At 41.4% G+C, this 72,089-nt stretch overlaps 1 protein-coding gene across 1 annotated transcript; it reads left to right on the top strand.

Moving 5' to 3' along the window:
- Positions 1–28,782: 28,782 nt before the first annotated feature.
- LOC137380150 (dual specificity protein phosphatase 7-like) lies at positions 28,783–34,616 on the top strand. The gene is made up of 3 exons (XM_068051865.1): positions 28,783–29,565; positions 30,300–30,734; positions 32,695–34,616. Exons 1-3 carry the CDS (start codon positions 29,175–29,177, stop codon positions 33,000–33,002), a joined length of 1,134 nt encoding a protein of 377 aa, XP_067907966.1. The 5' UTR covers positions 28,783–29,174; the 3' UTR covers positions 33,003–34,616.
- Positions 34,617–72,089: the final 37,473 nt, after the last annotated feature.

Genomic DNA, 72,089 nt, shown 5'->3' with positions numbered 1-72,089 from the left:
AGCCTGAAACGTTAACTTTATTTCTCTCTCCGCAGATGCTGCCAAACCTGCTGAATATTTGCAGCATTTTCTGTTTTTATTTTATAACAGATTATGTTACTCGATATTAATTCTAGTACCTTTCCCTAATCTTGAGAGCTATTTACCTTTTAGCTAGTAAAATATTTCTGCTTTAGTTTAATTTATTCTTTGGACATGATCAGTTAGCTATGTTGGTTTTGCTTTACTATTCACCCTTCTCTTGACCCAAGAGGTGGTTGCTATCTATTTCTCATTGCTGCTGCAATTATTCTCTCCTAGTACAATCTCCCAGTCAACCTTTCTCAAATCACTTGCTGTCTTTGCTAATTTAACCGTCTTGTAATCTGGTATTGGCATTCAATTTTCAGCAGTATTAGATTAGCAGATCAAATAGGGTCTCATAATGTTGCCATAACATAACCTAACATGACACTCAACTTTATAGATGTATTTATGTTATTAAAAATATTCTAATCCCAAAGTACCAAGCTTTATGGAGATTATGCATCCTGCATTACAGTTTAAAAATGAATCAAAGCAAACCAGGATCTGAATTGTAATCTGCTACTTTGTATAGAGGAATTATAGTCACACCAAACTCACACAATTTCAGTTGGCTGACAGACTTGCACTATTGCAGCTTTTTCCTATTTCTCTAATTGTGTCCCGTTCCGGGCATTACACTCTAGGAAGGATGTAAAGGCATCAGAAAGGGTGCAGGAAAGATTCATGAGAATGGTTCCAGGGATGAGGAATTTCAGTTGTGTGGATAGGTTGGAGAAGCTGGGGCTGCTCTCCTTGGAAAAGAGTAAGAGGAGATTTGCTGGCATGGGTGGGTCTGGACAGAGTAGAGAGGGAGGAACTATTCCTATTGGCTGAAGGATCCAAAACCAGAGGACACCATTTTAAGGTAGTTAGCAAAAGAAGCAACAACAACATGAGGAAAAAGCTTTTTACACAGCGAGTGGTTAGGATCTGGAAAGCACCGCCTGAGAGTGTGGTGGAGGCAGATTCAACCGAGGCCTTGAAAAGAGAACTGGATAATTACCTGAATAGAAAACAATTGCAGGACTACGGGGAAAAGGTGGGGGAGTGGAATTAGGTGAGTTGCTTTTGCAGAGAGCCGGCACGGAAACGACGGGCCAAATGGCCTCCTTCTGTGCGGTCACCAGTTGTTGTTGATCTGTTATAACAGGGATGTGGAAAAAGCAATTCTGTGTGCCAAATATATTGATATTAATTTTTATAATGCCAGCAAAAGTTAGTGTTTCTGGTTGCGTTTTGTGACTATTTTGCAAGATATCAAAGTACCACATTGAGAAGCACTTCATGACACTGTAGTTAAACTACAAAATCAAAAACAAAAATTGCACCACAGCTGATCAGTGTTTAATGTACCATAACAAAAAATTGTTACAGATCAGCAGAATTGAGAATTTCATAAGTTTAAAAAATAAGGCGCGAAACACAAATGCAAACATTCTGCAGAATTGCTGTAACAGACAAGGCAGCAAGGACGCTAAATATTGGTATTTTAGGAAGTAAACTGCACAACAGAGCATTTTCTATTGTGTTAGTCCTCCACTGTCTGTGCTGGGGAAGGGAATCAAGAGAAAATGATTTCAATAAATGCTTGGTGAATCAAATTTAATGAAAGTAAAATTTGTATGCAAGTCTAACAAGCTGTGCCAATTATGATGTCTTTCCTCATCACCCTTCTTCATTTCCAGAATTCCAACAGATGATAGATTGATATTTTGGTTGCCGATATAGTATTTTGTTATGCAGTAAAAGTCACATACCTTACAATTTAACTCTTTATGGGTAAATTATGTGATAGCCCAGAAATTGGCACTTGAGAAAAAAAATGGCTTTGGCATATTGTCAAGCAAATGTGTACGACTACAAAGGAAAATGCAAATGGAATAGGGAATATCACTTTATTTAAGTGATGTAGTGTATTTTAATCATTTGAATCCTTAGGTCAGTCAGGCTCAGGGTTAAAATTCAATAAAATATAAATGTTTACCAAACTGAATAACCCTTCTGCTTTCTGATTCCACAGTCACACAAGCAAAGGTCTCAGTAAAACTTTCCCTTAATTGTTAATTTTTTTGGTCCTCTATTTGATGATTCAGATACAAGAGCTGTCAGTTTCAAGTAACTGGAAGTTAGCAGGGTATATAAAGCTGTAATTGTCCAGTGACACAAATGCTTTTATGCTCAAGAGCACAGCTGTGATGAAATCAGATGTTATTGTTCCCATATTCATATAACAGTTTCAGCTCCCACAATTAAAATCATCTTGCATAGCCCACCACACTATAACAAGTAACAAAAATGGTTACTGGAATAAGAATTTATACATTCCATTCCTGTATTAATATACTATGTGAAACAAATATAATCTGGGTGGTGTTCAGGAATTTGTGTGCCTCTTGAATCATAAAGTTGTATTAATAGATGGAAGGAATAGCATTTACTGTTGTTAGTGATCCAATGTGAGAAATACTACCACACTAACTCAAGCTTAAAAATCCAGCATTTTCATAGACTTTGCTCATGAAAGTCATTGTACTTTTATAAGTTACTCTTATAAAAATTCCAACATCTAGTCTTGGGAATTTCTTCAAGTAACAAATGACAGATATACACCTGAAATGACAGAGGTGATCTTATCGGTCCTTACATGGTTTGAAGCTGGGAAGACAATTAACTGTGGGACCTTTGTTGCAGAACTTTTTGCCTCTTTGTAGATAATCTTTTGTGGCTAATCTTAATAAAAATAGAAACTCTGACAGTAGTGACATATATATGGCCAAATGGGTTTCGCAAAACATTTTCTGTTCAAGTTGACCTGATAGTCTCTGGAAATGAACCTTATCCTGCCCGTAACAAGGTCCACATAAGCATACTTTCCAGTAGGGTCATTGCTTAGCGACTTAGGCTGAGAATTCTGGCTGATTTCACCATATCTCCTCTCCTTGCCCCATCCACACCCACCCCACTGCCACCCCAATTAATTGGATTGAAAGTTGATAAATCCCCTGGAGCAGATGAGCTACATCCCAGAATAATGAAGGAGGTGGCTACAGAGATAGTGGATGCATTGGTGGTTATCTTTCAAAATTCTATAGATTCTGGAAGGGTTCCTGCAAACTGGAGAGTAGGAAATGAAATCCCACTATTTAAGAAGGGAGCAAAATAGAAAATGGAGAACTACAGACCTGTTAATTCAGTAGCAGGGAAAATGTTAGAATCCATTATAAAGGATGAGATAACTGGACACTTGGAAAATAATATGACTGAGCAGAGTCAACATAGATTTGTGAAAGGGAAATCATGTTTGACAAACCTGTTGGAGTTTCTTGAGGATGTTACTTGTAGCATAGATAAAGGAGAACCAGTGAATGTGGTGTATTTGGATTTTCAGAAGGCTTTTGATAAGGTCCCACATAGGAGGTTAGTAAACAAAATTAGAGCACATGAGATTGGGGGTAATATACTGCTATGGATTGAGAATTGGTTAACAGACAAAGCAGAGAGTAGGAATAAACGGATCATTCTCAGGATAGCAGGCTGTTACTACTGGGGTACCACAAGGATCAGTGCTTGGGCCCCAGCTATTCACAATCTATATAAATGATTTGGATATGGGGACCAATTGTAATACTTCCAAATTTGCTGATGACACAAAACTAGGAGGGAATGTAAGTTGTGAAGAGGATGCAAGGAGGCATCAAGGGAATTTGGACAGGCTAAGTGAATGGGCAAGAACATGGCAGATGGAATATAATGTGAATAAATGTGAAATGATCCACTTTGGTAGAAAAAACAGAAAGGCAGAGTATTTCCGAAATGGTGAGAGGTTGGGAAGTGTTGATGTCCAAAGAGACCTGGATGCCCTTGTTCATAAGTCACTAAAAGCTAGTATGCAGGTGCAGCAAGCAATTAAGAAGGCAAATGGTATGTTGGCCTTCATTGCAAGGGGATTTGAGTACAGGAATAAAGATGTATTGCTTCAATTGTATAAAGCATTGGTGAGACCACACCTGGAATATTGTGTGCAGTTTTGGTCTCCTTATCTATGGAAGGATATACTTGCCATAGAGGGAGTGCAATGGAGGTTCACCAGACTAATCCCTGGGATGGCGGGATTGTCTTATGAGGAGAGATTGAGGAAACTGGGCCTGTATTCTCTAGAGGGTTGAAGATTGAGAGGTGATCTCATTGAAACTTACAAAATTCTTACTGGGTTTGACAGGGTAGATGTGGATAGGATGTTTCCTCTGGCTGGTGAGTCAAGAACCAGGGGACACAGGCTCAGAATAAGGGGTAGGCCATTTAAGACTGAGATGAGAAGGAATTTCTTTACTCAGAGGGTGGTGAATCTTTGGAATTCTCTATCCCAGAGGGCTGTGGAAGCTCAATCATTGAGCATGTTCAAGACAGAAATCGATAGATTTCTGGATACTCATGACGTCAAGGGATATGGAGATAGTGGGGAAAGTGGTGTAGAGGTAGATGATCAGCCATGATCTGTTTGGAGCAGGCTCAATGGGCCGAATGGTCTACTTCAGCTCCTATTTCCTATCATTCTATGATCCTATGATACCCCCACCACCCCACCAAGTTGCTTCTTTGTCACTAAAACTAATTATACCTGAATAACCAAAGAGGAAATGCATCCAGATAAGTCAGTATCTGAAAATTAAAGGCACTTTAACATTATGAACATGAATCTATTAAAATAGAGTAAAATGTTGGAAAAGGTTATAAGAGACAGGATTTATAATCATCTTGAAAAGAATAAGTTCATTAGCGATAGTCAGCACGGTTTTGTGAAGGGTAGGTCGTGTCTCACAAACCTTATTGAGTTTTTCGAGAAGGTGACCAAACAGGTGGATGAGGGTAAAGCAGTGGATGTGGTGTATCTGGATTTCAGTAAGGCGTTTGATAAGGTTCCCCACGGTAGACTATTGCAGAAAATACGGAAGTGTGGGGTTGAAGGTGATTTAGAGCTTTGGATCAGAAATTGGCTAGCTGAAAGAAGACAGAGGGTGGTGGTTGATGGCAAATGGAGTTTAGTTTCTAGTGATGTACCGCAAGGATCTGTTTTGGGGCCACTGCTGTTTGTCATTTTTATAAATGACCTGGAAGAGGGTGTAGAAGGGTGGGTTAGTAAATTTGCGGATGACACTAAGGTCGGTGGAGTTGTGGATAGTGCCGAAGGATGTTATAGGGTACAGAGGGACATAGATAGGCTGCAGAGCTGGGCTGAGAGATTGCAAATGGAGTTTAATGCGGAAAAGTGTGAGGTGATTCACTTTGGAAGGAGTAACAGGAATGCAGAGTACTGGGCTAATGGGAAGATTCTTGGTAGTGTAGATGAACAGAGAGATCTTGGTGTCCAGGTACATAAATCCCTGAAAGTTGCTACCCAGGTTAATAGGGCTGTTAAGAAGGCATATAGTGTGTTAGCTTTAATTAGTAGGGGGATCGAGTTTCGGAGCCACGAGGTCATGCTGCAGCTGTACAAAACTCTGGTGAGACCGCACCTGGAGTATTGCGTGCAGTTCTGGTCACCGCATTATAGGAAGGATGTGGAAGCTTTGGAAAGGGTGCAGAGGAGATTTACTAGGATGTTGCCTGGTATGGAGGGAAGGTCTTACGAGGAAAGGCTGAGGGACTTGAGGTTGTTTTCGTTGGAGAGAAGGAGGAGGAGAGGTGACTTAATAGAGACATATAAGATAATCAGTGGGTTAGATAGGGTGGATAGTGAGAGTCTTTTTCCTCGGATGATGATGGCAAACACGAGGGGACATAGCTTTAAGTTGAGGGGTGATAGCTATAGGACAGATGTTAGAGGTAGTTTCTTTACTCAGAAAGTAGTAGGGGCGTGGAACGCCCTGCCTGCAACAGTAGTAGACTCGCCAACTTTAAGGGCATTTAAGTGGTCATTGGATAGACATATGGATGAAAATGGAATAGTGTAGGTCAGATGGTTTCACAGGTCGGCGCAACATCGAGGGCCGAAGGGCCTGTACTGAGCTGTAATGTTCTAATTGAGTGACAACAGTTTAAACTAGCTGGCTTCCTTTTGAGCTTGCTGAGTGGTTTTAATAGGAATACTCCAGACACCTACAATAGATATTATTGATCTACAAACTCTTAAGATCAATTTCATATTTGATTATTCTTTTCAGATTAAACATTCATCCAAACAAAGCTGTATGGCATATAATTGTAATAGTAAGTTGGCTTCCACTTATCTTGCCTGACCTGGAAAAATCATATTTTTCTTCAGTGCAATCACTATCAGAAATGTGATGGGCAGAACTTCTGCCCTTTCAACTGCATCGATGCTAACCCTGCTGAGGGTTCTGGGGTCAGCCTAGTTTAAATATTCTGGGGGAGCTCCCAGAGTTTTGAACATCTCTGATTGGAATCTTGCCCATTAAGAAGTGGAAAATGGGGTTGTGTTCCAGAATTTAAATGCTTTTAGCAGCTTAAGGGCCTAATGGTCACCAAACATTTCTTTTAAGGTGGAAGTTTAATTAATAGGACAGAATCATACAGTTATGCTGCAGGGTACATAGATTTCAGAGGCAACACTAGAACTCTTTTGGCCCCAATAAAGTACAGGAGGGAGTCCTGTTTGGGACTGCATAGCAAAAGCCCTCAAAAGGATGTGTACTCATCCAGTGGAACAATGGAAGGAGATCGCCAGGTAAGTTGAGTGCTCGCTCCAATGCATGGAAATCCTTTACTGTAAGAAGTTCAATGATTTTACCAGGTCAGGCAAGATAAGTGGATCCAACAACACTTTACAAGAATGCACTGTGCGAAGCAAGTCTACAACTGGAAACCACCCCACTGTACTAAAGTGCTTCAATGGCTTACCATTAATGCTCAGAGATAGCACATAGATGCATTCAAGGGAAAACTACATAAGTACTTGAGGGAGAAAGGAGTAGAAGGATATGCTGATATGATGAGAGGAGGTAAGGTGGGAGGTGGCTTATGTGGCGCAGTGGTTAGCACCGCAGCCTCACAGCTCCAGTGACCCGGATTCAGTTCAGAGTACTGCCTGTGCGGAGTTTGCAAGTTCTCCCTGTGACCGCGTGGGTTTCCACCGGGTGCTCCGGTTTCCTCCCACAGCCAAAGACTTGCAGGTTAATAGGTAAATTGGCCATTGTAAATTGCCCCTAGTGTAGATAGATGGTAGGAGAATGGTGAGGATGTGGTAGGGAATATGGGATTAATGTAGGATTAGTATAAATGGGTAGTTGTTGGTCGGCACAGACTCAGTGGGCCGAAGGGCCTGTTTCAGTGCTGCATCTCTAAATAAATAAAAAATAAAATAAACATAAACACCAGCACAGACCAGTTGGGCCAGGTAGCCTGTTTCTGTTCTTGTAATTCTATGTAAAATTGCACATCTGGGATCCTATCCCATGAGTTTCTTTGGCTACCCTTCCCTTACCTTGCTGATTTCAGAATCCTTGTTTTTCCTCAAGTCCTTCCATAGCCTTGCCACTCACTACCTTTAAACCACCTATATTCCTGTGTCATTTTCTCCAACTCTGGTGGCTTTTGAATCTGTCATCGGGACTTCAACACCTCAGTCCCTCCACCTCTGTCCTCTCCTTCGAACCCTCCTTAGCCCAACTTCAGCCTGTTCCTTTGTTTATGGCCCTTCCTTTCACCACTGTTCAGTTTCTGATTAGTTTTGCCTCTGAAAATTGAAACAAGAGAAGGTCTTTCAGGCCTTCGAGTCTGTTCGGCCATTTAGATCATGGCTGATTTTTATCTTAACTCCGTCTACCCGCCTTGATTCTGTCACCTTTAATACCCCTGCCTCAACTCAGTTTTGATATTCACCAGTGATTCCCCCTGTAGGACTACATACCTGTTCTATTTTATTTTGTTTCTTGTTTTTTGAGCACTCAGTCTGCTTTTAATGTATCATATAATACTGGAATCATGTTGTGTGATTTGACTGAGTTCATGATTCACTATAAGAACTCTGGTACCATGCCTCACACTTCCAGCATGACTACAGCAAACAGTGGTTTACTTAAAATTCTTATCCCAATTCTAACTTTTGATCTCTACATTCCATGTTATACACTGTAATGTAGTGCTAGTACATTACAATACAATACATCAAAAGACAAGCTATGCAAACTTCAAATAACATGTAGCCAAAATGATACACTCATGTTCATTTCAGTTTCTCCCAGTGATTCAGTTACCATTGCATATATGTACCACTTAAGCCCTTCGATCACTTTATTAAAATAAACAGTGACCAAACCACCATGTCCCAGACCCTTAAGACGTGCATGAATGACCTTACTTCAACCATGCCTGTTTCACAATGCATCCCTGTTCAGAACTGAAAGCTATTTGAATTCATTGTGTGCTGATCCCACAAACAGCAAGGGACATGGGTAGTGTGGACCTAAATTTCCACACTCCCCCACCTCCCACCTCCCTTTCCACGAGGAGTCATCTGGGTAACATTTGTACAATCATTTTATCCCGCTCAACAGCGTTGTCCAGTTGTCATCCTTGTTGCGAACATGCAATTGGTAATAAATCCAAAGTTGCCAGCACCATCAGCTGAGACAGCACAGGCGTAAAAACTGGGCGTATTATCGTGTACCAGTAGCTGATGAAGTCCATCCGAATAATTACTCCCACCAGCTCACGTCCAGTCTGATCCAATGTTCCCCATTTCAATGTCCACAATAATGGCTTGATTCAAACAGTAAAGTTGTTGAAAGGATGTTCTCCATTTCTGCATCTCCTTCCTCTAAATAGCAACACGATTTGGATTAAAGTAAGGTTTCTGCAAACTCAGATTAGCAGGATGCCATTTCTTAAAGTATATTTGTCTGTGATCACTTTGTCAAAAGAATTGTAAACTACCACACTGAGTGCTGCTGGAGGGCACAGAGTGTGAAGAGGGAGTTTGGTAAGTGAGGGAGCTCAGTAAGGAGGGAAACTATATATTAATTTTAAAAATTAATTTAATTAATACAATAAAGATGACCGGACAGGTGATGTGTCATAGCTGCAGTATGTGGGAGCTCCTGGATGCCACAGCAATCCATGGCAGCCACATCTGTGGTAAGTGCCTACAGCTTGAGCTTCGGCTCAGAGTTATTGAGCTGGAGGCTAATCTGCAGACGCTGTGATGCATTAGGGAGAGAGAATGTTACCTGGATACATTGTTCCAGGAGGCCGTCACACCCCCTTAGGATAGGATCATCTGTTTTGGTCAGTGGCCAGGGACAGTAGGGTATGACTGCGAGTCAGGCAGGTCAGCGGATCGAGAAGGTGAGAGTGGAGAAGCCTGATCCCTTGCATTTGAGCAACAAGTTTAGGGTGGCGCAGTGGTTAGCACCGAAGCCTCACAGCTCCAGCGATCCGAGTTCAATTCTGGGTACTGCCTGTGTGGAGTTTGAAGGTTCTCCCTCTGACCGTGTGGGTTTCCGCCGGGTGCTCCAGTTTCCTCCCACAGCCAAAGACTTGCAGGTTGATAGGTAGATTGGCCATTATAAATTGCCCCTAGTATAGGTAGGTGGTAGGGGAAATTGATGGAAGGTGGGGATGTGGTAGGAGTATGGGATTAATGTAGGATTAGTATACATGGGTGGTTGATGGTCGGCACAGACTTGGTGGGCCAAAGGGCCTGTTTCAGTGCTGTATCTCTAAATAAAATAAATAGTGTGGGCCTTTTACTTCCCCAGCCTTCACCTGCAAGTGCTCCTTGACTCAAACCCTCAAATCGTATGTAATTGTTTGGTTCATGCATTTGTGAGCTCCTGTATTATGGTGTTCTTGCTGATACCTGGGTTTGACTTCATTTCATAATATTCAGAGGGATATTCTCACGTTTTTACATCCTTCATAAAGAAGACCACCCATTACACAACAAAGAGATTGGCCATAGATGGTAGACTCCACAACATCTTCCCTCATATTCCATACAAGAAGGAATCACTGGAGTTAATGGGGAAGCAGCCAATGAAGGAAGGAGAGCAGGTACCAACGGCAGATTTATTATGACTTTCTGTTTCTCCCTTCTCATGCTATTGTTCCCTGCATTATCTGTCAGCAAATTACGAAAAGCTAGGATTGTTTTCATTAGAGCAGTAAAGGGTAAGGCGAGATTATATAGAGGTGTTCAAAATGATGAGAGATTTTGATAAGAATAAGTAAGATGAACCTGTTTCCACTAGCAAGTGGATCGGTAACCAGAGGACACAGATATGATAATTACCAACTGAACCAGAGGGGACATTTCTTTACACAGTGAGTTATGATTTGGAATGCACTGTCTGAAAGATTGGTGGCATCAGATTCAATAGTAATTTTTAAAAGGGAATTGTATAAATAGTTTCAAAGGTTGCAGGACTATAGGGAAAGAGTTGGGGAATGGGACAAATTGAATAGCTCTTGCAAGGAGCCGGCACTGGCACAAAAGGTCAAATAGCCTCCTTTGTGCTTTAAGATTTTATGATTTTGGCCTAGTATTTGGGGCTGCAGTAGAGATAATAACTTGCATTTCATACAGCACTTACAATGGAGAAAATTGCCTCAAGGTGCCTGGGACATGTATTTCTCAGGGCTTCACTGATTTGATTGTTACCATTAAGCCTACCTTCCCAGAGATCAGTGTCCATAAAGAGTCAGTACACAGTACTAATGGCATGCAGAAGAGCATGTATACCCTCCTGCAAGTCACCTCAGGTGCCTATGCATTTTATTTTTTTATTCATTCATGGGATGTGGGCGTCGCTGGCCAGGCCAGCATTTATTGCCCATCCCTAATTGCCCTTGAGAAGGTGCTGGTGAGCTGCCTTCTTGAACTGCTGCAGTCCATGTGGGGTAGGTATGCCCACAGTGCTGTTAGGAAGGGAGTTCCAGGATTTTGACCCAGCGACAGTGAAGGAACGGCGATATAGTTCCAAGTCAGGATGGTGTGTGACTTGGATGGGAACTTGCAGGTGGTGGTGTTCCCATGTATGTGCTGCCCTTGTCCTTCTAGTTGGTAGAGGTCGCGGGTTTGGAAGGTGCTGGCTAAGGAGCTTTGGTGCATTGCTGCAGTGCATCTTGTAGATGGTACACACTGCTGCCACTGCGCGTCGGTGGTGGAGGGAGTGAATGTTTGTAGATAGGGTGCCAATCAAGCGGGCTGCTTTGTCCTGGATGGTGTCGAGCTTCTTGAGTGTTGTTGGAGCTGCACCCATACAGGCAAGTGGAGAGTATTCCATCACACTCCTGACTTGTGCCTTGTAGATGGTGGACAGGCTTTGGGGAGTCAGGAGGTGAGTTACTCGCCTCAGGATTCCTAGCCTCTGACCTGCTCTTGTAGCCACGGTATTTATATGGCTACTCCAGTTCAGTTTCTGGTCAATGGTAGCCCCTAGGATGTTGATAGTGGGGGATTCAGCGATGGTAATGCCGTTGAATGTCAAGGGGAGATGGTTAGATTCTCTCTTGTTGGAGATGGTCATTGCCTGGCACTTGTGTGGCGCGAATGTTACTTGCCACTTATCAGCCCAAGCCTGGATATTGTCCAGGTCTTGCTGCATTTCTACACAGACTGCTTCAGTATCTGAGGAGTCACGAATGGTGCTGAACATTGTGCAATCATCAGTGAACATTCCCACTTCTGACCTTATGATTGAAGGAAGGCCATTGATGAAGCAGCTGAAGATGGTTGGGCCCAGGACACTACCCTGAGGAACTCCTGCAGTGATGTCCTGGAGCTCAGATGATTGACCTCCAACAACCACAACCATCTTCCTTTGTGCTAGGTATGACTCCAGCCAGCGGAGGGTTTTCCCCCTGATTCCCATTGACCTCAGTTTTGCTAGGGCTCCTTGATGCCATACTCGGTCAAATGCTGCCTTGATGTCAAGGGCAGTCACTCTCACCTCACCTCTTGAGTCCAGCTCTTTTGTCCATGTTTGAAGCAAGGCTGTAATGAGGTCAGGAGCTGAGTGGCCCTGGCGGAACCCAAACTGAGTGTCACTGAGCAGGTTGTTGCTAAGCAAGTGCCGCTTGATGGCACTGTTGATGACACTTTCTATCACTTTACTGATGATTGAGAGTAGGCTAATGGGGCAGTAGTTGGCCGGGTTGGATTTGTCCTGCTTTTTATGTACAGGACATACCTGGGCAATTTTCCACATTGCAGGGTAGATGCCAGTGTTGTAGCTGTACTGGAACAGCTTGGCTAGGGGCGCAGCAAGTTCTGGAGCACAGGTCTTCAGTACAATTGCCGGAATATTGTCAGGGCCCATAGCTTTTGCAGTATCCAGTGCCTTCAGTCATTTCTTGATATCACATGGAGTGAATCGAATTGGCTGAAGTTTGGCATCTGTGATGCTGGGGACATCAGGAGGAGGCCGAGATGGATCATCAACTCAGCACTTCTGGCTGAAGGTTGTTGCAAATGCTTCAGCCTTATCTTTCGCACTGATGTGCTGGGCTCCCCCATCATTGAGGATGGGGATATTTGTGGAGCCACCTCCTCCAGTTAGTTGTTTAATTGTCCACCACCATTCATGGCTGGATGTGGCAGGACTGCAGAGCTTCGATCTGATCCGTTGGTTATGGGATCGCTTAGCTCTGTCTATCGCATGCTACTTACGCAGTTTGGCATGCAAGTAGTCCTGGGTTGTAGCTTCACCAGGTTGACACCTCATTTTGAGGTATGCCTGGTGCTGCTCCTGGCATGCCCTCCTGCACTCTTCATTGAACCAGGATTGGTCTCCTGGCTTGATGGTAATGGTAGAGTGGGGGATATGCCGGGCCATGAGGTTACAGATTGTGGTTGAGTACAATTCTGCTGCTGCTGATGGCCCACAGCGCCTCATGGATGCCCAGTTTTGCATTGCTAGATCTGTTCGAAATCTATCCCATTTAGCATTGTGATAGTGCCACACAACACGATGGACGGTATCCTCAATGTGAAGGCGCGACTTTGTCTCCACAAGTACTGTGCGGTGGTCACTCCTACCAATACTGTCATGGACAGATGCATCTGCGGCAGGCAGATTAGTGAGGACGAGGTCGACTATGTTCTTCCCTCGTGTTGGTTCCCCCACCACCTGCCGCAGACCAAGTCTAGCAGTCATGTCCTTTAGGACTCGGCCAGCTCGGTCAGTAGTGGTGCTACTGAGCCACTCTTGGTGATGGACATTGAAGTCCCCCACCCAGAGTACATTTTGAGCCCTTGCCACCCTCAGTACTTCCTCCAAGTGGTGTTCAACATGGAGGAGTACTGAGTCATCAGCTGAGGGAGGGCGGTAAGTGGTAATCAGTAGGTGACCTTGCCCATGTTTGGCCTGATGCCATGAGACTTCATGGGGTCCAGAGTCGATGTTGAGAACTCCCTCCCTACTGTATACCACTGTGCCACCACCTCTGCTGGGTCTGTCCTGCCGGTGGGACAGGACGTACCCAGGGATGGTGATGGCAGTGTCTGGGACATTGTCTGTAAGGTATGATTCCGTAAGTATGACTATGTCAGGCTGTTGCTTGACTAGTCTGTGGGACAGCTCTCCCAACTTTGGCACAAGCCCCCAGATGTTAGTAAGGAGGAATTTGGAGGGTCGACAGGGCTGGGTTTGCCGTTGTCATTTCCGGTGCCTAGGTCGATGCCAGGTGGTTCGTCCGGTTTCATTCCTTTTTATAGGCTTTGTAATGGTTAGGTACAACTGAGTGGCTTGCTAGACCATTTCAGAGGGCATGTAAGAGTTAACCACATTGCTGTGGGTCTGGAGTCTCATGTCGGCCAGACCAGGTAAGGACAGCAGATTTCCTTCCCTAAAGGACATTAGTGAACCAGATGGGTTTTTACAACAATCGACAATGGTTTCATGGCCATCATTAGACTAGTTTTAATTCCAGATTTATTAATTAAATTCAAATTCCAACTTCTGCTGTGGTGGGATTCGAACCCATGTCCCCAGAGGAATACCCTGGGTCTCTGGGTTACTAGTCCAGTGATAATACCACTACGCCACCACCTACTATGACATAAAGGAGACTGTGGGTGAAACTGCTCATAAAGCAGCACAAGATGTGTAGCCTGCGGAAAGTCCGGTAGTTAGTGGCCATGAGAAAAAGGTCACATCAATCACAATAAGTTAACATTAGAATGGAGCAGACAGCTATTGCATGCACTCCTGCTACTCAGATAGCACCGAGGAGAAGCACAAGACTAGGCTGAGTTCACTTTAACACATTTTCATGGAAGCACAGTGGAAGGAAACTTTAGGCACACATGAAGTATGGATTTTCATTAAATTTATGGCTGTGCAATAGTTAGTGTGCATGCAGACATTATTTTTGGCAAGGTTTGGAAGTATCTTTGGTAAGATGGCGTAAATGAGAACTTTGTGAGTTGATGCACACAGAAAAATGTCTGTGTGAAGACATTTTTGTGGTGGGAAGAGAGAAGATGTAGACAAGACTGTTAATGAGTGGTCAAATGTGGTAGTCAAGAGAAAGTTTACTGTATCAGATTGACATTGGCAACAGGTTGTCTTCCACAGCCATTTCAGGATGCTGTTACTCATCTGGCAGCCCCCACCCACTCCCCTGCTCCCCAGTGATACCAAATTGCAGGACAACACCATGGTCCCTGAGACTATATTGCAAAGCACTACTCCCGAAAAACTACATATTCCCCACCCGACCCACCACTACCTCCAGGCCAGTGCAGGCAAGTGAAGCAACATTCCAACTGTGCTCTAAAATGAGTTTGATGGAAAAATGGACCTTGATGGAGTGTTGTTGAGCTGGTGTTCAGCGACGCATCCATCATCAGCCATGCCTGCAGAGAGTAGCCTTGATCTCCCCGGAGTCACCCAAAGACTTCCTGGGGTCAAAGAATGCCTGTATGGTTGGCTTCCTTGTAATGGAGGTTTCCTGACAGCTGTGAAGAAAGCAAGCATTCACATGCACGATGTGGTACTGCTTGTCACAAATGAGCTACACATTGAGAGAGGGCAATAATTTCCTGTTGACATGCATAATAACATTGATTAATGGAACATGTGTGGTCACAAGTACAGTCCTTGCCACTCCATTGTACTGCCCGATTTTTGGATGCAATCATGGAGGAAAATATAGCTTATCATAGCTTGGTGCAAAGAAGCAAATTGTGTGGAGCCACAGAGACAAAACTTAATTGTATCTACATCAAATCAAAGTTTACGAAAGAAGACTGAACTATTACTGTGTTTACCATCAATTGAACTCAGTGTGGCCAAATATGGGACATTTGAGAAACATTTTGGTTGCAAGATCTTTATTTTCCAGATTTGTGTCCAAATAATGTCTTTCAGTTTTGCTTGGGAGACTAAGATGATTTTTTTAAAGGCTATTATATCAGATCTAACCTTCGTTCCATCTACAAAAGCAAAATTCTGCGGATGCTGGAAATCTGAAATGGAAACAGAAATTTCAGGAAATACTCAGCAGGTCTGGCAGCAGTTAGTGAGAGAGAAACAGTTAATTTTTCAGGTCGTTGACTTTTCTTTTCATCAGTACTCAAACATTTTCTATTTTTACATCATTCCATCCATTTCATTTTACCTCATTTTCACAGTGATGTTAAAGTGAATCTCAACTTTTTAGTATCATCCTATCATACTTTTAAATCCATGGTTTAGAGATATACAGGGTACTTGTTTCTGGGTAGATAAGTTGAAATCATGCTACCCTTTATGGATTCAGTTGTCGAAAGGAATTTACCATCAATTTTCATCTTGTCAGGCCATTACCTAGATGAGAATTGAACCCCAGATAATCTATTCATTACTTAAGAAAGGAATGTAATTTTCAATAATCAAAATATATTTGAGATCAACAAAATGTGTCTTATTCTTTTCATTTATGTATGAACCAACACTTACATAATTAAAATAAATGTAGCTAAAATTAGCATCAATATTCTGTAGCAGTAAGTGTCTACAGCGCAAGGAGATTTGGCTCCGAGTCAATGAGCTGGAGGACGAGTGACAGACACTACGATGTATCGGAGAGGGGGAAAGTTACCTGGACACTTTGTTCCAGAAGGCAGTCCCACCCCTTCGGCTAGGGTCTTCTGATTTGGTCAGTGGTCAGGGACAGGAGGGTGTGATTGCGAGGTAGAAGTGGAGGAGCCTCAGCCCTTGCAATTGTCCAAGAGGTTTGAGGTTCTTTCAGCTTGTATGGATGAGATTGGGGATTGTAGGATGAGATTGGGGATTGTAGGGTGGATGAGTGAACTGACCATGGCACTGTGGTACAGGAAGCCATTCAAGTGAGGTGAGTAAATAGGAATGTAGTGGTAGTAGGGGACAGTATAGTCAGAGGGATAAACACAGTTCTCTGTAGCTGAGAGCAAGAGTCCAGAAGGCTGTGTTGCCTGCCTGGTGCCAGGGAACGGGACATCTGCTCAGGGCTGGAGAGGAACTAGGTACCAACAACATAGATAGGACTAGGAAAGAGGTTCTGCATAGGGAGTATGAGCAGCTAGGGGCTAAATTAAAAAGCAGAACCACACAGGGTAATCTGGATTATTACCAGAGCCATGAGCAAATTGGCATAAGGTAAATAAGACTGGGACTTAAATGGGTAACTCAAAGATTGGTGTAGGAGAACTGGGTTTCGATTCCTGGGGTACTGGCAGCAGTGCTGAGAAGAGTGGCAGCTGTACCATTGGGATGGCCTTCACCATGCTGGGACCGGTGTTCTGATGAGTCATATAACTAGGGTGGTAGAGAGGGCTTTAAACCAAATAGCGGGGGTGAGGGATCACGTGAGGGAAGATGTGGTAAATTAAAGGGAAAAGACAAGGCAAAGTAGCAATAAGGATGATGATAATCAGAGCATGGCAGAAAGGGACAAAGCATACAAACTTAAGCCAGCAGATAAGGTCAGAGTTTGCAAAAATAGTAAAAAGATAGAACTAAAGGCTCTGTATCTGAATGCCTGCAGCATTTTTAACAAAATGGATGAATTGTTCGCTTAAATAGAAATAAATATGTATGACCTGAGAGCCATTGCAGAGACGTGGCTACAAGGTGATCAGGGATGGGACCTGAATATTCAGTGGTACTTGACATTTTGGAAGGACTGGAAGCTAGGAAAAGGTGGTGAGGTTGCTCTGTCAACTAAGGACAATAGTGAGAAATGAACTTAGTTCTAAAGATCAAGATGTAGAATCAGTTTGAGTAGAAATAAGAAATGGTAAAGGTAAGAGGTCACTTGTGGGAGTAGTTTATAGGCCCCCTAACAGTAACTACACTGTAGGATGGGGTATACAGCAAGAAATAATGGGGTCTCGTAAGAAAGGTACAGCAATAATCAAGGGTGATTTTAATCTAAGCATAGATTGGATGAATCAGATCGGCATTTGTAGCCTGGAAGATGAGTTTATGGAGTGTTTTTGGGACAGTTTCTTCGAGCAGCACGTTCTAGAGCCAACCAGAGTGCAGGCTATTCTAGACCTGGTAGTGTGCAATGACGCAGGGTTAATTAATGACCTCATAGTAAAGGACCCTCTAGGTAGCAGTGATTATAACATGATTGAATTTCGCATTCAGTTTGAGGGAGAGAAGAGTGGGTCTGAGACTAGAGTTTTAAATTAAATAAAGTCAATTACAAGGGTATGAAGACTGAGATGGCTAAAGTGAACTGAGAAATTAGGCTAAGGGATAGGTCAGTAGTGATGCAGTGGCAGACATTTAAGGAGATATTTCATAACATTCAACAAATATACATTCCAGTGAAAAAGACTCTAGGAGCAGGATGCACCATCCGTGGCTAAATAAGGAAGTTGAAGATAGAATCAAATTGAAAGAAAAAGCATCCAATTCTGTGAAGGTTAGTGGTAGGTCAGAATTTAAAAACCAGCAAAAAATGACTAAAAAAAAGAGGGAGAAATTAGAGTATGACAGAAATTTAGCTAGAAATATAAAAACAGATAGCAAGAGTTTCTACAAGAATTTTAAAAGGAAAAGAGTAACAAAAGTGAGCATGGGTCCTCTAGAGAGTGAGTTGGGGAATTAGTCATGGAAAATAAGGAAATGGCGGAAGCATTGAACAGATATTTTATGTCTGTCTTCACTGGATAAGACACAAATAACATCCCAGAAATATTTAGAAACCAAGAGATGAAAGGGAGGGAGGAACTTAAAACAATTACAATCACCAGGAAAAGGGTACTGAGAAAACTATTATAAATAAAGGCTGACCAATCCCCAGGACCTGATAGACTTCACCCTAGGGTCTTAAAAGAAGTGCATGCAGAGATAGCAGATGCATTGGTTGTAATTTTCCAAAATTCCCTAGATTCTGGAAATGTCCCATCAGATTGAAAAATAGTGAATGTAACTCCTCTATTCAAGAAAGGAGGGAGACAGAAAGCATGGGAAACTACAGGCCAGTTCGCCTAACTTCTGTCACAGGGCAAATGATAGAATCTATTATTAAGGAGGTTATAGCAGGACAGTTAGAAAATCAACATGGTTTTGTGAAAGGGAAATTATGTTTGACTAATTTATTAAAGTTCTTTGAAGAAGTGTTCTGAAAATGCTTCCATTTTAAAATATTTTTTGAGGACTTGTGTATTTTATTCTGGGATAAAGAGTAGAGTATATGATTGACCATATCGGTAACTGGATAAACATTTAAATATATGTTGTGACCTGTGAAGAGGTAGAACTAGAAAAGACAGTGCACTCCTGCCACCTCGGTCATAATGTATAAATGGGGGCTCTGCAGACTAACCCAAAGCCAACGACTTGCAATTGTAAGTGTGGTAATATTAATTAAAAAGAGGAAAAGGAAAAAACAGGTTTCTTGTGCATTAAAGTTTACATTACCGGAATGTCTTTGTCAGTTGCTATGACCTTTCTGGGGAAGGAGAATTTATCCCTAAGTGATTTAACAAACTTAACCAAGGCTAGGCTAAAGGAATTGGCAGAAATGTTGGCGTTAGAGTTAAAACCAGGGACTATGAAAACAGACATAATTGCGGTAATAGCACAGTTTTTGAAATTGGAAAAAGGAGACAGCAATCCAGATGGTAGTTCAGTTGATTCAGCTAAAATTCAGTTGCAAATGAAGCAGCTTGAACTGGAAGAGGAAAAGAAAGAGAAAGCATTTCAAAAGGAAAGAGAATTGGAAATGAAAAACCTGAACTACAATTTCAAAGGGAGCAAGCTGAGCGGCAGGAAAGAGAAAGAGAAGAAAGGGAATTCAATTTTAAAAATCTAGAACTTAAAAAAAATAAATAAAAAATGGTCTTGACTCCAGTGAAACTTCTGGTGAGGAAAGAACTGACTCCAGCCCAGGACCCAGTGGAGAGCTGTTTAAATTTGTGCAAGCGCTGCCGAAGTTTGAGGAAAGGGACATAGGGGCATTTTTCATTTCTTTTGAAAAGATAGCCAGACAGATGAAGTGGCCAAAGGAAAGCTGGACACTGCTTATGTAAAGCAGGTTGATGGGCCGAGCGCATGAAGTTTATGCCACGCTTTCTAAGGAGGTTTCTGAAGATTGAGATGACAAAAAAGGCTATTCTCGCTGCATATAAGTTAGTCCCTGAAGCTTGCCAGCAGAAATTGCGGAACCTCTGGAGACAGCCTGGGCAGACTTGTATAGAATTTGAGATGGTAAAGCAAATTAATTTTGAATGTTGGATGCAAGCACTAAAGGTAGAGGCCACATATGAGAACCTTAGGGAAATAATTCTCCTGGAAGAATTTAAAAATTCATTCCCTCCATTAGTAAGAACCCATGTACAGAACCAGAAGGTTTCAACGGTCAGACAGGCAGTTGAGATTGCTGATGATTACGAGCTTGTTTACAAGCCCAACCCCTTCCTCCATCACCCCCCACAAACCCAAGAAGAATAGAAGGTGGGAGGGTGAAAGGAAGGCAAGTAGCCAGGGACAAGAAGGAACAGCTGGGAACACCCCGGGATCTCCTTCTCAGGCCAGAAAAGAAGATACTGAGGGTGGGAGTGAGGTCCAAAAGCCTAAGTGTTTCCATTGCCACAAGGTGGGACACTTTCATGCAGAATGCTGGAAGTTGCAGGGTAAACCCATGGGATTTATTGGGGTACACAAGGCCAATGCAGAGAAAGGGGCCCTCACCGATAGTACGACAGAGCAAGCTGTAGCTCTGACTGCAGCTGTAAGACCAAATACAAAAACTGCTGTGAGTGCGGGGACATGAATAAGATACCTAAGAGTTGTAGGGAATTCTTGGCAAAAGGAAAAGTAACTCCTTATCCCACAAGTGAGGCAGGTAAGCCTATAGTTATACTTAGGGATACAGGAGCTACCCAAACTCTCTTGCTGGGGAAAGGCATAACTTTTCCACCAGAGAGCACACTGAATGCCAAGGTTTTAGTGAATGGTATCGGCGAGGAGTATATACCTGTATCTTTGTATTGGGTGCACCTGGATTGTGACCTAATGTCTGGAACGGTGACCTTAGGAGTTGTTCATGGTTTTCCTGTAGACAGAGTTGACCTACTCCTATGAATGATTTGGCCAGAGCAAAGTTAGTAATTTCTCCAGTAGTCACAGAAAGACCCAAGTGAAGTCAAAGAGACAGAACAGTTGCAGGAAAAGGTTCCAGGAATTTTTCCTTCATGCGTAGTGACCTGGGCAATGGCTAAACAAGTTCCATTGTTGGAGGTAAAATTGGCACCACAGACAGCCGAATATCTGAAACTTTCTTTGGGGATTTGGATAATCCAAAGGAAATGTTCAGTAAGTCTTCTCTGATCAGGGCCCAGCGAGCCGATACAGACTTAAATAAAATGGCACAATCGGTTTTAACGGAAGCTGAGGCAAAGGGAGTTCCGGAAGGCTACTATATTAAAAATGGGATTCCGATGAGGAAGTGGAGACATCCTCATTGACCTGTGGACGAAGAATGGACGATTGTTCACCAGATAGTGGTACCACCAAAGTATCACCGGGAAATATTAAGGATGAAATTCTATAGTGGCACATGTGGGGATCTGGAAGAACCAATCACGTATAGGTCGACATTTTTACTGGCCAGGTCTTTCCAAAAGATGGCCAGATTGTGGGAAAACCGTAACCTGACATAAAATCAGCACCTCTAATTCCCATACCAGTTTTGGGGGAACCATTTAGTAGGGTATTGGTAGACTGTGTAGGACCTTTACAAAAAAAGCGGGACACCAATATATACTCATGGATATGGCTATTCGGTTCCCAGAGGCCATTCCCTTGAGAACAATTTTTGCTAAGGTAGTGGTAGAGAAGTTAACCCAGTTCTTCACTAGATATGGATTACCGATTGCGATCCAGTCGGATCAAGGTTCCAATTTTATCTCTAAAACTTTTCAGGAAGTTATGGGCAATTTGGATACAACACAGTTAAAGTCTTCAGCATACCACCCACAGACACAAGGGGCTTTAGAATGGTAACATCAAACCCTCAAAATGATTATCAGGGCATACTGTCATGAATATCCCCATGATTGGGATAAAGGGATAGAATTTCTTTTGTTTACCACGAGGGATTCACATAATGAGTCTACTGGTTTTAGTCCTTTTGAATTAGTTTATGGACATGAGGTAAGAGGTCCTCTAAAACTAATCAAATAAAGGTTTTTAGAACAGAGGGACAAATCTCCTGTGTTAGATTATGTATCCATGTTCCAAGAGTGGCTCACGAGAGCCTGCACAGTGGCTCAAGAACATCTGAAAGCTTCCCAAACAACCATGAAGAAATGGGCAGACAAGCATGCCAAGACCCGAACATTTCAACCAGGGGATGAGGTGTTCGTATTACTGCCTTTACAGGGTGAACTGCTGAAAGCACGGTTCAGTGGTCCATATAAAGTGGTCAAAAGAATTGGTTAAGTATATTATTTGATTGACACCCCAGATCACTGGAAAAAAAATTGGCTGTGTCATATCAATATGTTGAAATACTATTAACACCGGGAGGACGATAAGCAAGCACAGGTATGCACAGTTAGTAAGGACAACGAAGGATGAAAGGGATAGTGAGAATGAGGCAGAAGGAGGCCAAGACAATTCTCAAATTGAACCTTTTACAATCCTGTTAGCCAATGCTGAATTGTTAGGGAGATTAGACATTATGCTTTCACATTTAGATGCAGAACAATGGGAAGACCTAACAAGGCTACTCACAGCATTTAAAGGGGTCTGTAGGGACAAACCAGATGTACAGCCTTAGCCATACATGATGTCGATGTGGGGGAATCCTTTCCTATAAAACAGCATCCTTTTCGCTGAAGTCCAGAGAAACAGGCCCAGATGAAAGCAGAAATCCAATACATGTTGGAAAACCACCTAATTGAACCCAGTCAAAGTAGCTGGAGTTCCCCAGTGGTGTTAATGCCCAAACCTGATACTTCAACTAGATTCTGCATAGACTACAGAAAGGTTAATGCAGTAACAAATGCAGACTCCTACCCAATTCCTCGCTTGGAAGACTGTATTGATAGAGTGAGCAGTGCCATGTTTCTTACAAAAATAGATTTATCCAGGGATACTGGCAGGTTCCTTTAACACCCCAAGCTAAAGAAATATCAGCTTTTGTCACACCCAACAGTCTTTTCCAATGCCGAGTGATGCCATTCGGGCCAAAAAATGCCCCAGCCACTTTTCAGAGACTAATGAACCATGTGGTAGCCAGTGTTCCTAATTGGGTGATGATGTGCTGGTATACAGTGATACTTTGAAGGACCACTTGGAACAACTAGAAGCTCTATTTAGAAAATTACAGTCAGCTGATTTAGTGATAAACCTTGCCAAAAGTGAATTTGCAAAAGTGTGGGTAACCTACCTTGGGCATGTAGTAGGGCAAGGACAGGTGTTGCCAAGAACAGCAAAGGTACAAGCATTGGTGGAGTTCCCTACTCCTAAAACTAAGCAAGAAATCATGAGGTTTTTGGGGATGTGTGGTTTCTACTGCAAGTTTGTACCAAATTTTAGTATTATAGCTACTCCACTGCTACAAAAAAAGAAAACCAAGGTAGTGTGGGCAGGGTAGTGCCAAGCCTCCTTTGAGAGGCTGAAAAACATTTTGATTAATGAACCAATGTTAGCTGCTCCAAATTTCACTAAGCCCTTCAAGGTAGCATTTCATGCAAGTGACCTGGGGATCAATGCAGTCATGTTACAAGATGATGAATCGGGCATAGAAAGGCCAGTGGGATACTTTTCCAAAAAGCTAAATCGACACCAAAAGAGATACTCAACAGTGGGAAATAAAACCCTGAGCTTAGGGCTTATTACTAGCTCTCGAGCATTTTGAAGTCAATGTCCGCCAAGACTACAGAGAGATTTATATAGCGAGGTATATACTGACCATAACCCCTAGCCTTTGTGGAAACATTCAAAAACCAAAATGCCAGACTATTCCGATGGAGTTTACTATTGCAACCTTACACTTAAAGATTATCCACATTGTGCAGAAAAACATTGTTGATGCTTTGTCTAGAAATTAACTTTGCTTTGAGTTATTTGAGTACAGAGATGGTACAAAGCAGAACTGTAATAGCTACAGGTACAGAGCAAATGAGAATGAGTGTAAATACATTTGAATATTTTTCATCTTATGTTTTTCCCCACACTTTGTCATGAAATGCATTTAAAAATGATGTTACATTCCTCCAAGGATGGAGGTGTTATGAAAGTGCTTCCATTTTTAAATTTTTTTTGAGGACTTGTGTTTAAAACTGAAAAGATTCCATGGATGTGTTTTTTTTTACAAGAGTCACTGAGAGGTCTTGTTTGAAAACAACCTTTACTGGAGGTCACATAGAAACATAGAAAATAGGAGCAGGAGTAGGCCATTCATCCCTTCGAGCCTGCTCCGCCATTCATTATGATCATGGCTGATCATCCAACTCAGTAACCTGTTCCTGCTTTCGCCCCATACCCTTTGATCCCATTAAACCCAAGAGCTATATCTAACTCCTTCTTGAAAACATACAATGTTTTGGCCTCAACTGCTTTATGTGGTAGTGAATTCCACAGGCTCACCACTCTCTGGGTGAAGTAATTTATCCTCATCTCAGTCCTGAAAGGTTTACCCTGTATCCTTAGACTATGACCCCTGGTTCTGGACTCCCCCACCATCGGGAACATCCTTCCTGCATCTACCCTGTCAAGCCCTGTTAGAATTTTATAGGTTTCTATGAGATCCCCCCTCACTCTTCTGAACTCCAGCGAATATAATCCTAACCAACTCAATCTCTCCTCATATGTCAGTCCCAACATCCCAGGAATCAGTCTGGAAAACCTTCAGCACTCCCTCTATAGCAAGAACATCCTTCCTCAGATAAGGAGACCAAAACTGCACACAATATTCCAGGTGTGGCCTCACCAAGGCCCTGTATAATTGCAGCAAGACATCCCTGCTCCAGTACTCGAATCCTCTCGCTATGAAGGGCAACATACCATTTGCCTTTTTCACCGCCTGTTGCACCTGCATGCTTACCTTCAGCGACTGGTGTACGTGAACACCCAGGTCTCGCTGCATATTCCCCTCTCTGTGTATAGCCATTCAGATAACAATCTGCCTTCCTGTTTTTGCTACCAAAGTGGATAACCTCACATTTATCCACATTATACTGCATCTGCCATGCATTAGCCCACTCACTCAACTTGTCCAAATCACCCTGAAGCCTCTCTGCATCCTCCTCACAACTCACCCTCCCACCCAGTTTTGTGTCGTCTGCAAATTTGGAGATATTACATTTAGTTCCCTCATCTAAATCATTAATGTATATTGTGAATAGCTGGGGTCCTGCGGCACCCCACATGCCTTAAGCTCAATAAACAACAGAAACCTTGGTGACTTGGGGAAGATGTTTACAAGAGAAGTGACATCAAGATTTATGGTGCTCAAGAGTGGGTTTCATTTTTGAATACTGTTTTGAGTTAGTTGAAGGTCAGCCTGCAAAGAGTGAAACACTCAGCTTATCGCTTTCTTCAGTTCTCTGAAAATCCCTGAGAGTTCACTGTGTGTGAGAGCTAAAACCCCTGATGCCTCATTTCTCCTGGGATGCTCCTGGAAGGCCTGCTAGATTAATTCTTGATGCCGCCTGAAAAGAACTGCTCCAGATAAGATCCCAGAGACCCATCTATGTGTTCTCGGATACCAGACAGTATGCCATTTTGGGACATAACGTATCTCAACCATTTTCTTCAAGAATTAACCAGTATTTGGCCAAAGTATTCTTTTTTGTCTTTTTTTTGTAAAAGACCTCTGCAGAGAGAATTTCTTTTTTTTGTCTTTAACCAGTATGTGTGAGTGTGTATGTGCCGGATATTTAAAAGGGAAACTTTCATATTTCAATCTGTGTGTTAGTGCTTTGCTTCTTTATAGGATAAGGCTTGTTTTATAATAAAATGATAATTTTGTTTACTAATGAAAGTTGGTTGGTGTATTTTACTCTGGGATAAAGAAGAATATAAGATTGACCATATCGGAAACTAGGTAAACATTTAAATATATGTTGTGACCTGTGGAGAAGTGGAACTAGAAAAGACAGTGCACTCCTCCCACCCTGGTCATAACAGAAGTAGCAAGCAACATGAATAAAGGGGAACCTGTAGATGTAGTGTACTTGGATTTCCAAAAGGCATTTTATCAAAAGTTACTACACAAAATAAGAACTCATGGTGCAGGGGGGTAACATATTGGCATGGATAGAGGATTGGTTAGCTAACAGGAAGCAGAGAGTAGGAATAAATGAGGCATTTTCCGGTTGGCAAGCTGTAATCAGTGGATTGCCAAAGGCCTCAACTATTTACAATCGCTATATATGGCTTGGATGAGCGGACCGAATGTTTAGTTGTTAAGTTTGCTGATGACACAAAGCTAGGTAGGAGAATATATTGTGAAGAGGATATAAGGAGTCTGAAAAGGGATTTAGATAGGTTAAGTAAGTGGGCAAAAATTTGGCAGAAGGAGTATAATGTCGGAAAATGTGAACTTGTCCACTTTGGTAGGAAGAATAGAAAAGCAGTATATTATTTAAGTGGACAGAGATTGCTGAACTCTGCCATATCGAGGGATCTGGGTGTCCTGGTACATGAATCACAAAATGTTAGCATGCAGGTACAACTAGTGATTGGGAAAGCAAATGGAATGTTGTCATTTATTGCAAGGGGAATGGAATATAAAAGTAAAGAAGTTTTACTACAGTTGTGAAGGGTGTTCGTGAGACCACATCTGGAGTACTGTGTACAGTTTTGGTCTCCTTATTTAAGAAAGGATATAATTGCATTGAAAGCAGTTCAGAGAAGGTTCACTCGACTGATTTCTGGGATGAAGGGGTTATCTTATGAGGAAAGGTTGGGCCTATATCCATTGGCGTTTAGAAGAATGAGAGGTGATCTTATTGAAACATATAAGATCTTGAGGGGACTTGACAGGGTGTATGGTGAGAGGATGGTTCCCCTCATGAGAGAGACTAGAACCAGAGGAAACAGTTTAAAAATAAGGGGTCTTCAATTTAAGATGGAGATGAGGAGACTTTTTTTTTCTCTCAGAGGGTCGTTAGGCTGTGGAATTCTCTTCTCCAGAGAGTAGTGGAGGCAGGGTCATTGGATATTTTTAAGGCTGAATTAGACTGACTAACAAGGGAGTCAAAGGGTATAGTGGTGGACAGCAAAGTAGAGTTGAGGCCACAATCAGATCAGCTATGATCTTATCAAATGTCGGAGAAGGTTTGAGGGCTGAATTGCCTACTCCTGCTCCTAATTCATATGTTCGTATTGCTTTGGTGCAGCATGGTAACTTAGTCAATACTGCATTCCTTTGCAAAATAAAAAAAAAAGGAAAACAAAAGACTCACATTTATATACATGATCACAGGACTTTCCAAAGCACTTGATAGCCAATGACGTACTTTTGAAGTGTATTCACTGTTGTAACGTAGAAAATGTCACAGTCAATTTGCACACAGCAAGTACCCACAAACAGCAATATGATAATAACCAGATAATTTGTTTATATGATGTTGATTGAGGGATAAATATTGGCCAGGACAGCAAGGAGAACTCCCCAGGTCTTCTAAATAGTGCCATGATATCTTTTACATCCATATGTCTCAACCAAAAGACGACACCTCTAACAGCGCAGCACTCTCTCAGTAGCACACTGGAGTGTCTTGATATTTATGCTCAAGTCCTGGAGGACTATACTAAGAGGATGATAGTAAGGTTTACTTGGGGATTTACTTTCAGTAATACTTTATTTGACTTTAAATTGTAATGCACCATGAATTTACATTTGCAATTCTGATATAAAAGCAAAATACTGCGGATGCTGGAAATCTGAAATAAAATCAGAAGGCGCTGGAAATACTCAGCAAGTCAGGCAACATCTGTGGAGAGAGAAGCAGAACTCCGCTGAAAGGGCATAGGCCTGAAATGTTAACTCTGTTTCTCTCTTCACAGATGCTGCCAGACATGCTGAGTATTTCCAGCACTTTCTGTTTTTATTTGCAGTTCTGATGTCTTGCTGCTGCAGTTGCTTGCTCAGAAACATCATAGTGTTTTAGAATGTTTTCAAAGACCCACAAGTGACATTTAATTTAAAATATTTTGACAGAAGCAATATTTCCCAATAGACTCTAGCTGTGGAGCACAATCGCACTACCAATCTAAAGTTTTGTGCATTGCAGCCAATGACCTGCAATGGATCAGTTGGTATTGCAGACTGTCAGAAATTTTCGTTTCACAAGGTCTGAGTTGCTAAGGTTTATGTTTTAATTACTTTAAAAAATTGGACATATTGCGGCGAAATCAAAATATTGGAAACCCCAACAAATCTGAAATTAAAGTATGAGAACCTTTAAACGACTTCCCGAGTTCAAGCAATGTGCTTTTTGTAACTTGGAGTGTTTTTCAGCAGCTGAGAGTATAAAGCAATTATAAATAGGTTACCCCGTTTAAAAGAATGAAACAAGAATGTTGCACTTCAGCAACCCGAGTAAACAGAGAAGTTGTTAATCCTGTTACGGATGCTGTTTCAGATTGTTTAACAGGAAATCGCATTATAACCATCCGTTCGCAGGAAATCGTTTTGAAACCTCCCTGGGGAGCGGCCAAAACAAGTTGTGTGGTGACACCAGTTCCTTGGGTAGGATCATATTTAGATACTGTATTAAATATATTTACTTTGCGCATCTGTCCTTTGGGCTGCAAACTTTTTTTTGTGTTCCTCTACCATTAAACTCCGCCTACTGATTCACTCTTTTACCCTTTTACTAAGATGAAATGTCACAGGAACCCTTGGGCACTTTATTTGAAAGTGACTGTGATGAGCAATAATTAATGATTTGTTATTAAGATTTGTTACTGCATATACACGGCCTGATTAATGTCCCCCTGTTGTACTTTCATTAATAAGATCGCACGGACGAGTTACTCATTGACTCGCACCAACCCCGCGCTTTCTCGACCCAAACAAGGCGATACAGCGGGCTGCTGCCATGGAAACGTGACGTCAGCGGCCTCTCATTGGTCCGCCGCTTTTGCTACATGCTTGTAAATCAATGTGACATTCAGGGGGCGGGGAGAGTAGCCCCCTGTCCGCCGCTGATTGGTTGGTCTCGCGAGTGAGGGCGCTGTCGATTGGTGGACGGGGCGACGTAGAACGTGGCATGGGTACTGGGCTGGAGGGGGGGAGGCCTGTCAATCACGGCGCGTCACCGGGACTGCGCTGCCTTAACTCGGTGAGCGGAGAGCCTGGGAGGAGAGAGTGAACACACTGGGGAATTGCTGCCACTGACCTCAGTCCTTTAGCATTAGTGCTAGCTGAACAGGAGATGGTAAATGAAGACCAGCGAGTTAGGACAAATAGTTTCAATTATAAGGACTGCTGCTTGATTATCTCCCTCCCCTTTTTCAGAGGCATTGGTTCTGAATATTCATTTCTTTGGAGCAATTTTTTTTAGCTCCTCTTTAAAAGGAACACACGATTGCATTGGACTTGTGCCTTTTCTTGGGAAGGGGGAGGGGGTGTGTGTGTGGGGGGGGGGCAACGTTACAGTTCAGAGGAAGATATTAGCCCGTCGGCGATTCCCTTTCAAGGTTTTCCTCATGAAAAATCAGCTTTTTTCTACTACCTCGGCCATGGCGATGAACAAGAGTGTCGACTGGCTCCAAGAGCAACTGGAATCCGGGGAGGCGAGTCTGCTGCTGCTTGACTGCCGCTCTCACGAGCTGTATGAGTCCTCGCACATTGAGTCGGCCATCAATGTGGTCATCCCGGGGCTGATGCTCAGGCGGCTGAAGAAGGGCAACCTGCCCATCAAGTCTCTCATCCCCAACAACGAGGACAAGGAGAAATTCGTCAAACGGTGCAAGACCGACACCGTCATTCTGTACGACGAGTGCACGATCGATTGGCACGAAAATGGAGCGAGTTCTGTCCTGGGCTTGTTGCTACAGAAATTAAGGGACGATGGCTGTAAGGCTTATTACCTGGAGGGTAAGACAAGAAAGTTCTCCTTTCAGATTTGTAACAAATAAAAATCTGCTTAAATGAAAGATGAACTTTTTGATTGGAGGATATTCTTTCCCTTGCCATTTCCCCCCTCCCCCTCCCCCAAAATATGATCAGATGCCTTTAAACCAACTTCTCCTCCGGCAGGCTGCCTTTTTATTCAAAGTTGTGCGGTATAATCCACCAAAATCACCCTGATCAACTTTACTCATGGACTGAGTAGAAAAATTCACTGATTCCATGCAGGCTTCTTCCCCTCCTTGGTTGTGTTTTGGATGCCGTGACATGTTGAGCAGTGAAACTTTTTTTTTTAAATCACTCACGTCAGTTTTTGTGGATCAGAAGTGCCTTCAAACTTTGGGAATAATTTTAAGAGTCCCTTTTTTAGTGTGTGTGTGTGTGTATAAAGTTCAGTGGTCCAATGCGAATACAAGGTCCGTGTAATATTTGGGGATGGGGAAGAGAGAAACAAAATCTTTCCACCAAAAATTCCAAAATGGTTCCGCCATGTTGTCTTGGTTGAGTAAAGTCTGTGTTTTCATGAATGAAGCATTATTTTTGTGTTTTTAAATCATTAGTGGGGGGTTGCCATCGAATGTCTAAATACAGGCTTGTATCAAAACCTTTTTCTGATTTAGGAATGTTCAGTATTTAAAAGGATGCTCTGACAGTCAGCAGTACAGTATTTACAACTACTTCTCTTGTTCTCTCACTCACAGGGGGCTTCAATAAGTTTCAGACTGAATACCTAGAGCACTGCGAGACCAACCTGGATTGCTCCTGTCCCAGCAGCTCGCCTCCCGTTTCCGTGCTGGGTCTGGGAGGACTTCGAATAAGTTCCGACTGCTCTGATGGAGAGTCCGACGCCGATCGGGAGCCCAACAGCGCGACCGAGTCTGAAGGGAGTCCCCTGCCAAATAATCAGCCAGCTTTCCCCGTCCAAATTCTGCCATACTTGTACCTCGGGTGTGCCAAAGATTCGACCAACTTGGATGTCCTTGGAAAGTATGGCATCAGATATATTCTGAATGTAACCCCTAACCTTCCCAACATGTTTGAAAATGATGGCCAGTTTAAGTATAAGCAGATTCCAATCTCAGACCATTGGAGCCAGAATCTTTCTCAGTTCTTCCCAGAAGCTATTTCTTTCATAGGTAAGTTTTTTTTTTAATATTTCCAAAATATACTTTATTTGTAAAAATTACATTGCCAAACTGTTTCAAACAGCACCAAAAAATACAAACATTGCAAGGGAGATCAGTTTCCTTCAATACAACCATGAGTTGCCTCACAACCCCTCCATTTCATTTGTCATGCCATTAACATTTTTACATTTTACAACAAATGAAAATTTTCCTGATACAGTTCGAGGGGTTTCCCATGGATCCAGCTCCTCAGTTCAGCTTGGTGGGGGGACCTTACACTGTGGTCTTTCCCCATTGAGCCTTCTTTTTAGGCTTCCCAGGCACTGTCAGCAACGTAGTTTTTGTGTTAAGTGGAGCTGATTTAATTTGTTCTTGAGCTCCTCCACCACACTTCAAAGTTGTGCTGGGAGCTTTGGCTTGTGTGTATTTATATACCTTATGCCTATATTATTATTGTCCTTCTTTACTTCTAAATTATATTTCTTAACAGAAATAATTTGGTGTGACATCCTGAGAATATCTGCATTTACTGATTGAATAATATAATTTTGGATTTAAAAAGTACTGGAGTTAATGAAGATGCCAGTTTCTGAACAAACCTCAGTATTAAATCAGTTGTGCAGTGTCTAACAATCTGCTAATTGCTTATATGTAATCAATATTATTTGACCTATTTCTTTTAACTATTCATTGTTCTTAATGTAAAATTAAACATAAAATGAGTTTGACAATCCGAAAGTAGCCATGTTATATTTTATGTTTGAACTTGTGACATGTGCTGACTCTGTTCATGCTTAATTATAATACGCAGCCTGGAATGTTACCATTTTAGTTTGTAGCACTTTTTACAGTTGTCTTAATGAGATGACAATTTATTTTAAGATATTAAACACAAGCCAAATCTGAGAAATTTATGTAAACTAGTAAGGAAGGGAAACTTCACATTTTGTTCAAGAATATCTGAGATTGTTACATTACTCTAGATGGCCATGTTGATGTCTTGTAAGATGATTTCCTTCTTGAACCTAACATACCCCAATTAAAATGAACTGGTATAGAATGTCGTTCATTGTCCTCGCCTTCACTCCCACCCCTTGGTTAAGCAGGCTACCTGTCTCAATTCTAGTGGCTTTAATTGCATAATCATATGCAAGTTTATTTGGTTCATTTGCAGTACCTGGGATATGACATCATTTAAAAATAATGCATCTTATGAATAAAAATGGTATTTTAACCATATTTAGATAATATTGTATTCCATCCACAGGGCTGAAAAGTCCGAGACTATTTTGCCACTTGACCCCAGGTGGCAACAATTTTTTTCCCCATTCCTCTCTTTCCTACCCCCTCTTTCACCTTGCTTGTTTGCATGGTTGTAGTCAAACCTTTTTGAATTATTTGGGGAAAAAAGAACATTTGTTGTAGTGCCTCTTTGTATATCTTAATTGAGACAACTATTTTACAGAATTCCATAACTACAAAGCTTTAAGCTGGAAACCTATGTTCAAATTTGAACACATCTACAACTTGCATGCTTGAGCTGCTCCCACTTATACAGTGGGAGCAGTAAACTGCTTTCTTTAGCCTTCATTGGGTCTAGTCCAGCAAATAGTTTTTAAGTTGTTGCTGGACTTGCCTAAATGTTGACCAACTGCTAGTTAGTGTTCAGTAGCAACATTAACATGCAGTGACTTTTTTTTAAATCACTGGAAGTAGCTAGAACATTTCTTGATCAAAATGTGTAACCAAGGTGTATAAATGTGGCACAAAAACAAGAAATGCTGGAATCACTCAGCAGGTCTGGCAGCATCTGTGGAAAGAGAAGCAGAGTTAACGTTTCGGGTCAGTGACCCTTCTTCGGAACTGTATAAATGTGGCAATGTTTTGTATATAGGATACATGATTTTTAGCTAGAATCAGTATTTTTGTAATTAATAGTGTTTTTTTTTCTCTATTTATTTTGGGACAGATGAAGCCAGATCCAAGAAGTGTGGCATCCTAGTTCACTGCTTAGCTGGGATTAGCAGGTCAGTCACTGTGACTGTTGCATATCTCATGCAGAAATTGAACCTATCTCTGAATGACGCTTATGATTTTGTAAAAAGAAAAAAGTCCAACATCTCTCCGAACTTCAACTTCATGGGGCAGCTTTTAGACTTTGAAAGGACTCTAGGACTTACCAGCCCTTGTGACAACAGGGCACCTAAAGAGCAGCTGTATTTCACCACTCCTACCAACCACAACGTTTTCCAGCTGGACTCTCTCGAGTCAACATGAAGAAAGGAACACATGCAAATCTTTATCCTAACCGTTTGAAAAGCTTGCTATCAGGCGATCTTGGGGGAAACTGGTCTGACCAGGTTGATGTATCTGATCACTGCTTGGAGAGCGTTCTTGCTATCTCATATCGCCCTGATAATAGTAATCAGGAAATAAACTGACGTTCACTGAAGAGTGGTTTTTCAGCCTCAAGGTATTAATGTTTTGGGGAAGAATCGTTTTCAGAGCCCAGTTATCTTCTGTGAAAGCTGATTTCGTTGAGCACAAAGACTGGCAATGAAACCCATTACAAGTCTGGTGGCTAAATGTGATGAAAAGACTTAGGCACTTGGACATCTCCAGGAAGGTGCCATCCCAGTACTCTTCTGATTTGCATTTTGAGGTAGTTTTACTCCTACAAAATGTAGGGTTTCTGTTTTTTCCTCTAATAACCAGACTGTTGTACAAACAGTTATTGTTCAATCACATTTTTATGATTGTTTTCTATGTTATTTGTTGACCTAATGCAGTTTGCACAATTGTGAAGCCTTCGAGTCATGGCACTTCACTGGTACTCCACAGAGAGAATGGACACTTCATTGTAGTAGGCATCTAGCAAATGTGAATGGAGCAGGCCTGGATGTTACTTTTGCCTGGATTGTGCTTTGAGAGTTTTGTAGGAGAGTTAGCACTGTAAGAAGATAGTTGTTTAATTTGTTTCCCTAAATACTTAAAGCTGAAGAAGAAAGACCTTTTGAAGTCCTAAGCCAATTTCTTTACAGCATGCTTGAGGTTGCCCTGGCTGTGTGTAGTCAACAGGTTATGATTAATGGCAAACAGCTGGGCTAAATTGGATCCAGGTCAGTCTGTCAGTGGGAAGTAATTGTAGATGCCAGCACTTATCTTGCATACTACATACTGAACTTTTTTTTTTACTGTTGCTGCTACTCTGAGATCCCAGACAAAGTTGAAATAGAAACCTTATTGAGCTGCAAATAACAGAAACCAAGGTTAATGTAGTATTACACTTGGGTGAAAAATTGTCTAAGGCTTCGGCTTTGGCTGACTTTGTAACCTATTTCAGCATTTTTTTTTTGTAGTATGTTCTCTTTTAATGTATTGAAAATCCACTGAGATGCTTGGTATTAAAAATGACTTTGACGTAATTTGTATTGACCGAAGCTTTTGGGTCCAAATTTCTGCAATATTTTGTGCATTCTGTTTCCTTTTTTTTAAAAAAGAAAAGTCCAGTTTTCTTAGCCTTTTTGTGGAGGAATGTTAATGTGACTGTGTAAGATACAAAGAAAAGGTTTAACAGTTAACAGAACACAGGCATTATTTGGGGGAGGGGGAGGGGGAGTCGGTTCATTACAAAATGGATCATTTTGCATCTTACCTCACTGAGGACTTTCAGGGATTATGAAAATGCATCAGTTATCGTGTTACAGCTGAGTGGATTTGTAAAGCTTTTGTGCTGTACATGGTTGAGATGCATACATGTTTCAATATGAGCTTGGTAGAGGGTAGTTTTTGCTTTCTGATTATGAAGGAAAAACTCTATATTGTATAGTATTCTGAACCAATACAACACATGTTTATACTGCAAATAAATATTGAATTATTTTTTCTTTAGACACTGTGTCACATTTCTGTGTCCACTTCATTTTTTAAAAAATTTGTTCTTGGGGATATGAGTGACATTGGTAAGACAATATTTATTGCCCCTCCTTTGTTGCCTTGAAGGTATGAAGAGTCAACCACATAGTATGGGAGTAGAACTACGTGTAGAGCAGTTTCTGAAGGAGATTAGTGAATCAGTTGTGTTTTTACATTCATTTACAGGAATTCAATTTCATAACCTATGGCCTCTGGATTGTTAACCCAGCACTATAACCACTAGGCTACTTTCCTTCCGTTTTAACCATTTTTTTTTCCCTGGCAGTTCCTGTTTTTGTCCTTTTCCTGCCTCTTCCTGTTCATTTAGCTTAATGTCTTCTACTAAAGTTTCTCATCAGGATTTCCTCTTTTTTTTTATCATCTCTGACTTATGCACTGTTTAACGGTATTTGGTGTTAGACAATTGAAAAGTAGTAACTATCTCTTTTTGGGAAGGAGTAGTTGAAATTAAATACTCTTGTCTGTGATAGTGTTGTACTGAGCTTGTTTTGACAATTGAACTCCACTACAGTTTGGATACGCCGATATACTTGTAGGCAACTAGCCATTAGATGAAGTACATTGTAGTTGTTATGCACCCATCTTTTTTGAAGGACCAAGTTGAAACCTTTCCTATTCTACCTGGGGTGCCTCTCTTTTTAGTTGACAAGGCTGTAATTTCTGTTATTGAGTTTAGTCTCAATGATGTCTCTTAATTTTCCTCCCTTCTTTAGCTGAGTGAGGAGAAAGGAAGATATAATTGCGAGTAAAGAATGAATGTCAAATATTTGGGTCACCTTTAAAGCTCATTAACCTATTATGAAATACGCAGTATATTTAACCTCTTTGTAAACCAGTTGCATTTTGTTTGTTGCATGTTAGCGTTTTGGATTGATGTGCACTAATGCTGTCACTCTTTGGAATTATATTTAAATGTGGGTTTAAATTTTGCATATGTACTGTGCGAGAACTGTTAATATGGCAACAAAGGTAGTGACAGAGGAGAAAACCCCTCAAACATCAAAATAAAATGGACAACATTTCTTAAGACTAATTCCTCAGCAACGTGAAATGTCAAGTTCTTTATACCTCCTAGTATGGGAGTTCTTGGGTTCCCAAATTTCCATTTAAGTGAATACTTATTACATTAAACACTTCAGTTTTTTTTTAAACAGGTTATGGCCTCAACAATCTGATTGCCAGAAGCTAAGTCCAGTTGTCCATGTCCTGTCTTATTTGGAAAACCGTCCAAAAGTCAAGTTTCTTTACCAAAGCACTTCAGTGGCTAAAGGCAAGACCTAGATTTAATATGATTTGCCGTTATCATGGGGATTTGGTTGTTTTGCTTTCTTATCCATATAATTTTCTTAAGCATGCAATATACAAACTCTACAAATAGTGCTAAGCCCTCCTGCCCTCTGAAAGATTGTGATTGGACTGAATTAGTTGTAGCGTTCAATTTGTTAAATTTTTCCCATCCATGACATAAGGGTTTTAAGCTCAATTTTAATATAATATTGTAAATGGGCTGAATAATCATTTTTGAGGACCACAATTAGGATATATTTTGACTCTAATATCTAGAGCAAGCAAGCTATGAATGGAGGCTCCAAGACATGGAGCAGCAATACTGGTGAAGTCCATAGGTGGAAGGAGATGGTCAGCATTATGACTATATTAGACTAAAGCAATAATATCACCCCACCAAAAAAGTATGTAACTATTTTTACTGTATTAAATGAGCTAGCCATTAAAGCTAAATCTACTATAACGAAAACACTAAAAGTTAAACACTTTCTTTAAATGTTAACTTTATAAGAAAAATAATAGTGGCAGTAACCAGAACTCCTGGAATGTTGAATGCTTTTGGTTCTGAAAAATGTGTTTTTTCTACAGTGAGACTGTCTGTCTGAAGGTCAGCTATGTTGCTATTTTGCTTCCTGTATCATTTGTGGTTTTCAAAGCACACTATCATGTGACTAACCTGCTTCCGATATTTCTCACCACTAAAGTTTCTCTTCCTTCCTCAGCCTCAAAATGTCAGTGAGTCACTGCCAGGACAGATAAGGGTTGTCCTATAAGGGTGTGTGTACATTTCAAGTTACTGCTGTTTCTGTTCATTGATGCATGTGTATGTATTTCCTGAGGTAGGGTTGTGAACTGTCGTAATATTTTTCATTCTCCTCTAATACCCAGAATAGCCTTCCTTGTGTGAACTTGAAGATTTACCTCAACTACATAGTGATTTTTATAAATTTCCAATCCCATTATTTTACCCAACCAACAATATTGAAGATTTTCTGCATGTTAGCATGATAAGTTTTACTTGATGAGAAACTATGTTTCAAGCACCAGAAAAAAAATGGAAATACGTTTTTGTTGCAATACTGTAGATAATTTAGAACTCTTAAGTGGGCAACGTAGTGGCTGTACTACAACATCCCTATCAATGGTAGCAGTAGAAACATGAGTCCACTGATATTATCTCTCTTCCTCCTTTCCTTCCCAATCCATATTAAGAGTAATTCAAAACAGCTGTGCTTTAAAATTTGCAAATTTCAGAAAATATTTGCAGATGGCTGCCATTTCTGCTCCTATTCTTGATCATCTTAACAGGCTATTCAGTCTCTTAAAACAGAATTTCTGGCTTGTGACCCAGAAACTCCAGACATTATTGCTTCCAAATAAAACAAGCTACAAATCCAATTTACTGTCAGCTGAATTAAAAAATATATTTCAGGTGTTGTGTGTGCTTCAAAACTCAAACTTGTGATGCAAAGGTTTTATTTCTTGAAGAGAGAGTTTTTAAGTTTTGAGAGTATATTTTAAGAATGAAGTCAAATGCCTGAAGGCATATTCAATATATTTTAAGTGGAAATTAGACTTCCAGGCTCTATTAAGCAATGGCTGTCCTGAGGACTGCATTGGAGCCAGTTTTATATAGATTTCTTGTAAATCAGGTCTGACATAAAGTTCAGAGAACTCTCTTGTGTTGGTATTTTCTTCCTGGAGGTTGGAACTGTAATTAAAAGTCTGCATTGGCTTGCCATTTAGAACTCCATTCTCCCCTGTATCAGAGGAATTGCCTTTTCAGGTCATCATAACATCTAATAGTTTTGGTGGTCTCTTTTCTGTTTGAGAGTTCCACTCAGTATGAAATTGATATTTTGCAGCAAACAAGAGAAAATGACTCCTTCCTGTTTGTGGATGCTCAAAATGATCCTTTTGATTTAAATAGGAGACTGTCGATAAGAAAATGGAGATTTATGGATAATGGCTAATATCTTGAATTTTATTTCTTCAAAATCAGCCAATAATCAAGTTTTGCGGGTTTTTAAAATACTTGTCGGAAAGTTTTGAGTTTCACGTTCACGTATGCTAGACCTTTTTTCAAATCATTTGCAGTTTTGACTCAACTTTTAAATGCAGTTTTGCACATGGGGGAGGGATGTGAAAGCGGGCAGCACAAAAATAAAATAATTAACATGCTAAATCTGTATAATTTTTAAAATGACTATCCTTGGGGCTTACAAAGAAGCAACTGTACAGACAGTTTTTGTGGAGTTATAAATAATTTGTCAAAACCCTGTGAGTGGCTTCTACACAACCTAACTTTTTAAGCCAACTATCATAGATTTCATAGTGGAAACCATTACTCTTAATTAGAATTTGTAATTAAGGAACAATATCCTTTTTTGTTTTTGGTCTTCCATTGTAATACAAATCAATCATGATGCTGTTTAATGTAGATAGTGGGAATGCTGCATTGATGTGCCAGCTAACATCAACTCCCTTAACCTGCTGGCAAAATCATAGATCCAGAAGTGCCTTGATTTGCAGAGTGTTGAGAAAAGATATTGTAACCAACCTTTTGTGTTAAATCAATGAATTTTTCCCCCACTTGTTAAAATCTACCCATAGTTGGGATTTGCAGGTCTGTTAACTTTTCATCAAAACTGCTTTCAGATGTTTGGAGTACAGTTAAGGATGCCATGTGTAGGAATAACAATGTGGTATTGTCACCAACAAGATTGTAGAGTGTAAAGTTCCTGGTAGGACTTGCCTGGCACTTCAGTTACTCTTTTTTTTTTTTTGAAAAGCCTAACTATGCCATCACTAGTGCAAGAACAGTCAGTACTAGCCAGCTCTTGATTAGTGAGGACTGTAAAATTAATTGCTGCAGTATCCATCTACTGTGTGTATATAATTGACAACTGTTAAAATATCTTTTTGGATAAGAACAAACTGCAGGAAATAAACACATCATCTATAAAGTGAAAAAAACGAGTTAATGCTTTGGCTATAGACTCATCACCAGAACTGAAAATTAGATGATAAATGAGCTTCCTCATGGGGCTAAACAAAAAAAAAGGGGGAGGTAGAAAAGAACAGTCAAAAAAGTCAACTCCGCTAAATCCTGTCACAAATGAGCTATTAATGGATTTAACACATTGCAGTTTAATGTTCTTTGTCAGTATCTATTGATATGGATACACCTTGATGAAATGTTTGGGGAAAATTGACCTATATTAAAATTGAACCTGGGGTCTGTAACAAAATTGATTTGTGTTCACTGCGTTGTGCTGGGTGAAGTGTATATGCCACATTGGTTCATATGTTTGTCTAGCCAAGCTGCCTCAACAGTCTAGGATATGATTCATTGCTTTATATAAGCTTCAGTGTGTTCTGCCTGGGATAGATGTGAAGATCTCATAACTAGGAATATTGGTAGTGTTATCAACATACTGTATTCAAAGTTTGCAACAATTCTTTAATCCAACTAAATTAATAGAATTCAGAAAAATGATATTCAGACAACCAAGTGCTAAAATGGTGAATCACTTGCTTTACTCCTGCGGTGCAGCTTTTTAGTTCATGTCAACAGTTTTTCACATGAAATTTCTGAATTCAACTGAACTATCCAGGGAGCTACCAAGCAGCAGTGAAGTGTTTCTCCACAGGAAGGGAGGAAGATCAGAGGAAAATCAATCCAAGATGTTTTCACACACTTCCTTGGAGCCGGCAGAGGACCAGGAGCAAGTCAAATATTGGTTTCTTGTGGAGTGGTGCCATGCAGGGTGGAGGAGGGGTGCAAGCTTAGAAGTTTGGAGGCGAGTTATGTAAAAAATTTCAAATTGGTAATTTATTTATAAGGAAAACAAATAGGATGGGTGAGTATTCTGTTTATCTTCTGTTGATGCACTGAATTTGGCATCAGCAGTGCTTGTCTAGTATAAGTAATACTTCCATACCTAAATTTATCTGAGCTTAGCAAAAGCACTGAATCACTCCGTGGGATTAGTATGCTTGATTTTTTCCATGTACCATATTGTGCTTATTTCTAGTTTAGCAATATAAAATTGTGTCCCAAAGAAAGTCTTCCATGCTTCAGCTCTTCTAAATCCCTTTATTGCATGTAGTATGGTAAATATATTAATGTGGCACTTTGGTTCAGAGCAGACCTCAGCCTACTCCTGAGCAGTATAGAGCAGCCAGATGGGCTACAGAAGGTAAGATTGCAAATTGGGCTTTGGAAATGGGTCTGGGTTGAGAACATGTAGCCAAGGATGTGTTTATCAGGACCTCTGAATTCCTGTTTGAACAAATGTAACTAAAATGATGAACGTTATTGTCTGGTATGTAATTTAACATAACTGATTTTTGTAATAGGCTGTGGTAAGATTACACACTTATTTGTAGTTTGTTGATTGTTTTATAACCCCTTTCCTTTAACAAGGATGATGTTTCTCACCAATCTCACTTTTGAATTCTCTCTTATTGCCACACTACTAAACAGTACCCAACTGAAAAGAAAGTGACCAGCCTACTACTTAGGATCTGCTGGCAGCTCTAATCAGCTACTGGGGCATAACTAAGAATGGGTGTAAGCATTTTTCACCTTTTTCGCCTCCTCTCTGAAAGGAGGCTGTACCTGACAAAAGTATGAATGGGTCGTCATACTCATCATTGGCCAGCTGTTTGGTACACAAGGCTGCACTGCTTGTAAATAATTGGTGCCGAATACTTTCACTGATGTGTATTCATCCAAATTAACTTTTTTCTGTTTGTGTACTTTTTACCATATATGTAAAGCTGTTCATTCCTTGGATTTTCTGCTGGGGTTCTCCTGTAGCTTCAGCAGATCAGAAACCCCATTGACATAACAGAAACTTCTCTGTTTCCACTGAGCTTTCACCAAAGTTACAACAGGAGATCGAGAGAACCTCCACAGCAATTTTATCATGATGTCTAGCTTTACAGAACATAGAACTCAAGGTGTATGCTCTATAGATCATTCTGACAAAAAATGAAAATGACAAATCTAATCTTGTATTATTTCGGGACATGGCGCAAGAATGATACTGTAACCTTCAAAGATTTTAAAGTGTAGCACTTGGGAATTGTTACAAAATGTTGACCTGCTTTTATTACGCTGCAATTTTAACATAGTATGCAGGTATGTAGGAGGCAAGAGTATTGGATAGCATTATCTAATTCTTCTCCTGACTCAAACAGATACAGTACTTGCATCTCAAATCCAAACTCTTCATGGTGGCATAGATAATTGTGTGTAGCGCTTTTGTATCACAATTATAACAAAGTATCACAAAGTATTTACAGCTCAGAAATAGGCCATTCACCCAAAAATTCTATGCTGACGTTTATGCTCCACATGAGCTGCCTCTCTCCCTACTTCAGCTAACTGTATCAGCATAACCTATTCTTTTCTCTGACATCTAGCTTCCCCTTAAGCGCATCGATGATATTTGCCTCAACTACTCCATCTGGTAACAAATTCCACATTCTAACCAATCTCTGGGTAAAGAAGTTTTTCTTGAATTTCTTATTTGAATTATTAGTGGCTATCTTTATATTTATGCCCCCTAATTCTGGTTTTACCTGCACATGGAAACATCATCTCTACATCTACCCTATAAAACTCTTCCATAATTTTAAAAACCTCTGTCAGGTCGCCCTTCAATTTTCTGTTTTCTAGAGTAAAGAGCCCCAACCTGAGGATATAACCTTTCAGTTCTGGTAAATCTTTTATTGCACGTCCTCCTTTGCCTCTATATCCATTGTATAATGTGGAGACCAGAACTGTTCACAGTACTGTAAATATGGTCTAAACGAGGTTCTATACAAATTTAACACAACTTTTCTGCTTTTCAATTCTAACCTTCTAGAAATGAACCCAGTGTCTCGTTTGCTTTTTACGGCCTTATTAATCTGTGTCACTATTTTTGGTGATTTGTGTATCTACTTCCAGACCCCTCTGATCTTCTACTCTACTTAGGCACTTAGTTTCCAAGGAGTATGTGCCCTCCTTATTCTTCCTTCCAAAATGCACTAGCTTACACTCACCTATATTGAAGATGTATTTGCCAATTACACACCATTCTGCAAGTTTATTAATGTTTTCCTGTATTTTGTCACAGTCCACTTCTGTATCAATTACATTGACCATGACCACAGCCCCCCCCCCCCCCATCCGCAATTTGGTGTTGTCCACAAATTGTGAAATTGTACTTGCAATTCCTGAGTCCAAATTGATTATGTAAATTGTGATCCCAATACTGATCCTTGTGGAACACCCCTTCCTCTCTTTCACCCATCTGAGTAACTACCTTTATCCCCTATCCTCTGTATTTTAAGTGGTTCTTGGAATGACATGCCAAGAAAATCAAATCTAATTCAGGAATAACCATCAGCTAACCTGAGGAACATTTAATATTGAATACAATTTGTTATAAATTATTCTGATTCCTAATGGCTCCATGGCTAAATGCATCATGTGGTCAGATGCTTAGATGTACAGACCAGAAAAGTCTGTGGTTCAATCCATGGCCTATGCTGAATTTACTAGTTGGAAAGAGTGAGTCATTACACTTTACTTCCCTGAGCTAGTCCAGGTTCCTGCTTCTGTTCGCTCTCAGTGCTCCCCACTAGAAAGTTTGTATATGTAGACAGTCTACTGCGCTTTCCACTTATGCACTCATCAAGCTGGTGATCTTCGGCCTACTAAAGTGAATGGGCAGAAAATCGCAGGTGGACAGTCACCAAAAGCAGAAACTCTAGCTCAAATATTTTGCCTCCACAAAAATAGAAGTCTGCAGACATTTGCTGTCTGGTGTCACGTGAAGAATAGATGGCTAGTTCACCAAGGTACCTGAGTAGTGACTGGTGGTGCTTGTGAAACGATATTCCAATGTTAGAGCAGAGGGTAAGGGAAATGTTGTTGCTCCCCACCTCCCATGATCTCTTTATTTAAAGTTACTCCATTGATGACATGACATTTCGCTCTCCCAGCTCATGAAAGAAAAATTCCAGCAATGGGAAGGGTCAACATCTTTTTCTGCTAAGAATCCAACCAAAATTTATCTTCATTCATTAAACCTTTTAGGTCAACTGAAGATGGTTAACTGGAAAATGTAACTATTCTATTGAAATTCATATATTTTGCTACTGTCATGCTTGCCTTTGAAAAGTTAATCACTGAATCATTAATACTTTCCTCTATTTCCCTATAGTTAAAACATGTAGCTGCAGTTAATTATGTGACTAATATCTCATAGTTGAGGTAATGAGTAAGCAAAGTTTCATACTCTCTACCAAACAGATTCTCTGAGCATTTTATAGTCCGACTTTATCATATTTGCAAAGTCTACGCTATAGTTGCAGTGTTTTAGTCAGTAGTTGAAGCTGCTTCTAACTCCAGAGAGTAATGGTATCAGGCTGTAGTAGTTTTGTACATCTTGGGTTTGACACCGAATGGACTAATTCTAATAGAGTATCAAAGTTTAAGTGCTCTGGGCATCTCTTGTAAATTTACCTGGAGTTCATTTAAATTAGAATTAGAATTAGAATATTACAGCGCAGTACAGGCCCTTCGGCCCTCGATGTTGCGCCGATCATCTGACCTACACTATTCCATTTACATCCATATGTCTATCCAATGACCACTTAAATGCCCTTAAAGTTGGCGAGTCTACTACTGTTGCAGGCAGGGCGTTCCACGCCCCTACTACTCTCTGCGTAAAGAAACTACCTCTGACATCTGTCCTATATCTTTCACAAATGTTTATAGAGAGTATACATTGCTCTTTGAATATTTGAGTTTTAATGGCTAAGGAAGAATTTAATCATGTGCATAGCCCTCTCTCTTGGTAAATAAGAATTTAAGTTTGTGTAAATGGGATACTTCAACACATCTTTTACTGAAATCCTTATTTTGTCACTTCTATAGACATTTCAATGTCTTCCTTCAACCCCAAACTTCAGCTTGTTCAAAACTTAGTTGCTGGTATCCTATCCTATGCTGTCATGCTTGCCATCTACGCTGGTTCCCTGGCCGGGATTTAACCTTGGGTGGATGGGAGGTGGCCACCAACTGAAAAGTCGGGGGTGAACCCGCTTCTGCCTCGTCTGGGGATCCAACCCGTATTTTGCGGGTCGTCGGGCTTCAATTGGTGTGAGGCGGAACTTCCACCCGCTGGAGGTAGGAAGTCCCGCCGAATAGAGCTGCTGGCCAATCAGTGGGCTGGCAGCTAACTGTCCCAGCAGCGCCACAGGGAGCAGTGGCAACTGCTGGGACTACAGCCCAGCTCGAAAAAAGATGTCGGGGAGCTGGAACAAAAGTAAGTTTCGGTTGCCTCACCGGGAGTAATTGGTCGGGCCCTGGTGAGGCAAGGGTGGTCGACTGGGGGGCATGTTGGGGGTAGTTGGGGCAACAGGGACAGCCTTCTATCGGGCACAGAGTGCCCGATCATGAGAGCCCTCCCCCCTCCCGGGCCGTCAGAGCCACCAGCTTTTGTCAGGCGGCTTCTCTCAGATCTAGGACACCTACTTGCCACGCATAAAATCCGTGTGGCGGCGGGCAAAAGCCCTTACGTGGTCGTTAACTAGCCACAAGGGCCTTGATTGGCCTGGGGTGGGCGGGCTGTTTCTCACCGCCGCCATCCTCGTAAAGTGGTGGCGGAGGAGAGAATGGGTCGGGAAGAGCCCCCGGAGCCTCCCGCTCCATTTTAAGCCACCCCACCAACCCTCCCCACCCGCCACCATCCTGCTGTTCAGGGGGGTGTAAAATTCAGCCCCCTGTCTTTCAGTGCATTAAGCTTAAATTTTCATTCTGACCTTCAAATACTATGACCTCATCCCATCCCACCTCTAATTTCCAATAATAAAAACAGAAAGTGCTGGAAATACTCAGCAGGTCTGGCAGCATCTGTGGAGAGAGAAACCGAGTTAACGTTTCAGGTCGATGACCTTTCTTCAGGGTTCTGATGAAAGGCCATCGACCTGAAACGTTAACTCGGTTTCTCAGTCCACAGATGCTGCCAGACCTGCTGAGTATTTCCAGCACTTTCTGTTTTTACTTCAGATTTCCAGAATCCACTATATTTGGTTCTACCTCTAATTTCCACCTGATTTCTACATACCTTTTGATCTTCTGATTTCTGGAATCTCCAACTCCTTTTGCATGACCGAGCCTTCAGTTGCCTTGGCATCTCCCTCATCACCTTTTGCACTTATCTCTCAATATCCTTTTTATGGAAAAAAAACCTACTCAAAACTTTGGACAAGCTTTTGGTCAACCTTCCTAATCTCTTTCCTGCTTTGGTGTCTGTTCTTTATCTATTTCCATTATGTAGTATTCTGGGATGTTTTTATATGTTAATAGTGTTGTACAAATACTTGTTTCTGCTATTCCTCCTCCTCCTCCTTGTCCTCCTATATTCCATATGCACATGTCATACTGGTAGCTGCAGTATAAATGCACTCAAAATAATTTTAAGTGCAGACGGAACCACACGGACATGTTTTTTTTAAAAAATGGTTTGCAAATAGAATTCCTTTATGGTGATGAGAAAGCTATAAAAACAACTGATGGCTGTAGTAATCTTAAGTATATTAGGTCTGTAATAAGATCCGTTCTTTGATCTGTGAAATCTATAAATGAATATTGGAGTCCTTTTTCAGCAATGATTTTAGGTGTTTTGTGATTTTTTTTTTTCACTGCAGAAGCAGTTCTGTAACGGAGGCAGCAAGACTCGCCCAAGGGAATTTCCATGACTATACTAGGAAATTAAGATATTTCATAATGTAAATATTATATTATTCAGAGGAAAGAAATCCATCACCCAAAGCTTCTCAATTCCAATTAGAATTAACAGGAAGAACAAGGAAGTTCAAACATAGGTTAAAAAGTTGCTTTTTGGAGTATATTTACAGTGTCACCTACAAGCCCCTCTACCTACTAATGTACATAATTTATGAGCCAGTACAAGTTTCATTGCCTCTGCAAACTGCACACAAACTTTAAACTATAAATGAAGTGGTTTGGATAAATACAGATTATGTTGAGCCGGTGATAAATGAGGCTAGTTAACATACTGGCTAAAAATCTATCTATCCTAATTTTTGTATTGTTGTACAGATCATTCTATCACATTAAATATTGCTCAAAATACAACTGGACAATTGTAGAACAAGAGAGGGTTACAAGGAGTAAATATTATTTCTGGCTTCAGATAACATTAATTGCAAAGGCATTACTCAACCTCAAAATGATATTACTGCTTTGAAACAAGTCATTGTTCTGTTTTTTTCCAACTGTACATTGAAGAGGGGGTAATTATTCCATTTTACATTCTATTTTTGTGTTGCATATTATTTAATTGTACTTGCATGGTGACCGTGTTGAAATAATGCTTTTGTATTGCAATTGGTGTTAGTTAGGAAAATGCACCAGTAACATCCTACAAACAGGTAAGGTGATGTAGAATTAGTTCATCAATATTTTGGTGGTACTGGTTGCAGGAGGAACATTGGTCAGGACACCAGGAGAACACCCAACTTTTTGAATAGTTCCATGGGTTCTTTTCGCATTTTCCTGAAACACTGAAGTCTCAGTTTAATGTCTCAACTAAAGTCGAAGCACCTCCTCACTACTGCCTAGACCATAACAAAGAATTTGTATTTATATGTGCCGGAATTTTACGCCCCCCAAAAGAGCGGGTTGGTGGGGGTGGGGCGTAAAATGGGGTGGGAGGCAGGGAGGGCTCTTGCCGACCTGTTACTGCCTCCACTGCAAATTTGTGGGGCAGCCCGCCTGCCCCAGGCCAATCAACTGGCACTTAAGGACCTCCTTCCAACACCACGGGTATTTTACCCTTGGCTGGCCTGCGGCTGAAGCCTTAAAGCCTGCCTGATGAAACTAGGTGGCCTTCTTATGGGCTGGGGGGGGGACCCTTCCTGATCGGGCACCCTGTGTCCCATGGAGGGCCGCCCCTGAAGCCCCATCTGCCCCTAGTGCACAACATGCCCCTTCTCATTGGCACCGCCCCCTGCCTTTTTTCTGGGGCCGTCCTTCATTTTCCTCCTGAAGCTGGGTGTAGTCCCAGCAATGGCCACCGCTCCTGGTGGCGCTGCTGGGACTAAGAACTGCCGGCCCGTTGACTGGCCGGCAGCTCCATTAGGCGCGACTTCCTACCTCAATGAGGTGGAAGTCCTGCCCTAGACCAATTAAGGGCCTGGGGAGCCTAAACTCCGGTCTGGATCTCCATGCCCAGCGGAGGTGCTTTTCGGCCGGTGGACGGGGCCCAATGAAAATTTCCGGCCATGATGTCTTTTGAACCTTCAGGATGTCCCAATGTGTTTCACAGCCAATTAATTATTCTGAAGTGTAGTTACTGTGCCGCCAGTTTGCACGTACCAGATGCCTCAAACATCAATGAGGTGTAAATTGGTCATGGATGTTTTAGATGGTGTTGATTTAAAGTTAAATATTGGCCAAATCATGAGGGGAAATACCCTGGTCTGACTAGTTCCAAAGGGCCTTGGTTTAAGTTTTCATCTAAAAGACAGCCATCTGCCCTGATGTTTCAGCCTAGAGTTTGTGCTCAAGTACCTGTAGTAGTGCATGAACCTATAATCTTCTGTTCTATGGGTCAAGAGTGCTACCAACTGAGTGATGCTGACATTGATTCTGACACTGCAGTTGGTAGGCCATTTCTGTGGTTCTATTGGGAAGTAATTTGTAATTGATTACTGACAAGTTTGATGAGTAGTATATGTCATATCATTTTACTGACGGTGGCCTTTGGATTTATAAAGTAGTTGACACATAATTGTGTTCAATGGGAACACAGTATCCTGCCCCAGTAACGTGTATGGTTGTGTTCTTATTATAAGGTTCCATTTTGCATTTGCAGTGTGACTGGTTTTTAATTTTGTTTGTAATAGCACGTGCATTATATTTTAAAAATCATGGGCTTAAGTCGAGTCATAGAGTCATCATCATTATAGCACAGGAGTAGGCCATTTGGCTCATTAGGTCCATGCCAGTTCTCTGTAGAGCAATCCAATCAGTTCCATTCCCCTGCTCTATCACTGAGGCCTTGTAAGCTTATTTCCTTCGATCCATCCCATTCCTTTGCAATCATTCATAGTCTCCAATTCTGCCCCCCTCATAGGCAGTGAGTGCCAAATTATTAAAATTTCTTCCTCACATCCCCTCCACAAGTCTTGCCCAAGACCTTAAATCTGTGTCCCCAGTCCTTGAACCATCAGTTAATGGGAACAACTTTTCTTTGTCTATCTTATCTGAACCTGTCTTAATTTTGAACACCTCTATCAAATCTCCCTTCAATCTCCTGTGCTCCAAGGAGAACAACCCTAGCTTTTCCAACCTAATCTTGTAGCTAAAATCCCTCATCCCTGGACCTAGTCTGAGCTCTATGTAATTCCAATATGCGATTAACTCTGAATTGGTCTGGAAGGTCATTCAGCTATAAATAGTCACAGCTGAACAAACTCATGGATGTCTGATAGTTATCTTCTTTCAGCAACTACCTAGGCACTTGAGCAGCATATTTCCCAACCAGTTAAACCCCACAAAGCTATGGACGATGAAGACAACACTTTGGTTCACAAGGACTGTGCCCTGGTGTCCGAGTTAGCACTTGCCTCTAGAATTTGAAAAAAAAAACAGTATTGCAGAACATTAGTACAGTGGAGACGACATTCTTTTGGAGCATCCTTTGGCTGGGAATATGTGGAGGCCACCTGAAGGAATATGAAGGAGATTTGATTTTGCTTTAAGATTTTTATTAAATGTGGGCAACAAATTGCCAGTATGAAATGTACTTCTCATTGGGCAACTCAACAAACTGGAGGTGGGAAATCAGGCAGGATTGCAGAATATGCAGCAGCACTTTAAAGAGGAAGGATTGACGCATTGAGATTGGACACAAAGCAGCACTTCAGAGCAGAAGGCTGTTCATAAAAATAATTATCTGTATATAAAATAACCACTACACCATTTTTATGGCATGCTAGCATTTCTTTTTATACAGAATAGCTTTGCATATGTTCTGCATTTCCTGCTTTTATTTCCAACTATTGATAATGTAAGAGCAACTGAACACTTTGTTTTGTACTTGCCAAATACTGCATTAATTTAGCAGTTCTTCATGTGACACCTACGGCAGCAAGAACGTTCAATTTGGAAACCTTCAGAGACTCAAAACCCACATGTGACTCCTCTAAAAATGTGTTCCAAATCTCCATCCAGTTTTCTCTGACTGCAGCTCTCTCTTTAAATTAAGCTGACAATATCCACCGTCCAACTTGTACCACCCACAGTTGGTGGGCAAGAGCAGGAAACGGCCAAGGCAATGTGGACAGAGGTGAAAATGGCATTGGGATGCCTGACATTTTTTTTATTATTTTTTCACAGGATGTAAGCAGTGTTGCCCATCCCTCGTTGTCGCGAGAAGGTGGAGGTGAGCCTGCCTTCTTGAACTGCTGCAGTCCATCTGGTGGAGACTATGCTTTCTGATCCCAATTAACATGTATGATTGGGGCCTCCTGCTATTTCAGCCAGGAGCAATGGCCACCAGGCTTCATCTGCCCAAAGATTGGGCTGGACAGGAACTCGAGGGTAGTTTATGCTTCCATTCCGTGTGCTATTTTGGTATTGCAAACAGGGTGTTGGGGATATGCGAATTGTCCCTATTGTGTCTTCATTCACCTAACTCTTTCTGCAGAAGTACTTAGTGTCAGAAACAAGTAAATTCTTTGAAATGCTGAGTAGAATTTATTATTCTGTATTAAACAGGAAATTTAGATAGGCTGTTGGAATTTTAATCTTTTCCTACTTATTACTATTCAAGAGAAAAATATATAGTTGCTTGGGGGATGCCCAAGGCTACTGTGGGTTGGACACATTGGGCTCTTGGACTGGAAGGTTAACTTTACATTTCTCTAAAACTGCATGCACTTGGCTTTATTGCACAATGTAATTATAACCCAGCAGAATTAGAACATCTCAAGTGTACCCTATAATTAGTGAGTATTCTACAGAACAAGAAGACCGTGACAAATAAATACATCAACATAGTAGAATAAATAGTTAGGCACTCTTTATCTACACAGGATGCAGATTTCTTTAAAATAAAGCATCTGCACAGCAGTATATTTCTACCTTTTTTAAAAAAAAGTTTTAAATATTAGTTATGCTGCCATGCCATGATGGTCAGTAATCCCCCTGTAATTCAGTTGGCATCAAAAATGTTAACCCTGAGTAGTCCCCACTAACTTGTGACAGATATCCTTAAACCCAGCTGGAGTCAGGGTCTGAAGGGAGGGAGAATCACGTACTCCCTTCAAGTCATCATAAAAACATGTTTTCAAGCCTTTTATGTCAGATTGAGGTGGTGTCACAAATACTGAGCATTTCATCTTTGCTTGTATCGTTCTGCCATGGTTGCCAATTGTTTTTAAGATGGCAATGGATCGTTAAAATATTAAGAGTTATTATGGATGTGCATCCACAGAAATGAGGCTGAATTTTTGTTTTGAGGGTGGGAAACAGGAGCCAGGTTAGTACTCGCCCTTGAATTCTACTCCTGGTTTTACCTACATGTAAATTTGGTTATTAAATCTTTGTTGTTGAAATACTTTGCGGTAAAGTGGTTTTTAAGAATTGCTAAACTTGCTTTAGGATTTTGAATTAAAATGATACCTATGGAAGATCTGCCATCATGATTTATCTAAATTATCAACTTGTTTTTACAAATCATGGGGGATTAACTGCTGTGCATTAAAAGGGGTCTGGCAATTAAAACTTGTTTTCTTCTTCCAACAAAATTCAATAATATTTTGTGTTCATTAAGGAGATGATTGCTGGTGAATGGAACCTGTTAATACTCAGCATCTGGTGTCCACATCAGATGTTCCCATGTTAGATAAGGCACAGACTCGATGCAGTGTACACCGTTATTCTTGCCTTGGAAACATGTTCTGCTTCATCAGTGTGATGTTTTACATTTACCATAATTGTTTTCCTTCTAACCCCTCAAACTTTTAAAGGGAGGGGGATGGAATTGGAGACTGAAACTACGAAGTTTGAGATGGGGATCAGAGGCGATGGTTTCAGTCTTCCCAACACATGGATGGACAAAATAGTAGCTAATGAATATCAGACAAGTAGTCTGACGATAAAGAGACAGTGGAAGGCTTGAATGAGGTGGTGGAGTGATAGAATTGGCTATCATCTGCGTACTTGGGTAAGCTAACACCATGGAGCCCTCTGAGGTCAGGAACAGAGGCAGACGATGTCTGAAAATACTGGCACGAGTTGGTGTGCCAGTTTCCTGACGCCATTCCTGGCGCTGGCCATTTTGGAGGAGGTGAGTTTGTGGCCTGGCAAGCCTGCCCACCCCCACAAGGCAGGCAAACAATTAGGCTCATAAAGAGCCTTGTTAACGCTAATTAAAATTTCCCAATGCGACGGGGGGCAGTTAAACTGCCTGGAGTCAGGCACCTAGTGGCAGGCTGGGTGTGAGCACTCCAGGCAGGTCTACACACCCTCCATGACTGCCTGTAGAGGTGCTCCCCAATCTTCCTTCCATACACACAGTGGTGGCCTAGCTGCTTTTTCTATTTTTAAAAAAAAGTTTTAAAAAAATAGTCAAAAGGGTGTTTCCATGTTGAAGCACCTCTGAGTTACTTACCCTTTACTGCAGCCAGCTGCACTTCTGAAGCTGAAAGGCCTCTGATTGTCCCTCCAGCTTCAAGACCCCTCTTGCCACCATTAATTGGACAGGGAATCTGTCTTCATGCAATTATGGGGGAATCCCGGTCAAAATTCCAATGAGTCGCTGTTTTTCCCAAAGGCAGGTTCAGGACCCGGAAAAGGCGCTGGCTCCTGTTACCCACCCCTAAAGCAAAAATTCAACCTCATGTCTGTGGATGATGGCCCCTTCACCATTTCCATGCTGCCCCCCGGAAACAAGGTTAGATCCTTGGGAGACTCCGGAGGTGGTAGAGGTGGGAAGAGAAGCCATTACTGGAGATGCTGTGCCTATGATTAGATAGAAACAAGTAGAAACAAATAAAGGTAATCCCACTAAGTTGGACAGCAATGAAAGAGGATGGTGTGGTTGACTGTGTCAAAGACATTGAGGAGGAATAATGTACCAGGGTTAACAGTCACAGAGGATGTCAAGGATTTTGAAGGTGACAGCAAGTTAAAGACCTTTGGAGAGGAAAGGAAGGTTACAGATGTGGTCGGTTGCCAGGACCGAGAAGGTCGGGTGTGGGTTTTTGCAGGTGGCTATTTTTGAAAAGGAGGGGATAAAATCTTAGGAGTGGAGCCATTTTTACAATATCAGCCAGCATGTGGGAGGTGGGTGCAGAAAGGGAAGTTGAGTGGTGAGTGATTTAATAGGAAAGCTGTCAAGAGAGCAAGAGGTCAGTCTTATAGACAAGATTAGTTTGGCGAGGGCATGTGCGAGTCACAGGAGATTAACTAAAAAGTAAATGAACATCTTCTGTTCAATTATTAGACAGAATTCTGGGTTTGCCAAACCTGTGTATAATTACAAATGTTTCACCTTCCCTAAGGTGTGGTTGGGTTCTGTGGGTTAGTAGAACCTGACAGTTAACATATCTGAAAGGCAACTGAGAAACTCCAGCATATACCAGGGCAGTAATTATGGGTTATATCTGAGCAGCCAACAAGCAAATTGCATCCCTAGAGGCATAGACCTTGCATACAAGGAAGTTCTGTAGTGGCAGCTAGTTAAGGCTGATGAGCTAGGTGGATTCAACAAGCAAGTATGCAGAACAGTCACCAGCGCAAGACATTGTTTGGCTGATTGTTTGGCAGGATATGCTGGATTCAGATAACAGATCATAATAAGATTTAACAAAACACTGCTGTGGTATTAACAGAATATTTCCCCTCTTGAATGACCTCTTGGAAATCCTCTCAAATTATCAAATGGAATAAGCTTCCATATGGGTTGAATTAGCATTTATTACTCTTTACTGTTTTGGAGGAGATTTGGATAAAAATCTAAAGGGAATTCAGGAGGGTATGTTGACTTTTGATTCCAGCTTTGGACCAGCCCTCAACTTAATATAAATTGAACAAAGGATGAAGACAGATTTTGGAAAATTTCTTTGTGTTTTTATTTAATTTATTAATATTTGACAAGGAAACCCTTTTCAAATGTTTTAATATTAGATATTTTTGTATTTTGGGTCTGAATCTCCTCAGTTGTTCCATCAGATTCTTGCAGGAATCCAACAAAACTGCTAATAAAAGGGCCTGAATAGAGATGGGCCAGGTTTTGACTTTAGTTCAGAATTTCCGCTCAACCTTGTAAGGGGCAGAGCCTCTCTCCGCTCCTTATACAGAGTAAGGGGGGGGGTGGTGGGGAGGGGGAGGAATGGGGTCTCCATAGGCTGGGAGCTCTCAATTCCCTTGTCCATAATAACCCAGCTTAACAATGGAATTTGGTATGCTCATTGAGATGACAAGCACTTAGCACAGAATGGTTATAGCACAGAAGGAGGCCATTCAGCCCATCATGTCTGCACCAGTTCTCCAAAAAAGCACTTTACCTAGTGCCACTCCCCGGCCTTCTCCCCATAGCCCTGCACATTCTTCATTTTCAGATAATAATCCAATTTCCTCTTGAATGTCTTGATTAAACATGCCTCCACCATACACTCAAGCAGTGCATTCCAGATCCTAACGACTTGCTGTGTAAAATGGTTTTTCCTCATGTCGCTATTGCTTCTTTTGCCAATTACCTTAAATCTGTGCCCTCTTGTTCTTGATCCTGCCACCAATGGGAACAGTTTTTCCCTATCTGCTCTGTCCAGACCCCTCATGATTTTGAATACCTCTATCAAATCTCCTCTCAACCTTCTCTTTTTCCAAAGAAAACAGTCCCATCTTCTCCAAACTATCTATGTAACTGAAGTTCCTCATCCCTGGAACCATTCTTGTAAACCTTTTCTACACTCTCTCCAAAGCCTTCACATCTTTCCTAAAGTGTGGCACCCAGAACTGGGCACAATACTCCAGTTGAGGCCAAACAGTGTTCTATACAAGTTTAACATAACATCCTTGCTTTTGTACTCTACGCCCCTATCAATGAAGCCTAGGATTTTGTGTACTCTGTTAACCACTCTCTCAACCTGTCCTGCCACATTTAATGATTTAAGCACATATATACCCAGATCTCTCTGCTCCTGCCACCCCCTTTAGAATGGCACCCTTTATTTATCCCTAAAGTAACAGAGAATGTTGATGAAGGGAATGTGGTGGATGTTGTTTATGTGGATTTTAAGAAAGCATTTGATAAAGTACCACATAAAAGGCCGGTTAACAAAATTGAACTCATGGAATAGGAGGGTCAGTGTCCAATTGGATTTTAAAAATTGGCTTATAGACAGAAAACAGTGAGTCACAGTAAGTGGTTGATTTTCAGACTGGAGGATGGTAGACAGTGGTGTTCCCCAAGGCTTTTTTGATATATATATATATATAATGACTTGGATCTTGGAATATGTAGTAGAATCTCAAAATTTGCTGATGACACCAAATTTGGAGGTGCAGCAAACGTTGAGGATGATATAGAGTCATAGAGTTATAAAGCACAGAAAGAGGCCCTTTGGCCCATCGTGTCTGTGCCGGCCATCAAACACCTAACTATTCTAGTCCCATTTTCCAGCACTTGGCCCGTAGCCTTGTATGCTATGTCGTTTCAATTGCTCATCTAAATACTTCTTAATTGTTGTGAGGGTTCCTGCCTCAGCCACCTTTTCAGATTCAAACCACCCTCTGTGTGAAAAACATTTTCCTCAAATCCCCTCTAAACCTCCTGCCCCTTACCTTAAATTTATGCCCCCTGATTATTGACCCCTCCACTAAGGGAAAAAGTTTCTTCCTATCTAACCTATCAATGCCCCTCACAATTATGTATACCTCAATCATATCTCCCCTTAGCCTTCTCTGCTCTCAGGAAAGGAACCCTAGCCTTTTCAGTCTCTCTTCATAGCTGAAAACTGCCTGCAACAGAATGTAGATAGGCTAGCAGAATGGGCAGACAAGTGACAGATGGAATTTAATACTGAGGTGATGCATTTTGGCAGAAGGAATGGGGTGAAGCAATATATACTTAATGGCACTGTTCTAAAGTGTGTGCAGGAACAGAGAGACATGGGGTGCATGTGCAGCGACCTTTGAAAAAGGCAGGACATATTGAGAGAGTGGTTAGTAAAGCATATGGGATCTTGAGATTCATAAATAGAGGCATTGAGTACAAAGTCAGGGAAGTTATGCTGAACATTTATAAAGCTCTGGTTAGGCCCCACTGGAGTATTGCGGCCAGTTCTGGTCACCACACTTCAGGAAGGATGTGAGGGTGCAGAGGAGAGTTATCAGAATGGTTCCAGGGATGGGGGATTTGAGTTACAAAGTTAGGTTGGAAAAGCTGGGTTTGTTCTCCTTAGAACAAAGAAGATTGAGGGGAGATTTAACAGAAGTGTACAAGATTATAACAGGCTTAGATAAATTCATCGAGGAAAAGCTGTTTCCATTAACAAATAGAACAAGGACTAGGAGACACAGATTGAAAGTTTGGGGCAAGAGGTACAGGGGGAATATGAGGAAGCACTTTTTTACACAGCGTTGGTAATGACCTCGAACTTGCTGCCCACAAGGTGGTGGAAGCGGAGACAATCACTGACTTCAAGAGGAATTTGGATGGCCACTGGAGAGAAATAGATTTGCAGGGCTACGGGTATCAAGCTGGGGAGTGGAACTAACCGCGTAGATCCGTGGAGATCTGGCTTGGACTCGATGGGCCAAATAGCCTCCTTCTGTGCCCTAAATGACTCTATTTTATATTGTCTCTCTGCGTTCTTCCTACCAAAATGGATCACTTCACATTTCTCTTCATTAAATTTCATCTGCCACTTGTCTGCCCATTTCACCAACCTGTTTATGTCCTTTTGCAGTTCTACACTATTCTCCTCGCAGTTTACAATGTTTCCATGTTTTGTATCATTCTCAAATTTTGAAATTGTGCCCTGTACATCTAGGTCATTAATATGTATCGGGAACAGCAAGGGTCCTAACACCGACCCTTGGGGACCTCCACTACAAACCTTCCTCCAGTCCGAAAAACATCCATTAACCACTACTCTCCGTTTCCTGTCACTCAAGCCAATTTTATATCCATGTTGCTACTGTCCCTTTTATTCCATGAGCTATAACTTTGCTCGCAAGTCACAAGTGTGGCACGTTATCAAATGCTTTTTGGAAGTCCATGTGCACCATATCAATGGCATTGTCCTGATCAACCTTCTTTGTTACCTGATCAAAAAGCTCGCGTAAGTTAGATTTGCTCTTCATAAATCCATGTTGGATTTCCCTAATTAACCTTCATTTGTCCAAGTGACTATTAATTTTGTCCCGAATTGTCGTTTCTAGAAGCTTCCCACCACCAAGGTTAAACTGACTGGCCTGTAGTTGCTGGGCTTAACTTTACGCACTTTTTTGAGCAAGGGTACAACATTTACAATTCTCCAGTCCTCTGGCAGCACCCCTGAATCTAAGGAAGACTGGAAAATTTCCACTCTCACTTCCCTCAGTATCCTTGGATGCATCTCATCCGTTCCTGGTGCCTTATTAACTTTAAGTACAGCTAGCCTCTCTGATACCTCTTCCTTATCAATTTTAAACACTTCAGTTGTCTGAATTACCTCCTCTTTTATCATCATAACCTGTGCAGCAACATCTTCTCTGGTAAAGACAGATGTAAAGTATTAATTTAATACCTCAGCCATGCCCCCTGTCTCCATGCATATGCCCCCTTTTTGGTCCCTAATCAGCCCCACTCCTCCTTTCACCACCCTTTTAGATGTCTATAGAAGACTTTTGGATTCCCTTTCCCACACTGAGGACAGGTTTACTGGTCCTGTATGATCCTGTTCTATGGAACACTGACAAGTTACTTTGTCCATTGATAGTCCTTCCTGTGTTGCCACTTTTATTGTAAATTAGAGATTATCCTGCTTGCAACTATGACTTTGATGTTAGTTGGCCAGAAACTGACTCAAGAGCATTGCTCTTTCTTTTTTTATTCATTCATAGGATGTTGGTGTCACTGGCAAGGCCAGCATTTATTGCCCTATCTGGAGCTTGCTAGGCCATTCCAGAAGGCAGTTAAGAGTCAACCACATTGCTGGGTCTGGAATCATTCAGAGGCCAGACCAGGTAAGGACACCAGATTTATTTCCCTAAAAGACATTAATGAAGCAGATAGGTTTTTACAACAATCCAGTAGTTTATGGTCACCATTACTGAGACCAACTTTTTATTCTATTAATTAATTGTATTGTAGATTCCAAATGCCATGTTGGGATTTGAACTCATATCTCTGAATTATTAGTCCATGCCTTTGATTGGCATCCTTCCATCTATGAAAGATGATGGACACACAGCAAACAATCCATTTAGTTGGGTGTCTTCTCTTGGTGCACCTTTGCTGATGGCTGTGAAGGCCAATCCTTGGATAGCAGGTTCTGTCACAAGTGCTGCATGTGAAGCTGCCAAGTGACGCTGTGAGTTGTTGTTTTTGACAGTGGTGCGTGTTGCCAAGCTGCTGTAGCAACTGGTCATTGTGGTAGTTCACACCGGTCCACAGGACGTGTCGCCATTTCCCTCTTTCACCAGCTAGTGACTCCCAGGTGCAATAGTCGACATTTAGGGCCTTCACGTCATGCTTGCAAGCTTTGGACACCCCACTGGTCGGCTGGCCCCGGCAACCTCACCATACAGAAGGTCCTTGGGCATGCGACCATCTTCCATCCTGCGGACGCATCCGATCCACCAAAGCCCCCTCTGTTTGATTAGTGCCAACAGACTTGGGAGCTCTGCCTTTGAGACGACTGCCACATTTGTGATTTTTGTCCTGCCAGGAAATACCCATAATGTGCTGCAGATAGCAAAGATAGAAATTATTGACCACCTTTTCCTGGTAGCTGTAAATCACCCATGTTTCACAGCCATACAGCAAGGTGCTGAGAACACAGGCCTTATAAACCATCAGTTTGGTCCAAAGGGTCACCTTGGCATTATCCCATGCGTGTTTTGCGAGTTGGCCAAAGGTGGTAGCTGCTTTCTCAATGCATGTATTGAGCTCTGCAGCAAGGGATGGATTGTCTCTCAGCGTGGACCTAAAGTAGCAGAATTTGCTAACCACTTCCAGTGGGGTGTTATATAGTGTGATCAGGGGTGGAGATGCAGCACTTTATCCCAAGACCATAGTTTTCTTGATGCTTATAGTCAAGGAGAACAAGTTATAGGCATGGGAATGACAGTCCATGACTCATTGTAGCTGAGTTTCCGTGTGAACGACTAGCGCAGCATCGTCAGTGTAGAGGAGTTCTCTGATCAGGGTGCCTTAGATTACGAGTCCAGTAACATAACCACAATGCTACCATACCCTTTCATGGGCGATAACTGAATATACGAATATTAAACACCCCATTACTCTTTAGACCACTTTACAGTGTAGAGTGCTGGTAGCAAGGTGGTGGGTACAAATCAGCTTATGCTTTAACAGACTATGTTTGAAAACCAAGTTGCTGAGGTCTGTATACTTAGGGATACTAAACATATTTGACCTCTGGCCAGTATCAGCTGGCTGCTCATCAATCCCCATGATCAGTAACCTTTCCTTGCCAGTACTCTTTGCTTTACCCTGTGCTTACTCCTTAGCATCTCTCTGACATTTTCCCATCAGTGTTTCAAGTGGAGTTGATGGTTCATGTTTAGGTGTGTAATGCTATTTAGGTGGACCTATGAATAGAGCAAATGGAGCCATTATGATTCCATAAGCACACTTGGGTACTTTGCTGTTACTATGTGTACTACTGTACTTTTGTGCATACTCTGTGTATATGGAAACAATAATGTAACATATTGTGCAAGTCATAGAATATTTCTATAACTTCTATATAACATATCAATGAATATCTATAATATTTAAAAAGCTTATGTCTGCACACATTTCCTGCCTATAACAAAGAACAAAGAACAGTACAGCACAGGAACAGGCCATTCGGCCCTCCTCATTTGATTACTAATGCTAGGGAAACAAGTTCTGAACAGTTTTCTAAAGTTGTCTGTCGGAATTCTTGCCCTATTCCTTTATTTAATTTTTATCTCATCCATCCCCCCACTCCTCCCACCACCTCACCTTCCCATTTCATGAAGAAGTTGAATCCTTGCTCTGAGTACAGTTTCAGTGGAGCCAGAGGACCTCAATTAGCCATGATTCATGTGTGAGCTTTGACAGTGAGTGTTGTTAGTTATTTGCCCATGTAATCTTTACAACTGAGCTGCTGCTAGTTCCATCCAACTTCAGCATATGTACCTCTGACAGGGTCACTCAATGGATGATCAAGAGCAGGAACTGTGATTTTCTATCGCGAAAATAGGGAGCCATTTCTTTGGCTCACCTGTTTCAATTATTCCCTTATTTCTGGGCAGAAACCACCAAATGTTGTGCCTATTCACAAGAAGGAATCAGTCAGACCCTGAAAGCTATAGGATTGTATCAATCACCAGTAGTAGTAAAGTTCATTTAAAAAGTCATGCGCCGATCTTGATGCCTGTCTAAACTAAAACCTTCTGCACTTCCGGGGACCATATCCCTCTATTCCCATCCTATTCATGTATTTATTAAGATGCCTCTTAAACGTCTCTATTGTACCTGCTTCCACCACCTCCCCCGGCAGCAAGTTCCAGGCACTCACCACCCTCTGTGTAAAAACTTGCCTCGCACATCCCCTCTAAACTTTGCCCCTCTCACCTTAAACCTATGTCCCCTAGTAACTGACTCTTCCACGCTGGGAAAAAGCTTCTGACTATCCACTCTGTCCATGCCGCTCATAACTTTGTAAACCTCTATCATGTCGCCCATCCACGTCCGTCGTTCCAGTATATAAAACCTTAGCTTTTCCTATTTTAAATTCTTACGTCCCCATTTGTAAATGAAGCTGCCTATGTAAACTTGTCACGCTGTATTTGTACCTTCCTGTCAGTGGTGGCATTGCAGTGCTTCAGTTTTGCACCTCCCAGTCCCTCAGCCTGTTCTGCAGAGAAACACTCATACTCCAACTTTACTTGGCTCCAGTCTTCCTAATGTTTAACTAGAGAAAATTGCAGTTTATCCAGGATGAGATGTTGAATAAGTAGGCTGACAGCACAGAGGCAGTCGAGGAACATGATGGAGAAGTAGATTAGATTAGATTAGAGATACAGCACTGAAACAGGCCCTTCGGCCCACCGAGTCTGTGCCGAACATCAACCACCCATTTATACTAATCCTACACTAATCCCATATTCCTACCAAACATCCCCACCTGTCCCTATATTTCCCTACCACCTACCTATACTAGTGACAATTTATAATGGCCAATTTACCTATCAACCTGCAAGTCTTTTGGCTTGTGGGAGGAAACCGGAGCACCCGGAGAAAACCCACGCAGACATAGGGAGAACTTGCAAACTCCACACAGGCAGTACCCGGAATCGAACCCGGGTCCCTGGAGCTGTGAGGCTGCGGTGCTAACCACTGCGCCACTGCTGGGTGTTGTCAGTATATGTGTGGAACCTGATGCTAGGTCTTTGGAGTACATCTCTGAGGGGAAGTATATAGATGAAGAATGGGATGGGGAGTTACTTTCAGATGAAATATTAAACTGAGACCCCATCTGCTTGCATGGGTGGATGTAAAAGATCCCATGGCACTATTCTGAAGAAGAGCAGGGGAGTTATCCCTAGTGTCCTGACCAATATTTATCCCTCAATCAACATAGCAAAGACAGATTATCTGGTCATTATCATATTGTTATTTGTGGGCGTTTGCTGTGCGCATACTGGGTGTTGCATTTCTTGCATTACAACAGTAGCTACACTTCAAAAAGTATTTAATTGGTTATAAAGTGCTTTGAGACATCCGGTCATGAAAGGTGCTATATAAATGCAAGTCTTTCTTTTCTTAAGAAACAAGGGAGATGTTCAAATGCTGGGACAGAATAGAGAAGAGCAACAAGGCTGATCTCTGGTGTCAAGAGTCTGAGTTATAAAGAGAGATTGGAAAAACTCAGGGTTTTCAAGCTGTAAAGCTGATATCTGATCTCATAAAAATGTACAGAATAGTATACAAGTAAATGGAAAAGGTAAATCTGGAACATAACTTTAAATTAAGTTCCAAGATTTGGACAAGGGGACAAGGCTCAAACTAGCAAATGGTAAATTAGTCCTGATATTAAAAGTGATCAACACATTGAATAGAATTTAAGAAACAATAGCGGTTACAAATTGTTTAAGGAACAATTGGATGCTGCAATGACGAGGACTTCAAAGTGCTTCGAGATGAATGAACTATGATGGGCTAAATAGCCTCCCTGTAGAATTATAGAATCATAGAATCTTGCAGCACAGAATGCAACCATTCGGCCAGTCATCCCTGTGCTAGCTCTTTAAAAGAGTTCTCCAATTTAGTTCCACATCCCAGTTTCTCCTCATAATCCTGCAAATTAATTCTCTTCCAGTCTAATTTGCCTTTTGAAATCTCATTTGGAATCTGCTTGCATCATCTTTTCACATAATGCATTCTAGATCGTAGCAACTCCATGTGTGAAAAGATTTCTCCTCATTTTCTCTGTAGTTGTTTTGCCAAGTATTTTAAATCTATGACCTTTGGCTACTGACCCACTTGTCAATGGAAACAATTTTTTTTCCTACTTGCTCTATCAAAATCCTTCATAATTTTGAATACGTCTATTAGGTTTCCCCTTAGCCTTCTTTGCTTGAAGGAGAAAAATTCTAGCTTCTCCAATCTCTCCATATAACTGTAGTCCCTCATCCCTGGTATCATCCTGGTAAAGCTTCTCTGTACCCTCTCCAAGGCCTTTGCAACCTTCCTAAAGAGAGTGGTGCTTAGAATTGTACACAATATTCCAGTTGTGGCCTCACCAGTGATTTGTAAAGGTTTAACATGACCTCTCTGTTTTTGTATTCAATGCCTCTATTTACAAAGCCAAGTATCTCTTATTCTTCCTTCACTGTGTTATCAACTTGACCTGCAACCTTCAAAGAATTCTGAATATGCACCCCAGATCCCTCTGTTCTTGCACTCCATTCAAAATGGTACCATTTAGATTATACTGCCTCTGCATGCTGTTCCTCCCAAAGTGCATCACTTCACAATTATCTGCATTAAATTGCATCTGCCATGTGCCTGCTCATTTTGCCAGTCTATGTCATTCTGAAGTTTGCAATTATCCTTCTCACTATTTACGATGTATCAGACATGTCCACAGAATGGAAGATGGTCGCGTACCCAAGGACCTTCTGTTGGTGAGGTAGCCGTTGTCAGACAACCAGTGAAGCACACAAAGCTCTGCTTCAAGGATGCTTGCAAGTATGACATGAAGGCCCTAAATGTTGACTATCACACCTGGGAGTCACTAGCTGGCAAAAGAGGGAAATGGCAACACATCCTGTGGACTGGTGTCTGATACTACTATGACGACCAGTTGCAGCAGCAGCTTGGCAACAGGCACCAACCTTAAAAACAACAACTCACAGCGTCATTTGGCAACTTCATGTGTAGCACTTGTGGCAGAATTTGCCTCTCAAGGATTGGCCTTCACAGCAAAGGTGCACCAAGAGAAGACACCCCACCTAAATGGATTGTTTGCTGTGTGTCCATCATCTTTCCTAGATGGAAAAATACCAACCATTTACTATGTTGCCAAGTTTTCTATCATCTGCAAACCTAAAAATTGTACTCCCTCTGCCCAAGTCCAGGCCATTATTAGATGACAAGAAAAGCGTTGGTTCTAATACTGATCCTTGGGGGACCCCACTGCATACTTTCCTGCAAGCAGAAAAATATCTGTTCATCACTACTCTCTGTCTTCTCTTCCCTAGCCAATTATCTAAGTTACCACAGTCCCTTTAATCCCATGTGTTCCTATTTTCCTAATAAGTCTGTTATGTGGTACTTTATCAGATGCCTTTTGAAAATCCATATTAACTATATCTACTGCACAAACTTCATTAACTCTCTCTGTTACTTCATCAAAGAATTCAATCAGGTTAATCGGGCATTATTTACCTTTAACAAATCAATGCTGGCTGTCCCTTATTAACTGCTTCTGCAAGCGGGAATTAATTTTGCCCTTGATAATAGTCTCTAGTAATATTGTCACCACAGACGTTAGACTGTTTGGCCTATAGTTACCAGATTTATATCTCTTTTTTTAAATGGCATGTACTTTTGCAATCCTCCATTTCTCCAACACCTAAAGAGGATTGAGAAATTCTGGTCAGAGCATCTGCTTTCTCTATCCTTGTTTCCCTCAGCAATATAGGATGCATCCCATATGGAATGGTTGAATTGTTAACTTTGAGTGATGCCAACCTGTTTAGCACCTCCTTCCTACTTTAATTTTATCCAATATCTCTACTCCCTCCTCCTCTACTCTGACATTAATTCCATCCTCTTGTGAAGACAAATGCTGAGTACTCATTCAGTACCTCAGTCAAGCCCTCTGCCTCCACATGATAATTTTATTTTTTGACCCTAATTGGCCCCACCATTCCTTTAACTACCCTTTTACTTTTTATATGTTTGTAAAAGATTTTTGGGTTCCCTTTTATACTACCTGATATTTGTTTTTCATATTCTCACTTTACCCTTTTTATAACCTTTTTCAATTTTACCCTGCACTCTCTGTATGCTACCCAGCTTTCTACTGTATTCTGTACCTGACATTTGTCATAAACCTCCTTTTTCTGTTTTATTTTAACCTCTATTTCCTTTGTCATCCAGCAGCTCCAGCTATGGATGCCCTATCTTTTCGCCTTATCGGAATATGCTTGGTTTGTACCTCAATTATCTCTACCTTGAAGGCCCGCCATTTACTGTTTTCTTGGCCAATCTTTGTTTCCATTTTATCTGTGCTATATCTCTTCTCAAATCAATGAGTGTCTCTCTTCCAGTTGGGTATTTACACTTTTGATTTTTCTTTTTCCCTTTGCGTAACTACTTTAAACCTAATGATATTACGATCACCATTACCTAGATGCTCTCACACTGAACCATACCCCACCTGCCCTATTTTATTCCCCAGACGTACATCCAGCACTGTTTCCTTCCTAAGAAAGCTCTCCGGCACACAATTTAGGAATTCTTCAGCCTCCTTGCCCTCTACGCTATATTGGGGTAATTGAAGTGTTATTATTGCTCTATTATTTTTACATTTCTCTGAAATTTTCCTTTCAATTTGCTCCTCCAACTCTTTCTCACTATTTGGAGGCCTGTAGTAAACACCCAGCAAAGTAACAGCTCCTTTCCTGTTCCTTAACGCGAACCAAATAGATTCAATCTTTGAACCCGCTAGTATATTGTTGCTCTGTAAAACTTCAATATTATCATCCTCCTCCTTTCTTCTTTCCTTCCCTATCCCTCCTAAATACATTGTAACCAGGAATGTTTAGTTACCATTTCTGCTCATGTTTCATCCAGGTCTCCCTTATAGCCACTATATCATAACCCCAAGTAGCAACATGTGTCCGAAGCTCATCAACTTTATTTGTTACACTCCACCCATTAACACACATGCATTTCATCACCATGCTAATCTGCTTTACTTTTTCCCTCCATCTAATTCCTAATCTTTCCGCAGTATTCTTTATTCTGATGGAATTTTCCCTTCTTAGTTTTCTATGCACCTTGTCTCTCCTCTCTGCTGCTACATCCTGGTTCCCTTCCCCCTGTCAAATTAGCTTCAACCATAGCACTAGTTCCCTCATAGCACTAGTTAACCTCCCCATGATGACATTGGTCCCAACCCTCTACAAATGGAACCCATCCAGCTTGTACAGGTCCATTTCTGCCCCAGAACTGGTCCCAAAACCCCAGGAAACTGAAACCTTCCCTCCTGGACCACTTCTCCAGCCATGAAATTATTTTGTGATCCGTGTCAACATTTTTCTTTAACTATCCTTTTTGCTCCTGTTCATAAATACCATGTATGGTACATATTTATCTTTAAGTCATGCAACCTTTTCCACTCTGGTCAGCTCATCCAAGTAGTTGACACTGTGCTCACTTTTTGAATGACATTGCTATGCTTGGTACCTCCTTAAGGTTGTCTCCCTTACCAACAATCTGCTCATGTTTCTCAGTAACATAAGTTACCCACATGTGCAGGGGATAGTTAGTAAATCTACTTTTTTTTTTTACTTGGTCTTCAACCAGTTTCCTAAAAGAAAAGCCCTCCATAGCTGGATGAACAAATGTTGGCAGTTTAACTGTTAATTAGCTTGTTAGTCTATTGAGGTTCATCATGCAGTTGCATCATAAAGAGTTGTTCACTTTTTTGTTTGTTTCTAAAATCATCTTTTTCAGACATTAGATATTTCAGAGCCATGCATTTCTGCAATAGCATTAGCAAGCTGTTTACACTCTAAATTGGGCATTATCACCATTTTCATTAAAAGAGGAAAAGCTAGGCCCCCTAATCTTGGATTCTGTTAAAATGAATTCTCTTATTTTCAAGTTGACCAGCTTTATCTTAGTTTTGGTGCTCTCTCGCTCGCTGTGCTGTGATGTGATTTCACTTCATGCTTACATAATTGCTTTAAGCAGAGTCCCTGCACAGCACTAATCCAACAGCATACTGCTGTGCTGGAGTTTACAGTTTTATTGTGCACACTTCCTTTAGTCAGATTGTCAACTTATAAATGCTGCTGTACACTAATAGAAACCATATGTGTTCGAGAGGAAGCACTTTGGATATCAGCAGCATTTTAAAATCAAAATGAAAAATATAAGGTTTGAACTTTGGAACTGATTCCAAAAATAATATAGATTCCAAGTAGATGTATGGATACATGTGCAAGAATACTGACTATACATTTTGTATTGAAGAACCATGTGTATTGTTGCAAAGTTGCTGGTTTGTCTCAGTAACATGTACTGTCCCATTTCAAACATTGGCCTTAGAAATGGCCCATATTGCCACTTGTGGTAATACTTTTCCTTCCAGAGCAGACGTTCCCAGGTTCAAGCTCTGCTCTGTGCTGTGTTTTTTTTTCGGTTGCGGTACCAGTTGGAGAATGCTACAACCCACCTCTGGGCCAATAAGGAGTAAAATTGAGGATCCCCCTTCCTGATAGCTATGTAGAGATCCATCCTGGATATGTATGGATTTTGGTTGAGGATAGGATCTCTCTCAGCTGTGATGCCCTCCACTGCTAGGCAGGCTCACATGTGAAGAATGGTCACTGAGATGAAGTTTCAGGACTTTCAGTACTTGTGGAAATATAACTGAATATGAGCAAGTGTTTTCTTTTTTTAAAAAAAAGGATCCATATGATGACGAAAATTTGGTGTCAGTTCGCTAGCTGTTTTTCCTTAAAGTTCTTTATTGCAATAAAAATTGAGCAGACAGAGGATCATAATATGCCTTAGCAATGTCACACCTACAACCAAGCCACCGTTTCAGCTTTGCAGAAGCATCCATAGCAAAGTTTTGCTTTTTATGTTCAGTGAGAAAATGTGTGTGGTTGCAGATGGCTGCTTGTGTGATGTATGTAACTTGTCACATAAATATAGTGTCACATTGACAGCCGTGGGCTCACCCCATGTTGCAATCTGCAAAGAAAGTTCAGTGCTCGCTGTGTTAAGTCTTAGTGATGCCATTCAGAGTAAGGGGAAGCACATGAGTTCTGTTGTGTAGGAGTGGCACATCTACTTTGTGGTCTGTTTACTAACTATATTGTTCCACATATGTTGTTTACATTGCAGGAAAATAATCTAAATGTACAAGTAGTTTAGGTGGTCTAGTGCATGATTTAACAAAAAACAGGACAATCTGGTGTAGCAAATTCTTCAAATTATTCAGCCATACACTTCTGTTCTACAAAGTACAAGGAAATGTCAGGAAATGCCCAGAGCATTCGTGACTAAGTGTCAACTTCCAACTCAAAGTCATAGGTTCAGATCCCAGTTTGTTCCTTGCTGGGTCTTATCGCCTGCATTTCACTTATTCTGTGGTCTTTGAATTACTTTTTTCTAATGCAGATAATTTAAAATATGTCATTCCTTAGTTTGCATAAGGATAGAAGTAATTCTTGACCATGTCTACTTTCATTAAAATTGAATGTATGCTGGAATGTTTTGAAAATTGCAACAAGGTGTTCCTGCAGTACTACAAGATTACATTTCTTGCTTTGCAAACCAGTTCTGCCATTCTTCAAAGCTGCTGCGTTCCTTTGACAGCTGTACCAGTAGGGTTTAGTTCACTTTATCTTGAATGACATTACTGATTATAGGAGCCCTTGCATTTGTGTACAGAATTGATAAGATTAATAATTGCTTTTGTAAATCCATTAACTTTGATAAATTGACATTTTAACATTCAGTAATATTTCTATACAATTCCCTAGTCAGGTCTGCATCACTGTACTAAACAAAATGTTAATGTAAACGGGGATATGATCTTTATTAATCTTCATTGAGATGACACTCAATGCCATTATGCCATATAAAGTTTACTCTATCCAGTACAAGTGTGTTTGTTGTATGATCTCAAGTAAGCTCATTGAAGCTGATTTTCTTTTTCATGAGATCATTGACTCCCTAATGAGGTACAGTCAACAGACACCGTGCCTTGCTGAAGTGGCCAATATTCATCTGTGAGCTGTGACAGTGAATGCTTTCCTAACATAAAGCTGTGCTACAGTGTTGTGACAAATTTTATAGCGCTGCCACTTTAATTAATATTTCATCACATTCTGGATGCTGAGCCAATGGGGAAAAAATGGGCCAGGATTTTACCAGCCCTCTGGAGATGAGGTGGGAGGCGGGAAGGCTGGTAAAATGGAGGTGGAAGGCATTGGGAGGGAAGTCCAATGTCTTCCTACCCACCACCATGGGATATTTTGAAAGGCGGGAACGACAGCGGCTCGGAAAAGCTCCTTCGCCAGGTGAGAAGATCACCAGCTATATCGAGGTGGTCTACCTTCCTGGGGGCTCCATGGCCACCCCTGTGGCTCCGACACTGCTGCTGGTGATTTCATCCCTCTGATCAGCAGGGTTTGCCTTCCTGGCCCCAGTACATTAAAAATAATTTTCTCCAGCTCTTCAACATGGCAGCACACTCTCCTTCTTGCAGCCTTAGTAGTGGCCACCTCCATTGGCGGCAATGTTGAGGCTGCTGAGCTGCCGGTGCTCTGATTGAGCTGGCAGCTTGGAGAGGCAGACCTGGGATGCTGGTCCTGGCGACGGCCTCTTAATTGGCCACTGCCGGTAAATCCTCTCTGTCTTCCCGATGTTCACTCACACAGTCTCAGGACCCGCATTTGGTGCCAGCAATGAGACCCACGCGGTGTGCGGGTAAAATTCCGACCATGCTATCAGGCAGCACCCTCTATAAGTACATGCTACAGCTTGCAAAAGTGTGGTTCTTTTACTTCTTATGATTATGTGTTAAGGCTTCAATGTCTTCCTAATTACTTCTCTTGGACCTGGTGTGATTTTGTTGGGTTGCCTGTTTAGTCTTTTCATTCAGTGTTCAAGGCAGTCGATAATGTCTCTAATTACGATATCCACACCAGGAAGTGGCTTTGTCTGGGGATTTTTTTTATTTAGTTGGAATTTTGGATTATGCTTAAACTTACATCATTCAAAATCGACGCAATGTTAAAGTTACAATTGAAAACTGGAAGACATTGAGATGAATTAAACGCAAATACAAATCCAGGTAGAGGCACCAGATGACTGGTGAACATGAGCAGGAGCATAATTGTGCTTCATCAGTTTGGTCCTGATCAATTTAGAACTATTTTAAATATTGTAAAAAGTCTACCCTGTGCTTATTTTGGAGGAGGGAAGCATATATTACACAGCAGCAATTATAATTATAAACTGATTATCTTCCCTATTTAATCAATTAGGCCTCAACAGGCAGGCTTCATGCTGGAGAAGGGAGAGAGCTGATTAAAGCATGATGTATTACACACAAACTGAAAGTGAGACACAGTTAATTGAAATTCAAGGCAATGCACATTGCCAGTATGATGGAATAAATGACAGAATTGGTTAAATCACAGGGTAAAAGTAAATGACCCAAAGATCTGGGTCATGTGATCTGCCAAGTGGGACTTCCAACTACCCAAAGCCCCTGACACAGACCCCACCCCACACCCGCCCCCAAGAAATCTCAGAGGCCAGATCGCTGGAACATTGCTGGGTCGCTTGAAGTGTAAGTTCAGCAATTGGTGAGATGTGCTTGGGAGGCTCGGAAAATACGTGTGAGGGCAGGCGGGAAAGGGAATGGAGGAAGTAATTCTGAATGCACAACTGAAACATTAAAACGGGACTGTTGGTAAAGCTGAATCAGCATACAAGAAAGTGAAGACAGGTTTCCAATAGGAACAATAAGAAGAAAGCAGCAAACTTCTCAACGAGTGATGTAAATATTCTTCTGATTGAAATTAGGCAAATGAGGGATGGAAGAGTGGGAGTGGGTGGCAGAGACCTCCCTGTGCAGCACCCAGGAGCCTACAGAAAGAGGTGGAGCAGGTAGTGAGTGACAACTCCCTTTCGCCAGTAAAGAAAGATGATCTGGTCATTGGTCATTGCTGCTTGTGGGACAATGTTGTGCTCAAGTTGGCTGCTTCTTACATTACAACAGCGACTACACTTCAGAAATACTTCACTGGCTTAAAGTGCCTTGGTACGTGCTGGGGTTGTGAAAGGCACCATAAAGATACGAACCTTTCTTAATGGCAAAGTTAGCAAAGGTAAGTCTGATGTCACTAAACTACTATTCATGTATATTTTAAACTTTACAGGCTACAAGCAGTATTAATAATAAAATTGCAATAATAAACTATGAAGTAAATGATGTCCACAGACTCCTTCATGGGAAATAACAACACTGGAATACCCTGCAATGCACACATATCCTTTGAAGAATCATTTTCACTCTAAGAACTCCATAAAAGAAGTGACATGAGATCTCCAATAGTTGATAAGTAAACTGGTCTGTGCCCAAAGGTAATTAACATTCTGTTCTCATGTAGAAAGCAAATTGTTCATTTGCAGGAAAAACAAGCTACAGAAGGAGGAACAGCAGACATTTATCCAGGAGCCTAGCAGGAGCAGGAGGCAATTAAGATGCAGAGATCTCACTCAACTAAGGTGCTAGGTGCAGGAGGCCTGGGAGGTCCAGCATCTATAGTTGGTATGAGTAGAAAATGTGCTGATGTTCAAAGGTCAAAAGAAGATTTTGGTTTACTGGCACTCATACTCTGTGGAAACCCTTACATCAACAGTACAATAAGAAAACAATGGATAGCAGGAATTTCATTGCTTTTCTCTGTCTTAACCTAACTACAAGACCTGGAAGAAAGGAAGAAGAAGTACAGAGAGCAGCTGTAAAACACCATTTCCACTTGGAACCAAAGATAAGGAGAGGTGTTTAACAGGTGGCCAAGTCATTAACTCATATTTAATACTATCTTACAAAGTTAAAATGATCCCCTTGGTCTTCACTCCCTGTGTGCAAGGTCACAAGGGATTGATACTGTTTATTTTATATGCATGTAATTTAATAAATTATCGATGCTCGCTGTCATAGATTCAGATTTCTACATTAAACGGGGTTATCTAACCAAACAACAGTTCATTATTCATTCCATCAAATCACATAGCTAGGCATTTTTATACATGACTGATTGCCATGTGTTTTTACTGGCTACACTTTGTGTTTTTTGTCCTCTCCCCATCCTGACCTCACCTGAACCTTTAACCATCCGTTTATTACCTTAAGATTTGATTTTTCGAATGCCCTCAGTCTCTCAAACTCCACCCTAAACAAACTTCAACTTATCCAAACCTCCTGTTTGTCCCTCATCACTGATTTTTTCCTTTCACTAACATTTCTTCTAAGTACATCCTGAGAGTTTACTCCAAAGGCAGGAGCAGAGGCAGGAATAACCAACAGAGGTTTTCCCACACTGTCATTCTCTTAGGTGGAATATAGATGGTTCAGATGAGGGGGATAATTCCATTGCATCCATGTGGATCAGTGAGAGTCATTATCCTGATCCCATGCCCAGTGGGAGAGTGATAGATGGCTGTGAAGATTCTGCCTCCCTGAGCACAGCAGTTCTCTGCTCAATCTCCTCAGATGTCTACACCGGAAGAAGGAAATCAGCAGGCCAAGGTTATGAATGTTTCAAGGTCTGGGTCAATCCCAGGTTTCAGAGATGTGGTCCACCTCTGTTCCAAGCGGCCTACAGTACTAAAGATCAGCTGTCCAAATATGACACCCTCGACCCTCAGGAGGTACTTGAAAGAAATGTTAGACCAAAGAAAAATCTGCGGTGCGGGGCAAGCAGGTGGTGGAGTTTTGGACGAGTTGAAATTTGTGTGAGGTGGTGTTTGAGAGACTGATGGCATTAGAAAAATCAAATCTTGAGGTAACAAATGCATGGTTAAAGATTCAGGTGGAGGTGAGGTCACGATGGGGAGAGGACAAAAAGCACAAAATGTATCCAGTAAAAACCCATGGAAACAAGTCATGTTTAAAAATGCCTAACTATGTGATTTGATGGAATGAATGATGAAGTGTTGTTTAGTTAGGAACACTGTTTAATGTAGACTTTCAAATCCACAATAATGAGCATTGGTAATTGTATTCTAATCGCTGCAATTTATTCTATATTTCTTTTCTAATATGGTTGGCATCCTTCCATCCACAAAAGATGATGGACATGCAGCAAACCATCCATTCAGGTAGGGTGTCTTCTCTTGGTGCACCTTTGCTGATGGCTGTGAAGGCCAATCCTTCAGAGGCAGGTTCTGTCACAAATGTTGCACACGAAGCTGCCAAGTGACGCTGTGAGTTGTTGTTTTTGACTTTGGTGCCTGTTGCCAAGCTACTGTAGCAACTGGTCATCGTGGTAGTGCACACCAGTCCACAGGATGTGTCGCCATTTCCCTCTTTCACCAGCTAATGACTCCCAAGTGTGATAATTGACATTTA

This window comes from Heterodontus francisci, chromosome 19 (genome assembly GCF_036365525.1).
Source record: "Heterodontus francisci isolate sHetFra1 chromosome 19, sHetFra1.hap1, whole genome shotgun sequence".
Taxonomy (NCBI): Eukaryota; Metazoa; Chordata; class Chondrichthyes; order Heterodontiformes; family Heterodontidae; genus Heterodontus; species Heterodontus francisci.
Note: the sequence above shows the minus strand (reverse complement) of the source record. Positions and strands in the feature narration are given on the sequence as shown.

Excerpts from the sequence above, each read along its gene's own strand:
- LOC137380150 (XM_068051865.1), top strand. The coding sequence starts at position 29,175 with ATGAAAAATCAGCTTTTTTCTACTACCTCGGCCATGGCGATGAACAAG. Across the intron at positions 29,566-30,299 it reads TAAGGCTTATTACCTGGAGG|GGGGCTTCAATAAGTTTCAG; the intron begins GTAAGACAAGAA and ends TCTCACTCACAG. Across the intron at positions 30,735-32,694 it reads AGAAGCTATTTCTTTCATAG|ATGAAGCCAGATCCAAGAAG; the intron begins GTAAGTTTTTTT and ends ATTTTGGGACAG.